General features: G+C 42.2%; 1 protein-coding gene across 1 annotated transcript; it reads right to left on the bottom strand.

The window, feature by feature from the left end:
• Window positions 1-29,099: 29,099 nt before the first annotated feature.
• KCTD12 (potassium channel tetramerization domain containing 12) lies at window positions 29,100-35,360 on the bottom strand. Its single transcript, XM_032402831.1, has one exon. It carries the CDS (start codon window positions 35,142-35,144, stop codon window positions 34,161-34,163), a length of 984 nt encoding a protein of 327 aa, XP_032258722.1. The 5' UTR covers window positions 35,145-35,360; the 3' UTR covers window positions 29,100-34,160.
• Window positions 35,361-72,089: the final 36,729 nt, after the last annotated feature.

Raw genomic sequence — 72,089 nt, 5'->3', positions numbered from 1 at the left:
GAGGACTAGAAAAATGTCGGCAAAACTGTTCACAAACACGTTCTTTACTTGTAGGAAAGCTTTGAATACTATGTCATACTAATTAATTTTATTGATTAAAATGACAGTTTCTCTACATGTCAGAGTAGAAATAATCAAATAGTTTTGCCTTTACACATTTTCCTTGTTGCCGAGAGGGTATCAATTTATCCTTTTAGCCTCGGAAGCAAGATTAGATTTTCAACCAAAATGTGACTAGCAGAGTCATAAAATTTGACAAGCAAGGTATCATACTCACTTTGAAAATATGCTCTTCGACATTTGCCAGATTCCTAGCTAATTTTTGTTCTTGCCTCAACAAAGCCTTTAATCTTGCCTAACTTCCTTCAACAAAACCAGTGAAACCATTATCTCAAACAGCAAGACTTTTTCTTTCTAAATGTGAAGCTTTGGTGTCAAATCTTAGCCAGAATGTGTGCTCCCGGGCCCGGCTGCAAATCTATGGTCAATAGGGTAGAATCATTCTATTGCAGCATCACTTGCCCTTTTCCCAAGTTCCGAGCAAAAAGATCTCTGTGAGCCAAGTTACCAAAATACAGGCTCAGGATAAAGTGCAAATGCAGACTGTTTTTGTAGAACTGACTCTTCTTTCTTTAAATTAGAAATAAATTTAGAATTTGAATACAAAAATTAGAGAGGTTTTTTTTTTTTTTTAAATATACTTTTTACCCAAATTTTGAAGGAAATAGTGCTGGAATAAGACCTGTGAACTTAATATATTTAACAAGATAAAATCTGAAAAACATATTTTTTTAAGATTTGTTTATTTATTGGGGGGCAGAGGGAGAGAGAGAGAGAGAATCTCAAGCAGACTTCCTACTGAGAGTGGAGCTCGACAGGGGGCCTCAACGGGGTAGATGGGGTGAGGGCTTGATCCCATGAACCCAAGATCATGACCTGAGCTGAAATCAAGAGTGGGTCACGTAACCGACTCAGCCACCCAGGTGCCCCTGAAAAGTATTTTTAATACAACTAGTTTATACTTCCCAGGTATTACTTCGTCTCATTTTTCCACCCTCCTCTTTGTGGGTTTTCTACTTTTCTCCTTTTTTCCCCCTTTATCCCTATCCTTTGTTTGAGGAATTTTCCACCGTTCAAACTTCTTTCAATTTCTTTTCTCTCTCCACTTGATATTTCATAGTAGAACCACTTTTGTATATCACTTTATATATTTTTCAACAGTTAGCACATTTGATTCTCATAAGCATCCTATTATATAGTCCTAAAAGGCACCATTACCTTTCATTCTACACCTACCTGAAATCACACACCTAATAAGTAGAAACACAGACACTCGCTAGAATCTCCTGATTGTCTTCACCCCCTCCAAGGAGACCACGCAAGCAGGAACATCTCTCTTTTTCATCAGTGTGACCTCAGCAATTAGCACAGCATGTTACACATACATAATTATACACAAACGATCATTGTAATATGCTCAATATAAGATTTTATTTATTTATTTATTCGAGAGAGAAAGAGAGTGGGCGAGAGAGAATAGGAGCGGGGGTGGGAGAGGGGTAGGGACAGAGGGAGGAGACTCCCAGCTGAGCAGGAAGCCTGAAGAGGAGCTGGATCCCAGGACCCTGAGATCATGTCCTGAGTTGAAGGCAGACGCTTAACCGACTGAGCCACCCAGCCACCCCTGTAATATGCTCAATATATTGAGTAAATAAATGAGTGAAAGCTAGTTCTACTTCTTATACATGTATGAGATCATAGACTTTTCAAAGTACTTTTTAAAATATGAACTCCCCGATGAACACATTTTATGAATTGGAAAGATCAACTTTGGCCCCTAACTCTACTGATGAAGAAATTGTGGTTCAGGGGTGCCTGGGTGCCTCAGTCGTTGGGCATCTGCCTTTGGCTCAGGTCATGATCCCAGGGTCCTAGGATCGAGCCCCGCATCAGGCTCCCTGCTCCACGGGAAGCCTGCTTCTCCCTCTCCCACTCCCCCTGCTTGTGTTCCCTCTCTCGCTGTATCTCTCGCTGTCAAATAAATAAATAAAATCTTTAAAAAAAGAAAGAAATTGTGGCTCAGAAAAACTGAAGAATTTATTCAGAAATAACAGTCAATAGCAGTTCCAAGCTTAGAGCCTAAAAAAATACCAACTTGAGAAGAATTTGGAATCCCATATGCACCTGTGGGCTATTCTTTACTATAAGGCTGCAGTTAGGTGAAATGAGTTATGGCTAATTATTTTCATCCTTCTGCATAGTCCTAATACCGTATATGTATCTGTGTATGTACCAGGGCAAGGCTTTTGGAATATGAGGGAAAAAGTCTTATATATTTTTACTAGCCGATTGCCTCCAGGCAGTGCATTGAATTAAGCCCAATTAATCAGTTCCTTTTAAATTTTAAAACACATAATTAGAAGATCAAAGCTTTCTAATATTATTTAAGCCATGATAGCAGTCCCTATACCACTGTTCTGTATTAACACTCCTTTAAATAAAAAACATCCATGACCTGAAACATTCCTCACACATTACATGTATGTTTACACATGTGTGGTGCATACACACTGTTTCTTGCAATTTTCATCACAATCCACCACCCTGCCCTTTGGCCCTCCAGATGGCCTACTGGTTCTCTTCAAACTGAACCCCAAGATTCCTCTTTCCTAACTGCTGGTGCCAGAGGGAGCTGTCTGCAGCAGCTGTGCCCCATGGTCAGCGGCAGCAACGCACTGCTTGGCCTAGTCTCGGTAGAGTCTTCAGGCGCTTCCTCTGCCTACCTACTTCATGGCCATAACCAGTCCTCGATCCTCTATGCAGAAAGGGGATTATCTATGCAAAAATTTAAATATCATCATCAAAAGGTTATTTGAAAGGACAAGAAGTATTATACCAGGTGAGACCTGTTGATCTCAGTTTTCTGGTCTCTGAAGGCAGCAAAGAGGCTTATGGAAGAATTTGGTTATCAAGATAAAGTATATTCTTTACTAGCTATTTGTTCATTTATTCAATAATTTTAATAAAGAGTGTAGGATATATAAGACCTCAATTAAGTAGCTGGGGGCTAAATAGAATGGAGGGAGAAAGAAAGAAATGCAAGTCACTATTCCAAGGAACTGAAATCAAGATTTCCAGCTACCATTTCCGTGATGCACTCTGTTTTCTCCGGGCCAGGTGCTTCTGCACCTGCTGGTCCCTAGCCTGCAGTAGCCCTCCCCCCCATATCCTTCCTTACAGCACTCTTCACTCTCTCCTCCAAACTAGTTAATGCCGATCCATCCTTCACATCTGACATCCAGTGTCTCCCAGTGGGAACCTTCCCTAAACCCACCTCCCAACCACAGTACCTGTCCCTCCTCATTGTGCCTTCCACTCTCATCTATCATCACATTAGCTCTAACTTTACATTTAAAATATTTTATTTTGGGGCGCCTGGGTGGATCAGTCGGTTAAGCATCTGCCTTCAGCTCAGGTCATGATCCGAAAGTCCGAGATAGAGTCCCACATCGGGCTTCCTGCTGGGTGGGGAGTCTGCTTCTTCCTCTCCCTCTGCTCCTTCCCCTGCTCGTGCTCTCTCTCTCTAATGAATAAATAAAATCTTTAAAAGATAAATAAATAAATAATAAAATATTTTATTTTAATTATATTTAAAATATATTTAATGTATTATGTTATGTAAGAAATTGTTTTTATCATATTTAATTATTTTATTTAATATATAGTATTACATATTTTAATTATTTACTCTCTATCTCTCCAGAACCTAATACCATGCCAACCATTTAGGAGGTCCCCAACTAATGTTCCTGAATAAAGAAATGAATTAGTAAATGATAGATGTAAGACAAAATGATGTAAGCTCTTGGTTAAAAATACAAGTTTTGAGTCAGATTGCTGGGCTCAGATCCTTCTTCAACATTTACGAGCTGAAAGAAACTTGAGGAAAGTACAGAGATTAAAGTTGTCTCAAGCAAGAGGAGATTTTTAGTAAGGATTCTGTGATGGTTAATTTTACGCATCAGCCTTGCTAAGCTATGGCACCCAATTAGTAGGTCAAACACCAATCGAGATGTTGCTGTAAAGGTATTTTTAAGATGTGACTAACATTTAAATCAGTAGACTCTGAGTAAAGCTGATTACCCTCCATAATGTGGGTGGGCCTCATCTAATCAGTTGAAGGCTTTACGAGAAAAAACCTGAGGTTTCCAAAAGAGGAAGAAATTCTCCTCAAAACTACAACATAAAAACCATGCCCAAGTTTCCAACCTGCTGCCATATATGGAATTCAGACTCAAGACAGCAACCTCACCTCTTACCTGAATTTCAAGCCCTACAAATTTCAGATTTTCCAGTCCCCACAATCATGTCAACCAGTTCCTAAAAAATCTATCAATATCTCCCCCATGATATAGCTACATACCTCTCTATACAATATATATAAGCATATATATACAGATGTGTGTGTGTGTGTGTGTGTGTGTGTGTGTGTGTGTGTAATATTGGTTCTGTTTCTCTGGAAAACCCTTCCTAATACGGATTCATACTAGGGAACCCAGGAGAAGCCAACAGTCCTTCTTCACATGGAAAAGAAAAGATAGGATCAGACTCATGGAGACCAGGACCATTCAGATGCCCAGTTACCGAGGCCCTCAGCAGCAGGCACTGGGACTTCTCATCCTGGGACTTTGCCATCAGTGTGGCTCTGCTACCACCCCCTTGTCTCTGCCGTTCTCCAATAGCCGGAGATGGACTCCTCATATGCTGATCTCTTCCCTGGCTCGTATCTTCTGCTGACTCACAGTCTCTGCCTTTCCATCTTCCTCGTCATTTCTGCCTCCTCCTGACCTTGGTCTGTCATGACCTCATAGCACCAATATGACTCCCTGGTTTTCTCCTAAGCAACCTGTGTTTCAGCTCCTACGGCTGGCCTCTTCCCTATCATTACAACTCACAGATCCCATTCCTGACAGGCAGTCTTGAGTTGGCACAACTCATCATTTGGGGCCAGATCATAGTATAGGCCTCTGGACAGCCTCTGAATTGGCTGGTTTTGGAACAATGAACTACAACTGGGGACGAGTCACGTGACACCATGCATGGCCATCTGAGACCATCTCTTCATGGAGAACTATGACAAAGTTTCCCTTGGAAGGAGCTGTGAGTATACGATGACACGTCTACAAAAGGGGACAAGGCACTGGCAGAGAAGGGGCAGCCACAGGCCGATGAGAGCAGGGTCTCTCTCCCACCCTCGTGGAGGGGGCAACCGGCACCATCAATGTCTACAGTACAGACCACTTCTGACCTGTGCTCTGTCACTATCAGGGACAGAGAAGCCTTGCTAGTTCCACTGGTTGTAATAATGGGGGGACTGTCAGATAATGACAGTATTCAGTGTTGTTATGAATAATATAAACATAGTATTTGCAGTGTTCACAGCTCTGTCACGAGCTCTATGCTTTTATTCTGACATTAGATTGGAGAACCTTCAGGGACGCCTGGGTGGCTCAGTCATTAAGCGTCTGCCTTCGGCTCGGGTCATGATCCCAGGGTCCTGGGATCGAGCCCCACATTGGGCTCCCTGCTCAGCGGGAAGCCTGCTTCTCCCTCTCCCACTCCCCCTGCTTGTGTTCCCTCTCTCCCTGTGTCTCTCTCTGTCAAATAAATAAATAAAATCTTAAAAAAAAAAAAAAAAGATTGGAGAACTTTCAGAAATTCTTACTATCTTTGGGGGAGAAGGAGTTTGACCAGGAGCAGTCCAAATTCTGGCATAACGTTTACCTGCACCACAGACTAGCTGCCCCCTCTTGAATTCAGCTTTCTTTTTTCAGATTTATTTATTTATTTTAGAGAGAGAAAGAGCACAAGCGGCAGGAGGGACACAGGGAGAGGGAGAGAGAGAATCTCAAGCAGATTCCCGGCTGACTGCAGATCCAATGCGGGGCTCAATCCCATGACCCCGAGATCATGACCTGAGCCGAAACCAAGAGTCAGACGCTCACAGACTGAGCCACCCAGGCGCCCCTTGAATTCAGCTTCATGATGTTGCAGAGAATTGCAGCGAGACTTTTAAATGACCTCAGTGGGATTACTGTGGGCCCTTACAGATCACTCCTAGCTTGGGAAACATTGCTGAACTGTGGCAAGGGCATCACTGAAGAGCCACCAGGTGGGTAGGGAGCTGTACCATCCAACCTGGTGGCCTCTGATTACACATGGCTACGCACATTTAAATAAATTTAAGTTGAATTAAATTCACAATGTACTTCTCAGTCATAGTAGCAAGTTTTCAAGTGCTCAGTAGACACATATGGCAAACAGCTATGATAGTGGACAGCACAGAAATAGGACATCTCTGTCATCACAGAAAGGCCTATTCAACAGCGCCTGAATGGCACGCTTGCTGTGATGTTCAAAGTGAAAGGAACGGGAACACAGTCCACTAGACCTTTCCTTACAGAAGGATGATCTTAAAATTTCTAGGAAGGCACTTCTGACGAGAGTTCCAGGAAAAAGAATTGTTGGTACCTTGCCTCAGATACTTGAATTTTTAAAGAAGCTGACCCATTTCCTAGAAAGTAAAATGAATACACTGTAAAATGTGGCCAAACACCAGAGCACGAAACCACCCTTGCATTCCCAAGCCCCATGATATCGTAAGAAATGTATGCCCAGATATTGGGGTACAAGTGAGGTGCCTAATTCAGCAAGACCCTTATAGCAGCAATAAAAATCAGAAAATTAGTGTTTCTCCAGAGAAATCCTGCATGAGTCTTTGAGAAAGACTTCTGAAAGCTGGCTAAAACATACAGCTAAGAAGAGGAATGGCAAGTCTGAGGGAGGAAAACCCTGGAAAATTCAGTAGAGAGCTTACAAGCCCTTCTCTTGAAGGCAACCATGTTCTCACCAGGTACTAAGGATTTCTACCCAGGTGTTGGGAGCTGTGAGAAATTTAACTGCTTAAGCAGAATAAAGAAAAAAGGCCAGAAATAATACAGGAAACAGTATAAAGTAAAGGACTTGATAATTAACCAGAAGTTGGACGGCTTCTGAGCCTACAATTCTCAGCGTTGACAGTTAAAGGGCAGCTAACGTAGGATCCCACCAAGGTGAAGCAAGCCAAGAGGACTGCTCTGTGATGACATGGTCCTCACGTATTTCTTGTGTTTATTCAACAGTGTGATGAATCACCTCCCTTTACTCTTTTAACCTTCTCATAATGGGCAAACACCTACTTACATATAATTATAGCCTCTAGGAATATATATTTTAATCTTTTTCATCATAAAATTTATCCGTCAAGTTCTTTTAACCTGTTGGATTGGAAAGCAGGTGGCCAGAGCGTAGCCTCGAATTCCTGTGTACACATAACCCGGTTTGCCTCAACGGCTCTGGTTTATGTTGCTATTCAGGTGTAATTATTTTTTTTTTTTTAAGATTTTATTTATTTGTGAGAGAATGAGAGACAGAGAGCATGAGGGGGAGGAGGGTCAGAGGGAGAAGCAGACTCCCTGCTGAGCAGGGAGCCCGATGTGGGACTCGATCCCGGGACTCCAGGATCATGACCTGAGCGGAAGGCAGTCGCTTAACCAACTGAGCCACCCAGGCACCCCAGGTGTAATTATTAATAGAGCCCCCTTTCACTCACAGAAGTCTTAATTTGGACAATAAATATATGGCTACCTACCCATAATGCTATTCTCTAAATGTGTTCCAAAATGCCAAGGGCAAATATGTTGTTTTCAAAGTCTGGTGGTTTGGGGGCCACTTTCCATCTCAGCAAATGTCACCTTGGATGGAAGACATTACTTCACCAAGTTGGCATTGTTGACCATTTTCAAAACTATTTCGTTCTGATGCCTTTTTTTAACCTCTCTGTACTTTTCAAATTCAATTTTAGTGTCAATTTTGCTTAGCACAGTCTTCTTCCTGTCCTTCACTCTTCAAGACTTTATCCCTTTGGCTTTCTATTTTCTTAGCTCTGTTGTCTATTTTTCTACAATTACTGTAATATGTGTCTCCTATTTATGGTTCCCTTTCTTCCCACATTCAATTTGTCTGTCATGTTCTAAATGACTGGCTTTGAGTGAATGATAGCATTTCACAAACAACCACTGGTAGAATGTGCACTACCTGATAACTAACCTTTTTATTCCACCTCAAATATATTATATTGAACTTAGTCTGATAGGTTAAAATTTTTAGTGCCTTTAAAAATATCTGAAAAGCTTCAGGCTGCTGGGAAATATTTACTAACTGGCTTTGGGGACAGGGAACCCTGATTTGTAGTGCTTGCTTATTTCTGTGGTGTAATACTCCCACCATGGATGATTTCAACCTACCAACATAACCCCAACCGATTTGTGAAAATTTAACAATTAGCCCTGATGAGCCAATATGAGCTAGCTTCAGCAGAGCTCCAAATCCCCTTGCCGAGATACAGAAATAAAAGTTCTGAAAAACAAATCACATAATAATTATTCTAATTATTTAAATTTTTTATTTTATCATAAAAGGAAAATAAGCTTATATTGTAAAAAATACATGGAAAATAAAATTATATGTGAAGCTTATTAAATAATAAAATAAGCAGATGTTGAAAATAAGCTTCTGTATGAAAAAAATAACATCAAAGATTCTATCTGGTAACTAGAAATTTCAGTAGAGGCTATTTCCGGTACTAACTTGGCTCTATTCCCCCAAAGATTATTCTCAAATCCTGAGAACATTATTATGCAAGGTTAGGACTCCAGGCTCCATGACTGTCACAGTAAAACAAATCCATGGGCCAGGAAACTTCCAAGCTCTGGATCTGAGCCTCAGGCAGAAAGTGAAAAACTCAGATACTATGAGAGCTACAGATCACTTTACTAGCTATCAAAAAATCCTTTGGTATTCAGCAAATTTAAAAGACTGCCTTCTTTATGTTCTGAGAGATTCCAGAACACCTAAAGGTTACATTTGGGATCAGTGGTTTTTCACAGATCTACGCATTATTTTTATTTAAAGCCAATTTATAGCTTTGTTTAGTCCTATGGCTTAATATATAATAGAAACTAAAGTAGCTTAGAGGTTGGGGGAGCACTTTGAGAAATAAATAGTTTAAGAACCACTCACATCCATTCTAACGATTTAATCAAACATAAGAGATTCTAACAGAATGCACTAACCAGAGACACCCAGTGAAGGGCAAAATGAATATTTTCTAGAAAACATTCTGTGGCCAACACAACATTACCTCTGCACCTGAAATATTTGGCCTGAGTGGAAAAAAACTAAAGGCTTAAGATTTACTGGCCCCAAATTTATTAAGATACATGTCTTTGAACACATCAGCCATAGATATTACTGTACATTTTTTTAAAGCCCATATGCCAAACTTCATAGATAATAGATTAAAAATAAAATAGACCCTACTTATAGTCATAAATTGATGCATCATTTCTAGAAATAGCTCATATTTGTTGTTAGACACTGCGATAAAATCTCTGCGTAAATTATTTTATTCAACCTATTAAGAAGCCTAAGAGATAAATAGTATGATCTACATTTTACACATTAGGAAACTTGAAACTTGGATCAGTGACTTACCCAAAGTTACACAGCTAGAAAATGGCAGGATCTGAGTTGGAACTCAGACCATGACCCAGAGCACCTAAATTTCACCAAAGGCTGCCTTGCCAAAAACCTTAAAATCAATTTATACTCTCTGACCACTCATCACTGCTACAAACTTATCCCAAAATACTATGTCACAGGCAGACACAGATATAGCAAAAGAATTGGAAATGATGTAGATGTTCAGCAACGTTAAATGATCTATTCATACAATAGAGTATTTTTCAGTCAAAAATTTGTATTCATCAAAGACATTTAATGAGATGAGAAACTCACCATATAACATCCAAAAAAAAGCAGACTGTAAAACCAAAAATACAGTATTTCACTGTGTAAAATAAATATATATGTGGATGGGGGCTCCAGGGTGGCTCAGTCGGTTGGGCGGCTGACTCTTGATTTTCACTGGGATCATAATCTCGTGAGATGGAGCCCCGCAATTGGCTCTGTGCTCCGTGGGGAGTCTGCTTGAGATTCTCTCTCTCCTCTCCCTCTGCCCCTCCTCCTGCTCGCACTCTCTCTCTCAAATAAATAAATAAATAAATCTTAAGTGTATATATATTTGCATGGGGAACAGCTAAAAGAAAAACATAGTAATATCTCTGATTATCTCTTGGACTAGGATTATATTTTTTTTTTACTTTCCTTCTGGATCTTTCTATTTTTTGTGTTTTTTGTGATGAAAAATATTTTTATAATGAGAAAAAAGTCATTTTTAAATTCAACAAAAGTCTATTTAGAGTGCTCATTCCCACATCTCATGAAGGAAATGTTGGAAGGAAAAGGGTCAAAGAAAAGTAACTAGAAGGGTCAGAGCAATGGGCAATAAACTAATATTATCAGCTCTAGGAATTATTCAAAAAGTTCTGAAATACACAGGCAGATAATGTCCCAGCTGATTCAGTCCTGGCTGGGGGACATAATGGATAGAATCTGCAGTCAGAACAGGACAGAGGCCCAGGCCAGCCCCAAGATCTCTCATCTCCCTGACGGCCAAGACCCTTGAACGAGTTGCCTTCCCTCCCTACCTCCACTCCCTCATCCCCATTTACTCTTTAACTCACCATAACCTGGTCTGCCCCCCCAACTTCCTCCCCTGCCCCACAGAAATTGCTCTTACCACTGCCATCAACATTCTCTTTATTGTCAAATCCAACAGTCACATTCCATCCTTATCTTCTGTAAATGACCTCAGCTGCCATTGAGCCAACTGACTCCTTCCTGGAGCATCTCTTTCTTTGAGTCCCATAGCAGATCCACTGTTGCTTGGCTCCCCAGCCGTCATCCTCCTATGCCCAGGTGCCCACACGCCTACTTTCTGTCTACACAATGCCAGCTATGATCAGGTATAGAACAGCAGGATGCTCAAGGGGAGTAGGCCTCTCCCCCAGCCCCAGGAGATGAACTGTGTTGGCCTAAACCAATCAAGGAAATCTCACTCTCCTTTGCTGTAATTGGTTTAGGAGTCAGTACTGGCCAAAGAGACCTGAGGATAAGCTCCTACTACGCACAATTCCTGTCTTTGAACGCAGTTTTTAATATATGATACTGTGACAGCCTTTTTGTGATCATGAGAGGAAAGCCAGGAGAATTAGCAGAAGCTAATATAGAGCTTGGACATGGAAGAAATACTGTACTAATTCACCCTGGAACTACCCACCCCCGGACTATTATGTGAGATTATAAAAACCTATTATTTAAGCCACTCTTAGTTAGGTGTTCAGTTCCTTGCAGCCAAAGATATCCTAGTCAACGCTGATATACTCTCCTTTCTGGCCCCACTTCTCTATCCCATCTACTCTTCAGGCCCTGTCCTGAACTCTACTGCAACTTGCATGACAGTGTTCTGGAGAGTTTCACCTTTGGCCTCCTTATTATTCCATTCACTTTCTCTTTGTGCTTTCTCTCTTCCACTTGCATGATTTCAACTGTGCATATTTATTTATAGGTCACATAAATATTTACTGAAAGTCTTCTAGGAGCAAGATCCTGTTCAGTTTTCTAATGCTCTGGGAATATGCTGATGAATAAGACCACTGAGGGACAAGAGAGAGGGGGGAAGACAGGGGGAGGGGGGAGGATTGAGGATCTTTTTATGAATCTTTTTATGAGATTTATGGTACAACATGGTGTCTATAGTTAACAAATCAGTATTGTACATTTAAAAATTTGTGAAGAGGATAGGTCTCATGCTAAGTGTTCTTACACACACACACACAGATACACACACACACAAATGAAGGGAGGGCTGAGCAGAAGGAAGAAACTTTTGGAGGTAGTAGATATTTTATTACTTTGACTGTGGTGATGGTTTCACAGGTTTCTGCATATCTCCAAATTCACCAAATTGTATACATTAAATATGTTCAGGGATTTGTTTTTTTGTTTTGATACATCAACTATACCTCAACAAAGCTATTTTTTAAAACATAAAAATACAAAAGAAAGTTCTCTTTTATGAAAATGTTCAAGTCTTTTTGCCTCTTTTTCTATGGGATTATCTTTTTCATATTTCTTCTAAGAAGTGTTTTATTCTAGATACTACTCTTTCTCTTCTCTAAGTCTGCATAGTATGGATAGTTGTTTCTTAAAGATTTTGTAAAACTTCTGGTAAATTTATCTGGACCTGAAATGTTCTCTGTAAAGGGGCTTTTTATTTCTTCTTGAGTCAGTTTTGGGGAGTTATATTTTTCTAGGAATTCATCTATATCTTCAAATGCATTAGCTTAAATTCTCTAAAATATAAACTAAAAATTGCCCTGTTTTCAGCTTTGGCTGCTCCCAATAAGTTTTTACATACAGTATCTTTATTTAGGGATGATTCTAATTGCCTTCTAATTTATATTACAATTTCTTCTTTGGCCCATGGGTTACTTAGAACTTTTTTAGTTTTCACGGACACTGATTTTTTTTTCTAGACATCTTTTTGTTAGTGATTTCTAACTGAATTGCATTTGTGGTTAGAAGACATGCTCTGTATGATTTTATGATCTTAAATTTGTTTAGACTTCCATTATGATATGGGATATATCAATTTTTATAAACAACCCATCTGTTCTTAAAAAGAAATGCATTTTTTAGTTCTTAAATGTCCTATGTGTGACCATTAGATCAAATCTGTTAATATATTGCTCAAAATTTTCTCTCTCCTTATTGATGTCTTTTTTTTTTTTTTTAAGTAAGCTCTACACCCGATGTGGGGCTTAAACTCAGGACCCCAAGATCATGAGTCACATGCTCAACCAACCCAGCCAGCCAGGTGCCCTACTTTGTTGATTTTGTTGTTAACTAATTCCATTACTTACGGAGAAAGATGTGTTAAAATCTCCCACTATGATTATAGAATTGTTTATCTCCCTTCACAGTTCTGTAGATTTTGCTTTATATATTTTGAAACTGTGTTATTTGGAGCATCCAAATTTGTTACAACATTCAAGGGAATTAGACATGTTACCTTTATCTCTGGTAATGCTTTTTGGCCTTAAAGCCTATTTTTTTTAATAAATGAATATAAGTGCATAAGCTTTCTTTTGGTGAAAATTTGCCTGATTTATCTTTTTCAATCCTTTAATCCAATCTTTCTTTATCATATCCATTGCCTTTTAAATGATTCCATAAAACTACTATCACTGTAGTGTTCTAATTATAGTTTTGGCTTCCAAAATAAGAATATTCACTTCTCAAAAGAAACAAGAAACAGAACTGGTATTTCTGGAATTATGGTTTGTGGTTTTGAATATCATTGGTTTGCCATGGTAAACCCTGGTCTTTCTCTGAAGACCAGTTCTTGTTTTTACTGAGCTCATGGGCTCTGCTGGAAAAACATATGTGTGGGTGGATGCCAGGGCAGGAAGAGGGAAGATGTGGCCAGGAGAGGTGGTAGTGGGTATGCAATGCTAAGTGTAGGGTACATGTGGCAAATCCAAATGCCTACAAGGGCCAAACAGCCAACTTAGGCAATTACACAAGGCAGGAGGGAACTGTCCAGACTGGGGATCACTTGCGCCTCTAAAGGCAGCTCTTTATTGTCTGTCAATTCTTACTCTGTTGGAATGTTGCCAGATCATTTTCAGAGCACGGGAATTCTATGCCAGTCAGATAAATCACATCTGTTACTTACATTTGCAAATCCTTGGCTCCACCTGCAAATCCTGGAAGAGACTGCACTTCGGAGGAAGAGAACAACTGCAGAAGGCTTTTTCCCATCCCTGCTTATCCTCCTAATTGCGCTAGCCACTCCTCTTTACGAAGAGAAATTCCTCTTAAGGAATGTAAACCTAATTCATGTCCTAGCTCTTGACAAATGGATTTTGAGATTTTTGGCCTGGTCAGCTACCACAAGCAGCATGATATGCTGGTCATCCCTAGAGATACAAATGGGAGATGGTAAGAAGCAAGAGTGGGGCTCATGCATGAAGATGTACCAAAAAGTTGCTACCAAAACAAAATTTGAAACTTCTGGGGCCCATGTTGGCAGCCCTATGCCAACATCCATATTTGAACTAATCTCACTAACCTCAGCCCAGGTTAGTCCAGTCTGAGAAAAAATATGGAAAAAAGAGGGAAGGAAAAGTTAAGATGTACTCCCCAAAAAAGATATATATATGCAGGCATGTATACATACAAAATCCTTATACTTCTGCTCATTTGTTACTATTCCCAAATAATAAAATATTAGTGAAGTAACTCCAGAGAACCTTTAGAATCTATCCTGCCACCATGAGGAGGTGTTCTGATAACTGGACAAACAGGGTGTTCTTTACCAAAAAGAAGAAGGAGGAGAACAAGATTGAGCCCCTACTACTTACAAATCACTTTTAGCGGGCGCCTGGGTGGCTCAGTTGGTTAAGCGACTGCCTTCGGCTCAGGTCATGATCCTGGAGTCCCTGGATCGAGTCCCGCATCGGGCTCCCTGCTCGGCAGGGAGTCTGCTTCTCCCTCTGATCCTCCCCCATCTCATGCTCTCTCTCTCTGTCTCATTCTCTCTCTCAAATAAATAAATAAAATCTTTAAAAAAAAAAAAAAACAAATCACTTTTAGCTGTTTTTACGTACACTATGTTATGTAGCATCAAAACAAAACTGTGAGGTACTTCCATTTTATAGTGAGAAAACTGAAGCACAAAGAAGATAAATGACTTAAGGAAGGTCACAGATTTAATAAGTATTAGTTGCCAGGACTGAAAACTAGGTTTCTTGTATGGAAGTCCTGGGTTTTTCACTCTATCACACCTTCTCTGGCTGACAGTCAGATGAGAATCTCAGCTCCAGCAGCCTGGTTCTTAGCCTTGACTTCTGACAAATGTGTGGGAGCTGGGAGGTGCCAATGTCAAGAATTCAAAACTGGGTGAAATCAGAAATGAACAGTAGGACTCAGCATGTAGCAAAGGCAGGGCTGCTGGACAGTTGCCAGGAAACACTTAAGTCTGATTTTTAAAACCCTGTGATTGGGCGCCTGGGTGGCTCAGATGGTTAAGCGTCTGCCTTCGGCTCAGGTCATGATCCCAGGGTCCTGGGATCGAGTCCCACATCGGGCTGGGCTCTCTGCTCCTTGGGAGCCTGCTTCTCCCTCTGCCTCTCTCTCTCTCTGTCTCTCATGAATAAATAAATAAAATCTTTAAAAAAAAAAATAAAACCCTGTGATTTCTCACCTTCCCCATAACCAAATCCCCTTTTCCTCTCCTCCACACCCAGACCTCGCACCCACATTACTTCTCTGAACATAAAAGCCATTTTACCTCAAATTCAAAGAAACTACTTTTCTATTTCCCTTTTTAAAGTCTCCTTCCACAACCAACTATTTAATTACTTTAGCATAGCAAACTTCAACTTTACACGAAATTATTTCACTATCCACCTTATATTTTTAGTATATTAAGATAGGTAAGTCAGTATGTATCGCCTCGGGTAAAGAGAACACACTCTCTATATAGATTAGAACATTCTGAGTAACAAAAAATTCCTTCTGCTTTAATCTAGTGTCCATGAACAGAATCGTATTTACACCTGTTTAGAAATACTGATCATATAAAGTACATATCTGTAGCATGGTATTCTGACACAATTTTTGACTGGTCATATGGTAATTGTATTGAATTTATCGTATAAGAAAACGGGATGTTTTCTTTTAGACAGAAAATAAATAAACAACAGAGTGGATAATTAAATTAGTTCTCATTCTCTTCAATATGCACAATATAAATTTTCTCAGGGAATTGTGATAAAAGACATTTCACTAGAAAAGAAAATCCATAATTCATATGCCATCTCTCCGGTTAATTCTGACCGACCCTTCAGAGCAAAGCCTATAATTGTTCTTCAGCATTTTCATTATCAAAGGTTTATTTTACAAATAAAAATTATACATGTATAACCCATCTCCCAACATTGTGAAATTTAACTTATTCTTGGGCTTTGTTTGAGATTTTAGGGATTCATTCTGAAGTGAACAGCTTCTCCCCATTCAAACTGATCTCAGGCCCACCTTCTTCACAATTGCTTTGTATCTCCGAAAATTCATAAAGGCTCTAATAAAACATTTAGTAGTAAAGACAGTGTCTTATTTACCGCAGTCAGTATCTACCACAGTTCCTTGGAATGAACTGTGGAAGGAACAGAGAGAGCATATGAAAACTGTAAACAAGTAGGTACTTGCCCATGTAGGGGAGAAAAGAATTTAACTCTGCCCTTCAACATTCTCCTAGCTGGTCTAAAGAATCAAATTGACAGGAGACAGAAAAACAGGAAAAAAATCAAACAAAGTCTAATAATAATGTATACCTCCTGTACACATGAGAGAGACCATGGAAAACTGAGTAACTCACTGAAATGGCTGAAGCCATCATCTTAAATATCACCTCCAGCTAAAGGCAAAAGGAGGTATTGGAGTTGGGGAGTGAATTACGGAAGCTTACCAGGAAAAGCACAGTAAAGAACGGTAAGGTTGTTGTGCAGATTTAAGCCCCTGTCTTCTCTGTTGACAAATTTCTAATGACTTAAGAGTGTCCCCTTCTTCCTGATACTAAGGAAGGAACTTACAAATGGAGATTTCTCTTACACATGTAAATGTCTCTTACTACCAGCTAACTTCTACTCAGTTTTCAGAGTTTCTCTTGCCTCTGCAGTTTCTTAAAAATAACCAGCTCAGAACAGTCAATATGCCAAAGAGGCATATCTTGGGGTGGCAAAATTTGCTCCTTTACACCCACAAACAAAATTAAGCTTTAAAAATAGATTTCCTGTACAAATGACTCAAACATATTTTGAAGAGTTCTCCCATTTCCATAGGGAAGGTACTTGGGAAAATAGAATCATTTACATTTAACTGAAAATTTACTTCATAATTTTGCTATAAAATTATAAGGTTTCTAAAAAATCCTTGCTTATTGATACATTTTCACAAACACAAACACATACAGCATGTATTGAAATTCTCTGCAAAAAGAAACCATTCAGTTTTCCAACTTGATTATGTCCTATCCCCTTTAAGAAGCAGTTATTTTCATATGAGAGGGTCAATGATTATAAAAAGAATTATGTTTCTCTGGTTTTTAATAGAAAAATTCGTAAAGAGCTTTTATGAAGAACATTTTTAAAATCTGTAGCAGTTTGTTTTATCCATTTCTAGGACCTTTAGCTAAAACCAAAAATCCATTACCTTTTCTTGAAACATTTCACTGGGCATCACAACTTATATAGAAATAGGTCCCCCAAGGGCCCACATTATCCTCAGTGACACCCATACTACAGTGTCCCATAACTCCTGAGCCAGCCCAGTGAATCATAGTCAAATAACAGCAGAGGAAGTAAAGGTAAAGTCTGAGAATAGTCGATATACTAGAATAAATAAGCAACCTGTCCAAGATCCATGGGATAGACTCTTACAGACCGTATTAGTTTCCTAAAACTGCTGTAACAAATTACCACATATGTGGTGGCTTAAAACAACAGCAATTTATTCTCTCATAGTCCAACAGCCAAATGTCCAAAATTAATTTCACTGGGCTGAAATTAAGGTGTTGGCAGGACCACATTCCTTCCAGAAGCTCTAGGAGAAAATCCTGTCCTTGCCTCTTCCAGCTTCCAGTGGCTGCACCATCCCTTGACTTGTGGCCACATCACTCCAACTTCAGCCTCACTGGTTGCATGGTTTACTCCTCTTCTGTCTGTATTCAATCTCCCTCTACCTCTCTCTTATAGGGACATTTGTAATGGCGTTTAGGGGGACCTCTGGCATAATCCAAGATAATGTCATCGCAAAATGCTTAACTCATTCAACATCTGCAAAGACATCTTTTTCACAAGTACTGGTTCCAGAAATTAGGATGGAGATATCTCTGAGGGAAGGTGGGGAGGCAATTTCAGTTTAGCGTACAGACCAAGACCACAGTTCAAGAATTTAATTGTGAGTAAAGAAAATGATGGACCCTGAAACAAATAATACATTATATGTTCATAAAAATAATTTAAAAAGAAAATGATGGGAAAAAAAACCGTGAGCTTTCCAAGCCTCACATGACGTCTTCCCAAGTCCTGACTGGGTAATGTCAGCCATTTGGAGAATCGTTCAGGAGTCTCAGTCACAATGATGTTTATGAATTAATAGATTATCTGCCATCAGGCAATCATCAACCAATTGAGAAGCCGATTTCTCTGCCATTTATCGAATAATAAAGATACGTGTAATGGGAGGGAGCGATATTTTTACCTGACCTTGAAGTAGGACAGAACATGTTCTCTGATTATCCTTCAATGCCTTCCAACAAAGCATTTTAGTTTAAAAGTTGCCTGGAGACCAACAGTTTTTTGTCCACAGAATATTGTCACTGACACAGTTACAAATAGGGAGGCAGAGTTTACTTCCAAAAATGTCAGGTGAGGTGCTGGGAAAATATCAGGCCAGCTTTGGTCGCTGGTGCTTACCTTTCAGCTGCTAATGTATGTAAATGATCCCATCCAGGGGCCCAGGAGACCCTGTTGGATCTGGAAATGTGAATGTTACAGAGCTGTTGGATGTGGAAATGTGCTGATGAAACTAAATTGGGATTCCAGAGAATGCAAATCAAATTGTAGGCAAAATTACTGAAACACACCAGCCCTCTTTTGAAGCATTATAGACCAACCCAAGAAAAATGACTAACGGGTAATAATACACAGTCCTGACAGGAATCATAAGCTAGGAAGGAAGTTGCGTGTAAAATAATAATAAAGAATATTAAATTGCCACCAGGCCCTGCCAGAGACAAATGAAAATGGAGCAGATTCTAACCACCACTTACTCAATCCCTTTGAAAATGTCCCAGGAATCTGCAAAGAATGCTTTCACCCATATTCCCTTTCTGCTAGAAAGCATGTTTTCTCAGGAATGTTTCCACACTGGAAAGGGCAGATAGGGGATGCCCCTCTGAAAAGGAGGCGTCCTTCTGGCCAGTTCATCATCCTGCCTTGGGCACCGAGGTGAGATTAACAGGCTGCTTTGGTCAGCTACCTGTAGAGAAAACTGTGCACTTTCCCCAAGATATCCACAGTTTGATGGCTTTTCATTTCTTCTCTTATCATGTCATACCTCTCTGTCTTATATACATATAATATGAACTAATTGTTAATTGCCCATAAAACTTAAGATTCTTTTTACTCCTAAGTGATTCCTTTTTATCAGAAGGCAATTTGAGCTCTTTCTGGAAGTTTAAATGCAAAGCTCAGTCACTGGAGCCCCTGCCTGCCTGGCTCAACCTCCTACCAGCAAATTGCAAGCGAAACCCAGGCTTGAGGCCAGCAGCAACCCGTACACGTTCCTGCAAAGGACAGGTAGCAAAACTCCAGGGCGGGGGACAGGCAGCCCCCAATCTCACACGGCAGTTTATTTCAGCCTTGTTCTAATCACCCTGTTTATTCCTCCTTGACTTCATTGACCTATGGGGACAGCAGTTCTTAACCCTAGCTGCACGTGAGACACATTCCGGAAATGTCTATAAACATAATTAAAGTCTCAAACCTTCCCCCAAACACGGATTGAATTGGTCTGAGGTGGGGCCCCGGCGTCAGTATTTTTTTAATTCCCTACGTGACTCTAATGGAGCAAGCAGGTTTGAGAACCCTTGTTCTACTTGCTGGCTTCCATTACTTTTGACCAGTCCTGTCTTCCCAGACTCTCTTCCACATTCACCTACCCAGGCCCACCTTATTTATCCACTTCTTTTTCTAGGGCCATTTAAACTTCATTTTGCTGCCTGAAGCTGTGGTACTGTCTTGCCCTTCTCCAGACTTGATACATTGCCTGGCAAGACTTCCTGATCAATTCTTTTCCAGATCCTGGCTTCTCCCGGCTTGCTTCAATGGGACACCCACCAAGATCACTTCTTCACTTTAGCCCATCCCAAATCTGACAAGTCACGTAACCCTTTCCTCTTGGAACTCCGTAACATTCAATGCCTTGGTCCACATTTGAACGAAATGCCTTACCATCGCTATACCCTTGCCTACCTATGCATTCAGAATTATCACCGTGTAGGGCCAAATAACTCTTTGTTGTGGGAGCCCATCCTGTATATTAATAAGATGTTTAATAGTGTCCCTGGTCTCTGCTCACCAGATGCCAGGAGCACCCTTCCCCCAACTTGTGACAACCAAAAATGTCTCAAGACACGGCCCAATGATCCTGGGGAGGATGAAGAATTACCCCATCCCCACCCCACTGAGAACCACTGCTTGATCTGTATGTCTCATCTCCCAAACTACTTCAATCAAGTTGGTTCCTCTGTCATCTGGTATATATATTCTTCCCAGTATTAATTTTCACCCAAGTTTATAATCCATTATTCTGAAGCATAGTCTTCCTCCTGAGTTGACAACCTTCAGCTCTGATTCATTTCCCAAATGATACCAACCCCAAAGCACTAAGACAGATTCTCACATCCTCTGGTCATCCTTCACCCTCCTGTTGCAGATGACCATTGGGAAAATTCTGTGGAACATATCCCAGTATAGAGTTCCAATCCACGCAGTTATTCTGAAATCTCCTTAAAACCACTGTTGTGATTTTCCATTACATAGCTTTGTTGCATAAAGACTGGCCTTATGGGAGACACCTGGGTGGCTCAGTAGGTTAAACATCTGACTTCAGCTCAGGTCATGATCTCAGGGTCCTGGGGTCCATCTGCGTCGGAGTCCCCAGCTCAGCGGGGAGTCTGCTTGTCTCTCTGCCCCTCCCCCTGCTCGTTCTCTTTCTCTCTCAAATAAATAAATAAATAATCTATTAAAAAAAAAAGATTGGCCTTATGTTTATAAGCCCTGCAAACACTAAATGAATCTATGTAACAATGAGAATGTTAACAGGATATAGACCAGGACCTTTCTTTTTTTCTTTTTTTTTTAGATCTTATTTTGAAGTAATCTCTACATCCAACATGGGGGTCAAACTTATAACCCTGAGATCAAGAGTTGCATGCTCTACCTACTGAGCCAGCCAGGCATCCCAGACCAGGACCTTTCTTAACATTAGAAATGCTAAGCTGATTCCTGACTCTAAACACCCTTACCGTCCTGAACAATTATTTATTCCTGCCTCTGACTTGTGGAATGGGAATTGTAATGTTCTTGCAAAGCCCTTTGAAATTCCAAATGGGGTGGAATTTCATTTCAATTCGAGTACCAACTCTTAATTATTTGAGCTAATGGAGAGGGACAAAGCACCAAAAATAGAATATTCATATAATACAAATTTAAGCTCATACTGACACAAACATGTATTCTCAAATTTTCAGAAATTAAAAGGTTACCCAAAGTTATTAGGCTGATTTTATTGCATGATTCAGAACTCTTCCAACTGAAGAACTGCAAATATGTATGAGCATTATGTTACTGGCATAAGACAACCAGAAGAGCAACTTTCCACGGTTCTTCACTGTAATTAGAGGTGATGTCAATGTCAATGTTGCTTTGGTAGCTTTACATAAGAATTTTTATTCTCTTCATAATTTTCTATTTTTTTATGTTATCTTCCTTAAACACATATTATTTTTATTGTGATAAAATACGCATACAGAAAATGTACCATTTAGCCGTATTTTTTAAAGATTTATTCATTTATCTGGGGGGGGGTGCACAGGTGCAATGGAGGGAGGGGCAGAGGGAGAGAATCCCCAAGCTGACTCCCCGCTGAGTGCAGGGCCCCAGGAGCCCAACCCCACAACCCATGAGATCATGACCTGAGCAGAAACCAAGAGTCGAAGGCTCAACCAACCCAGCCACCAGGCGCACACCCCTCCCCCATTTCACCATTTCTAAATATCCAGTTCTGTGGCATTAACTGCATTCACATTGATGTGCAGCCATCACCACCACCCGTCTCCGGAACTTTTTTATCTTCTCTAACACCACAAATTTTTTTAACAGATAGCCCCTCCCTTCTGTCTACTAATAATCTGCTAAATATCATTTCAAGTTAATTTCCGGTAGCTCTTATTGCAGTAAAGATAAGTCTACCTACAGGATTTATATGGGTTTATTAATTTGACGTTCCTATATCAAAAGAGAATTCTTGCCTTTTCATAGTTATGCTTCATACATTCCTGCTACCCAATGCCTGACTAACCCTGTCCTCTCACCATTTCCCCTCCAGGGGAAATTAATATGTGCAAGAGCTTCCGGCTGCTTCCAACAGTACATAGAGTACAGGGTGGTTGACTAGACAACTATGGTTTTGTATCTGCAAAATTAGAAAGTTATTTTTAACAAATATACTTCATTTTGCTTAAAAAATATTATGGACATTGCTTATAGGATACTAAAACAAAAGCATGCTCATTTGGGGTTTTTTGTTTGTTTTTCTTTTTAGGGGGTGTGTGTGGGTGTGTTTTAAGCCTTTGGCTTTTAGACTAAACCATTTTTGGTTTAACAGGTGCAAAGTGTTAATTACTAAGGAAGACAGAAGTTCCATTAAGCTTTATTAATAAAGTTTATTTTAGCTTCCCACAGCCCTAGCTTTATTAATAAAGTTTATTTTAGCTATACATCTCTTATAAAGTCTATGGCAACTTCTTTGGAACATAACATACTACCCAACTATCACAAAACTCCAAACTTTGGATTGAGGAAAACATTTCTACATTGGTTTTTATACTAGAACTGCAGATTCTCATTTTCTGAGAGACAAAGACTGAAGTGGATGGCACTGATAATCACTAAGCATGTCTCCAAGATCCCTGTCTTTCACAGAACCACTAACAATGATCCTCATGGCACTCTAGCCCTCATTTTAAAACTCCATAAGGAAACTGTGTATCACAATTAAAAAGGTGAGTTTCCCATAGTTTCTTACTACAGCGGGTGGCAATTTTAACTTCAACATTTTTAAAGAAATGACTTCCTTCTCCCTGCTCTTTCTTAGTTAATGATCATTTTTGTTTAATTTGCTGTAACTAAGTGAGAGTTAATACCGTGCTCTTAACCAGAAGTCAATGGCAGATTTATCACTTATGTCACAGAGTGGATCAAAGACAAATGTCAAAGGATTCAAGCCCCAAAGACTCTCTTCATCTGTTAGATCCAGAAACTAAAACAAAGCACTGATTTTCTTACTTATCCCCAAACTGACTCAAACCTAGAATTATCAACCTAGAATTAAACTGTATGATGATAATCACATGAAACTTGTTTTGAGAATTCTTCTAAGAATTCTTCTAATTCTTCTAAGAATTCTTCCTTCAGGAGAAGGAACCTCTACATTCCAGAGGAGAAATACCAACGATAAAGTTTCACTGTTATTTGTCATAGTTCGGGCTGCTGTAACAAAAATACCATAGACTGGGGGAACTTAAGAACAAACATTTACTTCTCACTTCTGGAGGCGGGGAAGTCCAAGATCAAGGCACTGGCAGATTTCGTGTCTGAAGAGAGGCCACTTTCTGGTTTATAGACAGCCAGCTTCCAGTTGTGTCCTCATATGGTGGAAAAGACAAGGCTGCTCTCTGGAGTCTCTTGTCTAAGGGCACCAATCCCATTCTTCAGGGTTCCACCCTCATGAACTATTCACCTCCCAGAGGCCCTACCTCCGAACACCATCACATCAGGGATCAGGATTTCAACATGCGAATTTTGGGGGGACGCAAACATCCAGTCCATAGCACTGTAGTTGTTTCTTACTTATATCTTAAAAGTAACCCTCCCAGATGGAGCAGGCAACACTTTGACCTAATAGCAGTAGCTCTGACATCAGCTCATGGAAAGTACTTAACACTTGGAACACACGTGGTTCTGAGCGGAACTGTAAGGTCAGAGCATCATGGCACAGATCATTTATTGTTTTTAAGCTCTTGCAACTGTCGTTTTAAAAACCCACAACCCTTACCAGCAGAACATTTGGAACCGTATACTCCAGTGTTCCAGGGAGGTCAAATTTCTTTCCTACAACTCTTAAGGGGCACCTCTTGAAACTTTCCAGTTAAGATTTTCAAAACTTTGTAATAAATAATAGCCCTGGATGAAAGCCTATAACATGGTTCTCAGTGAACTTGACTTACATCATAAAATGGAAACATTGTCAAGATGTGGGGTTTTGGAGCACCTGCCACCTAATAACTATTCAGAGAAAATACCCACATTAGTTTAGGTCTTTTTGTAACCTTTGTGACTTTCAAATCATATAAAAGGGCAGTCATTTCTATTGATTTATTTATGAAACTACAGTTATAATTTCTCAAAAAATACATATGTATAAAGAGGGATTATTGATTCTTTTTTTTTTAGGGATTATTGATTCTTAGTAGTGTTACCAAAAAAGAGTAAAGAGCAAATTTTAAGTTCATTCTTTTTCTCCCTAATACCTAAAAAAGGATGAATGAACATGAGCATTCATTCATTTATTCAACAAACTTTTATGGACGACCTATTATGGGCTAGGTACTGTGTTGAGTCCTGAAGCAAATATAAAGAAATAAATGTTCCCCTCAACCCCCATAAATGGGTAAATTAATGTCAAGGCTAAGTGAAGATTAAAACTACAGCATAAAGTAGAAGCAAGCAGCCCAAGTCACCAGGGAGCCTAAACTCCCGGTCAATGTCCTTCACATTCCTCTCGCTCGAAACTGTGTGGTTTCATTCAGTGCTTTTCGAAGACAGATAAAGCCCAAACAAGAAGATACTTCTACTGCCCTTTTCCTTCTAGATACAGAAATGAGGGCTTGTTCTAACCTTAGATTCTCTTCCTCACCCACTTGGAAAGTAGTAGAATGGAGAGAGGGAATGAATTAATGAGGAACAATTTGTAAATCACTTGGGAAATGTTGACTGTTATAAAACAAAGGGGAAGTCCAAATAACTAATTTTAGAATCTGTCATTACTGTGCTTCATCTTTTTTTTTTCTTGTTCTTATGCTCTAATTTTGCTTGGACTACAGTTTTGCACGTCAATGAATAAAAAGACAACATGTCCTCAGTCAGGTTGGAATGGTCATCGTTTCTCCATTACGACCAAGAGCAACAGTCCTTTTCTCTTTAGTCCTCTCCTCCTCCACCCATGTCAAGGCAAGTCCAGGGGAATGGGACCCCCACTTGATCCAGGAAGCCCCTTACCCCAAACCCCTTCAGGTCCTCTCCCCACCCCACCTCCCACACCACCTCCGGCTCCACAATCCTGTGCTTCATCTTTTTCCCTTTGAAAAACAGGGGGGGAAATCATTCTTAGTAGCTATCAAGGGTATTTAAAAGAATTGTGGGGGAAAGATAGTGTTCATAAAACTCTAGACATGCAAAGTGTATAAGGCCCAACAGTGCTAAGCTTTCCATGATTTCTGGTAGTGTCAGAAGTAAAGGCCCTTTACCTGGCCAGTCTACCGTTTTGCTCTCCACTGTTGAAGGTAAAGAAAACATACCTGAAAGGAGATTGTTGTGTCTCAAATATATTAGGGACTCAGTGAATGACTATTGAAGCTGAAAGGATGAGTTGGTGTTTCAGAGTGCTTGATGTACTATAACAGGTGCTCAATAAAGTGCCTACTAAATAATTAGGTATCTCAAAGACTCCATAAAATGTCTCTTAATTCTCAGATCTAGGGATTAACAGAAGAATTCCTCATTCAAACATGGTGCTCCACCCAATACATTGCAAGCAAATCTCATAGAAAACTGTGTGGCCTGAGAGGTTCAAAGAGAGGAGAAAGGTGAACAAAACCCTACCCACCCTCGCAGCTGGGTGCTCTGCCATGTGGCTTAATGTACATAAACTTGACCCCATACACAGCTGCCTAACTGGCTTCCAACTCCCTAGGCCCATCAAACCATCCCGCATGGAGCTCCCAGTGGTCTTTGAAAAAGTGGCATTATTTTTTATTATTTCACACCTTGCTTAAAATTCTTAAAATTCTTGAGTAAACACTAACATCTCTATCTTTTAACGGTCTATGAGGGTCACCCTGATCTGGCTCTTACTACCACTCCAGCTTTTTTGTTGGTTGGCTGGTTGTTTTTTTTGGAGGCGCGGAGGGCTTTTTTTTCCCCCATGAGGTTCTGGTTTTTGCTGTGTTCAGGTCTTAGAAGCAACCCCCCTTCTCTCCTTTACCTTTAAGCCTCCGTGCTGGCACCTCCTCCTCCACGAAGCCTAAGGCTGAGTCAGGTATCCCCCTATCTTTCCCCAGCAATTACTCAGACTATCCTAGCCCTGCACCTCCAAGTTATTTTGTTATTCTTTGGCTCCCTTCTAATGCTCAGTGCTCACTCATTCTGGCCCATTACTCACAGACTGGCACAGTCTGGCACATAGTGGGTGCTCAAGAGACTTTGAATAAGTGAATGAATGCTGGACAACTGTGCGTGAGAAAAAGTTGCAGCAGCCAAGTTAAGAATTAATGGCCTAAAGTGGCCCCTGAGTGCCTCCTTTCTACCTCGCCCCACAGGCCACTCTTAAGGGGGCTGTGATTGGAACAGAGGTGCATTCTGGCCCCAAAGGGACATTGACCTTGAAACTTATGTGAACAGAATAGAGCTGAGAACTTAAGAGGTTAAAATCTGGGGCGCCTGGGTGGCTCAGATGGTTAAGCATCTGCCTTCCTCTCAGGTGGAATCTCCAGGTCCTGGGATTGAGCTCAGCGGGGAGTCAGCTTCTCCCTCTGCCCCTCCCCTGTTTGTTCTCTCTCTCTCTCTCTCTCTTCCTCCCTCCCTCTCCCTCGGTCTCTCTCTCAAATGAATAAATAAAATCTTAAAAAAAAAAAAGAGGTTAACATTTTCTCTCAACTATTCATCAAGAAACAAGCCCAGCATATACCTGCAGAAATTCTCAACCCCACCACCAAGTTGTTAATGACAGAGGAGGGTGAACTGTCCCTAAGATTTTACAAGTTCAAAATATCTTTTTTTTTTTTTAAGTTCAGACTATCTTTAATGTTTTGGGTTCTCTCTTTGAAGTTCTTGTAAAGTTATCATTTTTTCCATAAAATAAAACAGATTTTTTGTAAATTACCTGCCAATTAAATGACTTAATTTCCCAACTCAAATATACACATCTGTTAGTCCAACTGATATTCCAGAAAGGGCCCCATATCTATTCTATAGCTTCCCATCCTTTTCCAACTCCCCCCCAGAGAAAACATTATGACATGATGGCTCCTCTTTCTATATTATATCCCTAAAAACCAAGTGTCAGCCATAATTCATGGGGGAGGAAAAAAACCCTAGACTAAAAATGGAATAAAGATAACCTTCAGAAATAGAAAAATGGGGGGCCTGGGAGGGAGGACTTGTCCTCAGTGTGAAGGCCACATAAAACTTCATACTTGTAGATCCAATGATTCTAGAGTTACTCCATCTACCACCATCCCCATTCCCTCGAGAGCTCCCAATGAATCCTAGCATTTCTGTAGCCACTACAGAAGAAAACAGTGACTACAGGTGATTTCTCTCTTGGCATCACTTCATACAAAAAAGAGTCATAAAGGGGGGCCTGGGTGGCTCAGTCGTTAAGTGTCTGCCTTCAGCTTGGGTCATGATCCCAGGGTCCTGGGATTGAGCCCCGCATTGGGCTCCCTGCTCGGCGGGAAGCCTGCTTCTTCCTCTCCCTCTCCCCTTACTTGTGTTCCCTCTCTCGCTGTCTCTCTTTCTGTCAAATAAATAAAATTAAATCCTTAAAAAAAAAAAAAAAAAGAGTCATATATTTGCACATATGTGAAAAGATATTCAATACAGCACTCTTTGGAGTAGAAACAAAAAAACTGAAAACTTAAATGCCCATCAAGAAAGGACTGGTGAAATCAATGACACCACATGCAGACAGTGACCCATCACGTGCAGTATCCCATAGCTATCAAGTAGAGTGAGGTCCATCCTTGCTACACGTTCACCCATGCACTGCAAGAGCTCCAGAATGTGTGGTTCAAAGAAGAAAGCAGGGCACAGGACAGGTGTAATTCCTACTGAATCGAAAAAAGGGAGGAATATATATATATTTATTATATATAGGATGACTCTGTAAAAATATACCAATGGTTCCCCTGGGGGGGGGGGGGGGGGGGAAACCCCTCCAGGGGTTACTGGAGGAGGGAGATTGACTTGTTATTATACACAAAAATTATATTGCTTAAATTTTTCACATAAACTTTTCAAAAAACCAAATTGTTTATATGTGTATTTGCACATAAACACACACACTTTCAAAACAAAAGCTATCTAGAGGAAGTACAGGCAAAAGCAAAGAGGAAGGGCGAAGCCTGGCTCACTCTGCAAGCGCACTCCTGGCTTCCGGTACCACTGCCCTGGCCTTGGCTGGTTTCTCAGTCCGGAAGGCACTGTGCTCTTTCAAGAAGAGCGTCACCAATGTTGGAGGGGATGCAGGAAAGAGACCCTAAGATAAAAATGCAGATCTTCTCCCAACATTCTTTGGAAATTTATCTTCATGAATTATACTTTTAATTAAGGCATGTCTGAAAGTTTCTTTTTCCCTATGAACTTTTTTTTTGAGAGAGACAGAGAGAGAGCAAGTGTGAGCCAGGAAGGAGCAGCGGGAGAGAGAGAGGGAGAGAATCTTAAGCAGGCTCCATGCCTAGCACAGAGCCCGACACAGGGCTCGATCTCAGGACCCAGAGATCATGACCTGAGCTGAAATCGGGAGTCAGACGCTTACCCAACTAGCCACCCAGGCGCCCCGCCCCCTCCACAAACTTTAAAAGGCATCTCTACCTTCATTCCCCATGTTCAAAACAATTTGCACATGCTGCTAAGACTGAGGTCAAAGAAAATGTGAAGGACTCTTCCTCCACATTGAGTACCAATCCACCTTGACAATAGGCATTCTTGGCAAGAAACTCTAGGGGAAAAGCCTGTTCACTCCTAGCCAAGCGGTCCAATTACACAGGGAGGAGTCCTTCTGATGGCGTAATGCTCATCATCAGCCCCACAACAACCTGGGAAGCATTCATTCCCAGTCCTTAACCCCTTAAATGAAATCAGACCAGTGTTCAAGCCAATCCATACCCAGGAGCCAAAAGGAATAAGTAAAGGAGTGAATGTTTTATTCTCTAGTGTTTAATAGAATACATAACAAGTCACATAATCAATGATTCATTACTTCACACACAGGAAGGAAAACAGTATCCAGTAGGTCTATTATACAACTGGTTGTGAACAGGGAGAACGAAAATCTCTAGAGCATTTAGATGGTTGAAGAAATTCTCACTTAAAGTTTGGGCTCATCTGAATTGTCTTTTTTAAAATATAGAGGGATTTTTTTTCTTGGCTTTCTGTTTCATTAGAAAAGTCTGATAATCGTTATGATTTTTTTTCCTTGCCCTTCTATTTTGAGAAAATGGCTCAGTGATACGTATCACTTAGCATATAACGTTTTTAATAATTGCATAATCCCAGAGAGCTCTGTGGAAATCTTAGATTGTTTGGCAGATAAGAGTTTTTCAGATGTAGGGAAAAAATTTAAATAACATATAATTAACATCACAATGGATGTCTTAAACTTTTGTCATTAAATGTCACTAATGATGGGTGGGTGGTCACAAACGAATTATCATCATTTGTATTCAATAATAATGGCAAAATTCACTTGCCTATAAAGTCACAAAGACAGTTGTATAATAGTTTACATTACAATTAATGTTCACATACCTCAAAATACATTTAAAATACAAAAAACTTGGCCTGTGGGGGAAAAAAACACAAAATGTATAAGGTGACAAGGATTCTTGATCAACTATTCATCATCCTACCACACAAGATTAAACTCTAATGTAAATAGTCTGCTTGGATTTCTTCCATCTCAGTTTCAAGGTCCCCAGTAGAGAATCTAAATCTTCAAATTCAAAGATCTTTAAGATTTTTATTGTCCAAAATTGTGACAAAGAAAAGTTAACTTCAACATAACTTGTTTCTGGCTCTAGGAAACCTTGCATCAGGTACTATAGCCACTGAAAACCCAAGAGTATTTTATTTATTCTCAAAAGAAAGACTTATGTCATCTAAGAAAACTAATTCAGTTTTTAAATGAGTTATCATAAGGAAAAAACAAAAGAAATTCCAAAGGATTTACTCTGCTAAGTTTACAATAAAAAATATTCCTTTACTATTTTAGAAATTTAAGTCAGTTGAGTAAAGCACTTATGATTGAGACTATAAAAGAAATTCTTACAGAATTCAACCCCTCCAGTCAATACTTTTCTAAAATCTTGCACCATAATTTAGCATTTTTCATGTGGAGTACAAAATGTTTTGAATATTAGATTAGAATTTACCATAATTTAAAAAGTAAAAAATTACCAAAGCTTCACCTTACATGGCTTCAATGTAATAACACTCCATGGAAAATTCCAATAAAAATTGGAATATGTTATGAGCATTGCCAGTCGCCCATTTTTGTCTGAGAATTCAGATTATGCATTTCCTCAGAGAAGCAACAGGCCCCATATATGGATCTGGTTTGAAAGAGAAGACAATTTTGGCTAGTATTACAAATTTTCACTTTGCTATCAATGCCAAAAAAAAACAAAAAAAACAAAAACAAAAAACCACCACCACCACCACCACAGAAAAAGAAACACAAGAATAAAAACAGTACTGAAAGGGAAAAAAAATTTCTAAGTCTCACACCTCCAAGGAATATTTTCCACAACGTACAATTTGAAAAATCAATCTGACTATGGTTCATGGTCTACATGTATTAAAAAACAGGCGACTTATCCAATACCTGGTGCAAAAGCACTGAACGTGGTGCCTGTGTTTTTAACCACCACTGTCAACAATTCTTTTTTTTTTTTTTTAATGAAATTTGTTAAATCTCATGTCACTCCCTTGTACTTATGAACCAAATAGTCATTAAAGCCATGGTAAATGCACGCCACACTGGGTCAGCTTCCTGCAGTCATAATTATCTGAATCATTTATAACATTCTCCCAGGTTATTTGAATGGTATCTTTGGAGGGCTTACTCGTATGACCCTCGATATCCCATCCAAGCTCAGAGGTGACCACCGACACTCCAGCCCACTTTGTAGATTACCAAGGGTCCTTCTGTGGCCCACGGCACACGGAAGAGAGGGAACCCCAAAGCGCCCATGCTAAGTCACCTCACCACAGTTATAGGATCCACCCAGCGTAGAATGAGTTTCCTACCCAGCCTTTACTTTGGGCTAGAAGTAGAATATTTTCATTTTTCAACAGCCAACCTTAGAGGGGACAGTCATCCCTAGGAAAAGAAGTCAGTTTATGGTCTCTAACCATTTATATTCCCAGTCTTTGACATAGTGAAAGGGGTAGGGGAGCACTGCAGGGCAGCCAGGGTGTGTGGGGAAGTAAGATCCATACGCCCAAAGAAGTGGAATAGCTCAACTCAAAGTTTTACGAGATAAAATTCATTAAGACTTGAGTGGCACAAACAAAACTTCAGCAGTTTCCCATGACTCCCGGAGTTGTGCAGGTTGAACAGGGAAAATCAGAATCCCAGAGTCTTGCCATCTGTCAGTGGATTTGATCTGTCCTAAAATGTTCTCAAGTATGTGCTTTCTGTCACACAATCTAACAGAACACCATACAGTGTGGAGAAATCTCTGTGGCACTCTTCTGTCCGGAAAGCGACTTTGCTAATTATTTCAGGCTTGGAACAGAGATAAGCTCTGTTGCATCACCTACTCTGAGAACACACCCAACATATAAGCAAACCCAACTTCCTGGATTTCTGCTTCCATTTCCCTTACAATTACAGTCTTCATACATAAAGCTAACTTTACCTTTCTAAAAATTTAACTCCAATGAAAAGACTTCAAATCTTTCTGTTTACCAATTGAAAAAAAAAAAGAATTAGTGGGTTAAAAATACAGGTACCTCGATCTTAAGTGGACAGTTAACGGACACATTATTAGTACATAACTAACAGCCAGGAAAAAAGTATGGAGCAAACTCAGTTTTAAAATTATGTATTTTTTCCTAACCCGGTGTCCCCAGAGACAAAGATCTAAGAAACTCATGAAAACATGTTGCTTTAGTATATACACCATCTGATGCACGTTACTGGGGGTAAATATAGGAAATCTTCTAGCATTAGTAAATGAATTAAAAAACTAAAGGATTCGTGTAAAATGTTTATATATGGTATGTACAGATTGGATCACATGAGTCTAAGAATAAAACTGTTCCAATTCTTAGTATCTGTTATGGACATAGTCAGGTACAGTACAAGATTCATTTTTAAAAAGAAGAAAAAATAGCACTAATTTGAACACTGAAAACGACTCTTACAAAATCTTTAAAAACATACTTCAGAGAAACTGCTGAAACTAATGAAAAAGGAAAGGCTTCTCCGTCATCACAGAATATCCAAAGGAGCCACACAGCATGAAAGACAAGGATTGACTTCCCTTCACCTAAGGTGTAGACAGGATATGCAGTGGGAATTTATTCCGTGTTAGAGTAAAGGTATAAGGCAACCAGGTCTCCTTCTGTTTCTCTTGCATTTACCTAAAACACTATTTTATTGCTCAGCCCACTTGTAAGTACTTTTTCGCCTTAAAAACATGTCATTGTACAGCCACCTACAGATGGGCAGCCCCTGGTGCTTCTATGGCTCTGCAGCTGTCACCCAAAAAGATTCCACCTTCATTTCAAACCATCTGCAGGAAAGAAATGGCATTTTCAGGATTTCGGGGTTTGCCCAGAAGTCAACATTGGCTGGGTTTGAAGAAAATACGGATTTTTAAGAAGAAGAGATCTTAAGTTTAACCAAAATCAGACAGATTTTGCTCGTTAATAGATCTTAAAATCAGGATTTATAATCAACAAGAAAATAAAGTTTAAAAAAAACGAAACTAAAGTTCAAAAACTACTGGGTAACTCTTTGGTTAGGTTACGTAAGTATCAGCAACTTCTAAGTTTAGGACTCAAAACAGTTAGTTCATTAAACTGCCAGATAAGAGTGGATCTGTTATTAATCTTTATAAAATGCTTTGCACGTTTGTGTGTACTATTTTTTAAATGTGCGTGTACTCGAACGGATGGCACAAACTTCCACCTTTCAAATAATAAATGAATGTGTCTGCTCCTCCCTTCCCACCCCTTCACCCCTCCTTCCTCCCTCCCCATCCCACCCCCCCAAGTCTTACAAGCTAAAGTCCTACTGCCATTCACTGCAAGAATACGGGCTTTCTTAATACCCACGGCGTGCATTACTACTACCCAGCTCCGTTTACAGTCACGGCCGGGTGACTTCCCGCAGTGCTTGGTGACCTGGGCTGTCTGGCCCTTGCCGGCGTCAGCACTCTTGCTCCCTCCCGCCAGGAAGGGCGGCCATGTCGACCAGTCGAACTAAGCGCATCGCGCGCTGGAGCCAAGGAGAAAGGATGCCTCCTAACGCAGGAGAGTGACTTTCTACAAGTTTAAGCCACAGGCGAAGACCTTTCATTGTGCACGGAAGAGATACGATCCTTCATTGTGCCAGCACTAGATTCTTTTCCTACTTCTACCTATAACTTGTCAAAACTTTATTCATTTTGTAGTCACTGACCTGCCTCCACGGGATCCTAATTCCAGGTCCAGAGTCTTCCATCCAGCCCTCTAAAACTCTACCTTTAAAGAGGGCCAAAAGGTTACGTAATGACCTTTTAAAACACTAACTATTCCCAGTGTTCTCAATTCTGATCTCTTAAGCCGCTAATGAGTCAAAAGGGCTTGGGATTTCAATCTTCTACACACTGGACAGGGTCCAATCAGGTTCTGAACAATTCTGCCATCCCCAGGTACTTGGTGACTTTGTGGCCACACTGCCCCCATTAGATCCAGACTGAAGGACAATCCAGGGGAGGGGTGGTTTGAGTCAGGGGGCAGAGGAAGCACTGGAGGGGGCTCTCTCGGTTAGCGGGGTCCAAAGAAGACGAAGAAGCCGAGAGGATTTGCAGCTGCAGGTTCTCAAGTGTGAGGGGGGTGAGTGGGCCTGACCCAGCTACTAAAGGTGGGAGACAGGGGAATGGAAAGGCGTGGGATAGGAGGGGAGATCTATAATCCTCTCCTCGGCAGGAAGGAGGGGGGATGGGAGAGCTGGAGCCGCGAGGGGGTCTGGGGAGCTCACTCCCTGCAGAAGACGTACTCCGTGTAGCTGGTCCAGATCTTGTCCTCGCTCTGGTCGGTGCTGCTGGCGAAGGCGCAGGTGCCCGTGGAACTGCACGCCACCATGTGGAAGCCCGACTCGGACAGCTTGTCGAAGGCCTGCTCCAGGAAGTTGAACTTGAGGTAATAGCGCGAAGTGTAGCGCTCGGGAGGCCGGTCCGGGTCCCGGCTCTCATTCAGGGTGTCGCCGAACACCTCCTTGGCCAGCGACGTCTTGCCGCACACGGTGATGCGTGCCACTCGCCGGAACTTGGCGTCCGCCTGCGCGTCCCGCCCGATAGTGTAGGAGCCGCGGTAGCCGATGGTGATGTAGCCCGAGCGCCGGCTGCCGTCCAACGACTGGGACGGCGTGAGCAGCGGGCCCGCCGCACCCCCGGACGGGCTGCGGCTAGCCAGCTCCAGCGTGGGCGACGGCGCCCCGGCCGACGAGCCCTCTTGCTGCTCGGGCTCCGCGTAGCCGAGCGGCAGCAGCTCGTCGCCCAGCGAGCCCTCCTTCTGCACCCCGCGCCGCGAGTGCGGCGGCGGCGGCCCGGGGCCGGGCTGCTGGGGCGCCCCGAGGCGGCGCACGAGCTCGGGCAGCTCGAAGTACTCGGCCTCGCGCTGCAGCCGGCTGCGCTCGGGGAAATAGTCGGGCAGCACGAGCTGCAAGTCCCGCAGGTAATCCAGGATGTAGCGGAAGAGGAAGCCGTCTCGGTCCAGAAAGAAGCGGCCTTTGCTGTCCCGGGCCAGCTCCTGCGGCTGCTGCTGCGTGAACATGCGCCAGAGCAGCGAGTCGGGCACCGACACCACCGTGCAGCGCCGGGTCACATACACCTGCCCCCCCACGTTCAGCTCCACGATATCGGGGAAGAGCGGCGGCTCCGCCGAGGAGGACGACGAGCCGCTGCCACCCCCGCCGCCGCCCCCGTTGGGTAATCCACGTGTGCTGTCCGCCAGAGCCATGGCAAAGAGGTGGCCGGTCTGGGGTGGTGGCAGGGAGCGGGGCCGCGCGCCGAAGCCGCCGCCGCCTTTCCTGGACGCTGGCTCAGCCCTGCGCTCCGGCCGCCGCCGCCGCGAGCCGCGCAGAGTCCCCGAGAACCCCGGTGCGCTCGGCCCGCCTCACCCGCGCGCTCCAGGCGAGTGCCGGGTCTCGGCCGGCGCGCGGCTTAAGTAGAGCCGCCCGCTCCGGCGCCGCGGCGCGCTGGAGGCGGGGGCGGCTGCGGAGCGGCGGAGCCTTGCTCCCCCGGGCGGGCGGGGGAGGGGGGGGACGGCGGAGCGGGGAATCGATTTGCATCCTAAACGCTGACGCCGCGCCCGGCTGCTGGCTCCACCCCGGCTCGCGCGCGTCGGGGGCGACCCGACTCCCCAGTCGCCCCACCTCCACCTCGCCGGGCCCGCGCTCGAACCCTTCCCGCTCCCGCCCAACTTTCTTCCCCTCCAAGGTGGACAGAGCCTGGGACGGGCCGCTTCGGAAGACGAGCTTCCTTCGGAGGGGCTGTCACGGCGCCCTCTCCCCTCCTAACCCCGCCTGGAAGGAGGACGTAAACTTTTCGGTTCCCCCTGCCCGGGCAGCAGAAAAGTGCGCGGCCGCCTCGGCCCGGTCGCCTCCGGAACTGGCCGCTTTAAACACTGGGGTTGTGGCGCTGCCCTGGTCGGTTGTGGTGTTGCTGAAAGTCCTCAAGAGCCGCCAACAATCTGGAGGGAGGAAGGGGCCGCCCCAGTCCGGAGGCGACCAGATACTGTTGACGTTAACGAGTAGCCTCGAAAAAGCCCGAGAAACAAAAAACTCACCTCACTCTTCAGCCGTACAACTGTCACCGATAGTTGCTTTTCTGGGTGGAGAGGCAAACTCATTGGTTGAGAGACCTCAGGGTAGGAGGAAATGAGCTGCAGTGGCCACGGGAGAACTTGGGTGCGCTCAAGGAGTGACTCGGTGGCGCGTTCCCCTGAGGGTGGAGGCCAGCCTGCCGGGCGAGTAGGGAGGCCGAAGTAACCGCTCCGCCTCCCGGGCCCTTTCAGCCTTCGCTGAATCTCGCCGCAAAACAAGGAGGTTTTGCGGATCTAACGTAATTTGGAAAAACCACCTTTCAGCCCCTTCGTGTTTCTCCTCCCAGAGGTCCTGGTGCGCCTGCTCTCTCGTGCACCGCGGTCCTTCCAGGCCGTCCTCTGTCTCAGGGCCTTTGTACTTGGGAAGGCCCTCTCTAGATCCCACCTGTGCTGGAACTCCTCCGTCCACATTTGCATTCACGGGGCACGCGGCAGTCCGGAGCACTCCTTCTCCCGCACCGCCCCAAGCCTTCCCTGGCTTCCCAGGCCGAGGAGCCCTCTGGATTGCTCCCTCCACGTGCCAGCCTAACCAGGCCCAACACATTCTGAAATTTCATATTTGTGGTGATTATCTGACCCTGACTTCGGAAAGTAAAATATAGCGCTACTGAGCACTACAGAACGAGGACAGAAGAGAGGGCGGTGAAGGATGTTAAGAAATCACCGCGTCAATGACTACGTGTTGTGCACCTCCATTTGCCAGCGCCAGATCGTGAAGAATGCAAGGTTGAATCGGATCCAAAGCGCTTTCCGTGTAGCCCAGTAGGCAAAGGGTCAGAAGTCTGAGCAGTTGTCAGATCAGTTTGAAGTACAGACCATCAGTCAGGATAAATCAGGGGAGATCTTTGTTCTCGGTAATAATGTTTACCCTTGTTGTAACTACCCAATGAGCTTTACAGTCTTCTCATGGGTGTCATTTTTACTTTGAAATGTTTATGTCTGCTGAAACAATTATCTCATTCATGTCAGAGTGCTGAAATATGATCAAGCCCCAAACCAGCTCACTTAATTGCAAGTACAGACTTTGATACTGAATATATTTGACCGCTCTTGTTTTGGTTGTTCTTTGGGATAAATAATAGGTGACACAAAAAGTTCCAAGTTCCAATGTTGAATTTCTAGATGGTTTTGCTACTATTTGGCATATCAGTGTCACAAGACTGACAAAACCAGTCTCTTTTCTATAAACCCCAGAAAAGCCTTCTTTCTGTACATATTTTTATATCATTACTTTGTTCATTGTACCAGCAGATCCTTTCAGTTCTGCCTTTAAAATACTTCCAGACTATTAACAAGTTCTTCCCATCCCTCGCCCACCACCTGGGACCAAGCCACCCATCATCTCTTACCTGGATTATTGCATTATTGTCTGCTAACTGCATCCCCCTTTGTCCCCTACAATATTTTATCACCAGAGCAAAAGGAGGAATCCTATTATAACCTAAATCAGATCATGTCTCTGTGCTCAAAGCCTCCCAGTGGCTTCCCATTTCACAAAAGAATAAAAAACAAACTCCTTTCATTGGCCTACAAGACTCGACAGGATTGGAGCTGCCCCCCTAGCACCTCTCCACCCTTCTGCTGCCACTCACCCAGCAGTTTGCTGGCTTTAGCCACTTTCGCCTCCCCACTGTTTGCTCAGGACCTTTGCACTTCCTATCCCCTTTGCTAAAAGGCTTACCCTCCCCCACCTTATCTTCCTCACCTTCTTCAGGTGCCTCCCTCCTCACCTTCTTCAAATTTCTGCAGCAAGACCTTGATCACTTTATTTAATATAGCACAGCCCCACCCAAGCAGCTTCCCCTTCTGTTTTTTGTTTCCCTGCATTAGAATGCAAACTCCCAAGAGTTCAGGGAGTTTGCTTGATTCATTAGCACATCCCCAGTGCCTAGAATAGGAGTGGCATATAATAGGCATATTCAATAAGTATCTGTTGCTCACTTGCTCATTTGACCAATATACATTAAGTGCCTTCTACTGTGTTCCAGGCAATGTGTTAAAAAATCATCTCTGCCTTCTTGGAGCTTACAGTGTTGTAAGGAAGAGAGATAATAAGTATAGAGATGGGTAAGTCCACTTTAGGGAGAGATAAATGCCATGAAGTAAATAGAATTGTGAAATGAGATAGAGGGACTGAGAGTGGAGATACTACTTTGTATAGACTGGCCGGGAGGACCTCTCCATGAAAGTGACATTTGAGCTGAATGACAAGAAAGAGAGAACCATGGGAAGTCCTGGAGGAAGAGCATTCCAGGCAGAGGGCAAAGCAAGTCAAGGGCATCTAGGTAAGGAATGAGCTTGGTACATTTCACAGTATAAGTTTATCTGTGGTTATCATCTGCTTGTATCTTGTGAATCTTCAAAGTACCCTTGAAGAGATCAGTATAAGCTCAAATGTGAGAGATACCACATGCCTGCACACAGCAGCGTACTACCGTCAGTCTCTGCCAGCTGACATAACCCGTTCGTCCACCACAAGCTAGTCCTACTGCAGGAAGCCATTGGTATTTCCTTATAGAAGTCTAGGTTGTGCATGAAGGGCATAATAATGAATGACACAGGTGATCTGAGACTGGAGAAATACTTTTCTGGCCAATTTGGTATGTTCTATTTCTTGTCTGTTGGTTAGTATCGTGAAATTCAAGAGGAAGTGTAATTGGGGAACTTTAGTGCTGGGACTTAAGGGCCTGCGTGTTTATAAGCGAAGGGAGGACCATAACTCTGGCTTGCGTATGTTAAATATACTTAAGGTAAGGGAGGAGTTGGGAAATCGCCAGCTCTGTGTCTAGTCTCAATCCAGTTTCTGGTGACGGGTAGATGGATGGTCATTGTTCCTTTGCAAGTGACTCTTTGGACTTTCCTAAATAAGAGACAGTGCTTTGTCCTTTTGTCCTAAAGTGTTAAGGTATGGGAAATATCTCTGACCTACATTCTCATCTGATTTGTATCTCCCCCCCACCTACCACCTTCTCTTCCAGTCAACTTCCCACCCCACTGCGCCCCCCATGCACTTGGCAAATATTCTGCACACTAAAGATTTGAGCAAAGAAATGAGGATGGTTATGAGAAATATAAAGTTAAAAGGGGAGGAAGAGCTGGGTGAAATGAAGTGAGCGCCTCGGAGGACTGAATGAATTTAACATAAACGATCAGTAAGCTGTAAAACACCATTCAAATGTCAGAACCCCGATTTTCCACCGCCTGTCAGAGTGCCTGACAAGCCTTTGCAATAAATCCTGATGGAGTAAATGAATGGCAAAAACACTGAAATGAATGCTCTGAGGAAAGGGGAGAAGACACAGAATCAGAAATTACCCCAAACAAATGTTTCATTCATTTATCATCCTCCCAATGTGTGTGAATCCCTTCTGTACGCAGCCTTTAAAATTCATTGACTTGTTGCTTTCAGAAAAAGAAAAGAATTGGATGCTGAACTTGAAGTAAAGCAGGGAATAAAAGAATCTTAATAAAGATTCAGTAAAATATACGCCAATATCTAATCCTTAAAAAAGAGAGAGAAAATGTTAAATGAGGGACATGGCCAAAGTCTAGGACATGGCCTAGAAAATGAAGGAAATCCCAACATTACTATGATGTGACTTTTATAGTTAATAGAACCAAACACAGGAAAAAAAGTTAATAATGTTGGAAATTTTTTAATTTTTAATTTCCATATCCTTATAAACAGTGTCTGAGACTTTTCCCAGAAACAAGTAATAATATAACAGCCGGCTCCATATAGCCCTCACTATGTGCTGACCCTGTTAGAGCCATCCAGGCATTAGCACATTGCATCTATGAGGCTAGTACTATAACTACCCAATTTTTAGAAGATCATATGAGCAAATGAGTGGTGGAGCTGGGATTTGAACCGAGGCAATCTATCTTCAGAATTGATGCTTTTTTTTTTTAAGATTTTATTTATCCATTTGAGAAAGAGAGAATGAGAGAGAGAGCATGAGAGGGGGAGGGTCAGAGGGAGAAGCAGACTCCCCACTGAGCAGGGAGCCCCAAAGCAGGACTCGATTCCGGGACTCCAGGATCATGACCTGAGCCGAAGGCACATGCTTAACCAACTGAGCCACCCAGGTGCCCCAGAATTGATGCTTTTAAATGCTGTCTTTTCTAGCTTCTCACTTCTACAAGAGCTTTACACATATGAAGGAAATCGGTTCTATTATTTTCCCCACTTTACTGATGAGGTACCCAAGGCAAAGAGAGGTTAGGTAACTTGACCAACATAATGCAGCCGTTTATCCCTGCCACGGGCAGAAATGGTGCTCTAGTGTCCCTGTACTTGTGAGCTCCTGGACTGGTGACCGAAAACTCAAAATAGCTGCTGTGAAAGAACTAGGATTAGGAAAGAGTGAAGTCCTTGGCTCTCACTTCTGCCTTCTATGGATAGCATAGTCTTGCCTCCAGGAGGCATCTCCAAGGACATATTTGAGCCCACAGACAGAATAGACCCACTATTGTCCTACTCTTCGCCCAACCCAGTCCTACACGTGATAAATAAGATTTCATTCCTGGCCTTCTAAAATACCATAAAGGTTTGCAAAGCACCAGCTCCTTAGTATGTTTACTCCGATCTCATTACTCTAGACAAGGATAAAGTGAGTTGGTGAAAAGTGCTGAGATCCAGGCTCCCACATTCCAAAGCAAGCAGTATCCACTGGTCTTCTGGGGCTTGTGAAATTGAACAAATGGATTCTACTGGTGGCTTTACATATCAAGCTGAGCACAGAAGTAACTGGACCTCACACACACGGGTGATTCTGGGATTTCTCACCAAGGCTAATTATTAACATCACTGGTGTTTCCTAAGAACTTGAAGGCCTTGGTTTCAAACTGTGGGACTTCACCTGGAGGTTAACGATGAATGAGTTACCACATTCTATTCCAGTGCCCCACTGTTTTGAGGGCTTTTGTATTGTCAGCTTCACCTGATTATCACCACCGTGTCGGCAAGTGTCATTCAACAGTGTCCCAAATGCGGAAGGACGCTCAGAAAGGTTAGATGACTTCCACTGCCCCTCACGCAGCAACAGAAGGCAAATGGTGCCTCTCAGGGAGCTGGATGCAGGGCAGGGATGCCGACAGAGGCTTCGTGCGTGACTCGGCATTCAGTGCTCTTCCAGCTTTTCAGCAGCCCTGTCAAATCTACTCAATTTCATGCTCCACATGAGGATTGTCATTCAAAATAATCACCTTGGAGACTATATGCTTATTTGGGAAATGTCAGAATCACTCACCATTTTTGGCATATCTGTTAGGAATTTTCTTCAGAGCCAGTTTACACAAGAACATCATTGCGTTACTGTATACATATGCCAAAATGGGGGTCGATCTCTTTACAAGGCTATAAAGCAAGGCACCTCACTGCAGGACAGACCCACGTGTCTGAGAATAAATTAGGACAAAACCAGTTTTCACGAGCGTGAATCCAAGGTGACGATTATCAGGTATTCACCTTTTGACACTGGGCTTTAAGGATCTCATCCCCGGAGTTCTCTATATGCTGAATAGTATTGAGGTTAGGTTTTGCAGAAAGAAGAAGGGCTGATTCAACCACAGAGATTTTAATATGTGGTTCCAGAAAGTCTGCATTTTTCACTGTGAGGTTTGGACAAGAAGCCAAGCCACTGGCTAGACTGTAATGGGCAACTTCTTATATAATTGTAAGATCATTTGTTTGATATAATTAAGTGAGGGGAGGGACCTTTCCCTAATTTGCTTTCCAGTTACTGCGGAAATATGCGTGATATTTCACAGTAAGGAAATGGCCTCAAACTCTGCTAAACTTTAAATTGATATTGCCCATTATGATTTATGTTTAGAAAATAAGTTTCTTTTCCTCAAGTATATGAAAAATCATACACTTTGGAGTTGGATGAACCTGTACGCTTCTCCTGGCTTTCTTATTTAAAATGTAAGATTTGGGGCAAAATTATTTAAATATTGTGAACTTCAGCTCTTTATCTTAAAATAGAGCAAAAATGCTGACTCTTGTGAGATTAAATATGATAGAAAGCACTGCATTTCACAGTGTCGGGCACATAATGGGCACATCATAAACCTCAGTTGCTGCTGCCACCTTCCTGTTCTGTCTCCATCCCGCTTCTATACTCCCAACAGTTCCTGGCTAAATGTGCTCACCTTGAGAGTTTTATTACTTTGTCTCTTGGCTGACCTCTCTAGTAGTATCAGTAGTGTCTAAAATGGGCAAGGTAGGGCGCCTGGGTGGCTCAGTTGGTTAAGCAACTGCCTTCAGCTCAGGTCATGATCCTGGAGTCCCAGGATCAAGTCCCACATTGGGTCCCTGTTCAGCAGGGAGTCTGCTTCTCCCTCTGACCCTCCTCCCCTCGTGCTCTCTCTCTCATTCTCTCTCTCTCTCAAATAAATAAATAAAATCTTTAAAAAATAATAAAAAAAATAAAAATAAAAAAAAATAAAATGGGCAAGGTAAATGGCATTTCATCTGCTGTTCCCTCTTCTTCCCAGAAGTCAGTCATTTCCAACATAAATTTGCTCTCTGGTTCAAGGATTTAGTCAAAATCTAGACAGTTTAGAAGTTTCAGTTTCAGGGCTTGTCATCCTAGACTTTGCAACTCAGGTGAACAATTAATCAAATAGCTTAGTTTTATTCCGAACTAGAAGTTCAGCCATGGCAACACCCGGGAGGCAGAGTCGAGGTAGCAGTGGGCAGAGGTAAGGTGGCAGAAAGGGAGTCTAAGGAAACTCCAGGTGTCCTGAAAATCCAAAGACGGTGACTTCCTCTCTGTGCCCAACCCAGGAGCCCAAGCCCAGAAGTGATGAAGAACCAGGCCTAAAGAGGGCAGGGCAGCAAGAGTACCAATTCAGATGCCACCTGTGGTGTTTCCCTGCAGCGCCCATGGTACGGCGGACCCACAAGAGGCAAAACACGTGTGTACCCTGTAAAGGAAACAGAAGTTTTACATCGATTGTAGCAGACATTACTGGAAGAGATATCAACAATGTAACAGAAGTTACATTGCATTCTTTACATTGCATTCAACATCCCTTTAAATATTTATAAAGGGCCTACTATGTGCCTGATCTTGTTGGAAGCCACAGTAGCTCCAGAGGTCAATGGCCCATGAGAATCTGCACAATATCAGAATGACTGGCCACCAGGGGGGCCGTTGGGAGTTTCATGTGTCACACAGGAACATTATAGGGAGGGAAGACACCTTCCTGTGTCAGTCAGGGTGCTCCAAAAGAAAAGAACCAATAGGATGGATATCTAGATCTATGTATCTATATCTAAATATCTGTCATTCGAAAGATAAAGAAAACGATTGATTTTAATGAATTAGCTCACATGATTATGAGGGCTGGTAAGCCCAAAATTTTTGTAGAGCCGGCAGCCTGGAGTCCCAAGCCTTGAGATGGAATTCTTCGTCTTTGGGAAACCTCAGTGTTTGGTTCTCTTGACTTTCCATTGATTGGATGAGGCCCATCTACATTATGGAAGATAATCTCCTTTACTTAAAACCGAATAATCGTACATGTTAATCACATCTTCAAAATACCTTCACAGCAACGCTGGACCAGCGTTTGACTAAACAACTGGACACCATAGGCTAGCCAAGTTGACACAAAAAATTAACCACCACACCTTCCAAATAGTGTCATAGTACGTGAAACTGAGCTTCTTTTGAAGAAAGATGGCTGTCCATCAGCAAGAAGCCACAGCTTCATAAGCTATAAAGAACTGAAACTACAGGCATGTTAGTGAAAGAGCATCTGCAACTACAAGTTTAGCCCCCTTAGTCACTTGTTCTTATGATCAGGTGCTCTTCAGACAGACTTGTGGAGTCCAAGCTGTTTGTGAAGAGATGAGCCCCAGTGGTCTCACCGTCGGCTGTGTAGCTTAGGGACAGGAGGAAACCCTCTACTGCATTTACAGGCCATAAACCCAGGTAAAGTATGTGTGTGGATACATTGCACTGTAATGCTCATTTCTTAATGAAGATATTCTTTATTATTAATTCCTCTATTATGTATCATTTATTTATGACTCTGTTAAGGAGGCATAACGAGATCACAGGGGAAGAAAGCATTTCATAACTAATATGACAATGCCCAGTCCCCTCCAAAAATCACTTTTCACACCCACCTGTGTACCTTTCTATGTCTTCAGTCTCTAGGCTGTATATGAACAGTGTTGAAGGATTGACCTTTTCTACCCATGAATGAGAGACAAACAATGTTGTTCAGCTTTCCAAGGAGAGAGAAAAGATAGTTCCCAGAAAGTAAAGACTAGAAACTTGACCTCCTCCTCTAAAAAATTCCAGAATGGAGTGAGTGGGTGGCTCAGTTGGTTAAAAAATTCCAGAATGGATTATTAAATAGATTGTTCATGGACTTTTTAGAGAGAGAACTGACCTCTGGAAACAATAACAGCTCACTTTCACTAAGTCATCTCTAACAAAACACTTTTCCTTCTTGGGCTGCATTGCTAATCTCATGCAATGTAGTAATACCGTATCACAGTATACTATATTTTTACAAGATATTTGACAGCTCAGTCATAATATCTTTTTGGACAATTTAGGGAGAGAGGCTGGATTTTAATATCAATTACATGGGCCCATTGTTGGTAACACAGATCTATTCAAGATTGATGATGAATGGCACAATGTCAAACTGAAGAGAAAGGAGTAGAAACAAGGTTCTGTTTTAGCTGTTTTCTACTCAACTTTTATCAGCAAATTAAACGAATATGTGAGAATCATGTTAACAAAATTTATAGATGACGCATATCTTGCTGGGCTTACTAATCCAACAAATACGGAATTAACATTCAAAATCATCCACATAGGCTTCAGTAACAAAAAGAAACAAGAGAGAAAGTAATAGAGATCAATGTATATCATACAGTTGCTTAAGATGCAGCTTAGCAGAAGTTCATGTGAAAAATTATCTGGGACTCTGCATCAATTGCAAGTTCAAGAAACCAATAAGAAATAAATAAATAAAATCTTAAAAAAAAAAAAAGAAGCCAATAAGATGGAATATCTGTAACACACACACAGAGACACACCAAATACAATAGCTTTTAAAAGTTGGAAAGGACTCTAGAAATTATTCAAATCAAATCCCTCATTTTCCAGAGAAAAGCTGAACATGCAATCAGAGAAACACAATAACTGATAGGAAAACCGGTATTTATGTCTTACTGTAGACATCACAATCGAGTTGTTTTTCTTGTCTTGATTTGCATTTCCCTGATGACTAGTGATGTTGAGCACCTTTCATATACCTTTTCATTGGCCATCTGGATGTCTTCTTTGGAAAAATATTCAATTCTTTGGCGCACTTTTTAGTCGAGTTACTTGGTTTTTTGCTATTAGGGTACAGAAGTTTCTTATGTGTTTTGGATATTAAGCCCATATCAGATATATGATTTGCAAATATTTTCACCCATTCCATAGGTTGCCTTTTCGTTTTGTTGATTGTTCCCTTTTCTGTGCAGAAGCTTTTTAGTTTGATATAGTCCCACCTGTCTATTTTTTCTTGTATTATCTAAATATCCATTGATGGATGAATAGATAAAGAAAATGGTATATATAAAATGAAAGGAAATGAAATATTACTCAGCCTTAGAAAAAGAAGGAAATCCTGCCATTGGGACATGGATGAGCCTGGAGGACATTATGCTAAGCGAAATAAGCTAGACACAAAAGGACAAATACTACATGATATCACTTACATAGTCAAACTCATAGAAACGGAGCAGAATAATGGTTCCTAGGAGCTGGGAGTAGGGAGGAACAGAGAGGTATTAGTCAAAGGGCACAAAGTTCGGTTATACAAGATGAATAAGTCCTCAGATCTACGGTACTGTATAGTGCCTATAGTTAACAATACCATGTCATGTACTCAAAATTTTGCTAAGAGTGTAGGTCTGATGTTGTGTTATCACAAATAATAATAACAATAAATAAAGAAAAAGTTATTTCCATTGGCAAAGGTTATTCCAAAGAGTGTAAGCAAGATTTTGAGGAATCCAAAAACAATAGAACGGCAAGACTTTTTTTAGTTTAGCCGAGAATACAGTAGAATCGCCTAGAAGGGAGTACTATTTGAGGCAGCATGGCAGCGGTAGTCTTCCCAATACCAAACAGCAAAACTAGGTTCTACAGGTAGAAGTTAAAATGGAAAAGTTCGGGTTTAGCTCATGAAAACCTTTTGAACAACTGAAACCACCCATTGATGGGAAATCCCACTTCAACAAGAACTGTGTTCCCATTCCTGCGATAGATCTAAGCTGTAGGCCCACTGAAGACAAGTGACATAAAAGGGATTCATAATTTGGGTTAAGAAGCTGCACTAGATGATATACTTCCTTTCTATTTATTTTTTTTTTAAGATTTATTTATTTGACACAGAGAGAGAGAGCACAAGTAGGCAGAGCGGAAGGCAGAGGGAGAGAGAGAAGCAGGCCTCCCGCCGAGCAGGGAGCCCGATGCGGGGCTCGATCCCAGGACCCCGAGACTGTGACCTGAGCCGAAGGCAGATGCTTAACCAACTGAGCCACCCAGCCACCCAGGCGCCCCTTCCTTTCTAGATTCTATAATTTCAGAGAACTGCCTCACCAACTTCTTATGCAAAAGTAAACAGGTTTTTTTTTTCTAATCTCCTCTCCCATTTTCAGGGATCAAACCGTGATTTAACACCTCTAATTTTAGAGAACTTACAATCATAATCAATAGCTAATATGTCTTATACATTCCCCATGTGCCAGGATACATGGCAAACAGTAGACCAATGATGCCTTAAATGTCCGCATACCCAGTGATTACCAGATTTGGAAAAAAAAAAAAAAAAGGCAGAATTTTCTTCTTGTTGTTAAATCTTTGACTAAATGTGAGGCAATACTCTCATTATTATCAAATATTTCCAAAGTGTTTTATAATCATTTTTATTCATTTACTTAAATAAATCCAACCATACAAGTATAACAAGTGAACATTTACTAATAAATCTACTTTTATAAGTACATTACAGTGGAAGTAAAAACCTATTAAATAATATGGTGCCAATCCACATAATTTAAATCATTTTATTGCACAAATTGATTTTTTAATTATATTGGTTTCTCACCTGTTCATTCTACTAAAATCTTTTTTTTTTTAAGATTTCATTTATTTGATAGAGATAGAGAGAGGGAGAGCACAAGCAAGTGGAGTGGCAAGCAGAGGGAGAAGGAGAAGCAGGCTCCCCGCTGAGGAAGGAGCCCGATGTGGGGCTCGATCCCAGGACCCCGGGATCATGACCTGAGCCGAAGGCAGCCGCTTAACCGACTGCCACCCAGGCTCTCCTCATTCTACTAAAATCTTATATTATTGAGCCCTTATGCTGGATAAAAACTGAGGCAATCATTATGTATTTAGCAAAATCCATAGAATTATACAATGCAGAGTAAATCCTAATGTAAAATATGGACTTCAGTTTAAACTAATGTATCCATCCGGGCGCCTAGGTGGCTCAGTCATTAGGCGTCTGCCTTCGGCTCAGGTCATGATCCCAGGGTCCTGGGATCGAGCCCTGCATTGGGCTCCCCACTCCGCGGGAAGCCTGCTTCTCCCTCTCCCACTCCCTCTGCTTGTGTTCCCTCTCTTGCTGTGTCTCTCTCTCAAATAAATAAATAAAATCTTAAAAATAAATAAATAAACTAATGTATCCATCAATTGTCACATCAATTGTAACAAATACACTACACCAAAGGAAAACACAGAAGAAACCTCGGAGGTGGGGAGTATATGGGAACTCTTTGTACTTTCTATTCATTTTATCTGTAAACCTAAAACTGTTCTAAGAAATGAAGTCCGGTAATTAAAAAAAAAAAAAAAAAAATTGAAGCAGTCACGGGCCCCTGGGTGGCTCAGCCGGTTGAGCCTCTGCCTTCGGCTCAGGTCATGATCCTGGAGTCCCAGGGTCAAGCCCCACATCGGGCTCCCCACTCAGTGGGGAGTCTGCTTCTCCCTCTGACCCTCCCCCTTCTCATGCCCTCTCTCTCTCTCTCAAATAAATAAATAAAATCTTTAAAAAGTAAAATAAAAAATTGAAGCAGTTAAACTTTCATCAGCCCTTTGATTATTTACGCTTAAGCCATGCCCCCAAAGGGTCTATCACTCTACATTTATCACTGTTTGCAAATATTTCAGCCATAGAAATATAGAGATACTAAAGATAGAAAGAAGCAGCTTTCATTTATCTCAGGAATTGTCCCAATGTGTGACGTCATCACAATCTGGAAGCTTAGCTTTCCTCTACCCAATTTAACACAGGACCAGGTGTTTTTAATATAGCCCAAGGAGAGTGGGAGAGTTCTTCCATGAATTTTATACATATTTGGGCTATCCAATCCCTTTTCCTGATAGAATCTCCATCATCCTTCCAATTCCTCTAGCCCTCTAGCTAGACGTTGTATCAGCCCATCCCAATCCGCCCCAAGTATCCGTGTTGTTTGGACAGTGGAAGAAGCGGGTCTCCAGGCATTGCGTTTCCACCACGTGTAAGGCCCTGCGCTGTGTTCTGAGGCTACAGCTGTGTGCAAGGCAAGCAGCCTTCTAGCCTCAGCGGAGAAGGCAAACATTACATGAATTTTACAATAAATAAACAACCCTCTGTTTATCACATTCACAGTGTCCATGCAAGAAATATTGATTGAATGAATGAATGAATTCAACTGATTAAGAACCTGGATTCAGTTTAACGTTTCCTTTCTACCTACTACCTACAAAACGTTTTTCTAAGAAAAAATAACAGCATAGACAGAATAACGTATGCATATCCAAACCGCTTAAACTGAAGATGTTTAAAACATTGGTATAATCACTTAGTTGATGCCCTAAGTTTCAAATAAGCCTTATTTTTTTTTTTTAATTTAAGAGGAATATTTTTCCCTAGTTAGCAGCTTCAAGTGACCAGATGATTATCCTGCCTGTTTTCTCAGAGCACCCCAGGAAGGCTGACTATGTGTATTAGGTATTTAAATGTTCTGATCAGACCTTCAGATGTTCAGTTCAGAGGAGTAGCGAGGGAACCGTCTGTCTGTTCTGTCAGCAGGATAAGGCAATAGCCACGCACCCTGTACCACAACATCAAAAGCCTATGTGTTTGTTTGGTTTTTCTGCCAGCTACTTTCAGCTACTCAGGTGAGGCTCGGAGTTGGACGTACCCAGGGAGGGAGTGCACGCATCCAAGTGGTGCAAGGAGGGAAATGGGGACATGAGTGGGGCCTTCTCAAAATAGCACTTAAAGACATGGGATTACACTTCACTATTCTTTTCTCCTCAAAGGAGGAGTTCAGGGAGCCAATAGAGCATATAATGGGGTTTCTAACCAAGAGAGAATAATGGAAAGATCATTTCCCACCTCTCGCTTTTGCTGTCTCTCAGTGTGTCTCTAGCCTCCTTTATTAACATGACACGCCTGGATCCTGCCGCTTCGGGTCTACTGGAAGAACAGAGCCTTTTCGGCTTCCCCTGGATTAATCAATATTCCTTTCACTTCAATTCTCTTTCGACCTTCAAAAGTAACCTTTGTGGGTGACTTGTACTCTTGCTGGTGTGAAAGGGGCTGAATTGCTGGATTTGCTCATCATGTTATTTCTATTTCTGTCTGTCGAAACCCTAAAATCCTATTTCCAAAGTTAGAACAAAAAGCAGGTCCTTATTCCTCTAATCAAAATAGTTCCTTGAGAGGGAAACAAGACTCAAGAGATACGAGTAAAACAAAAACCAGTGTCGATTATATTTCCAATGACCCAATTACAATGAGATGTGCTGGTAACCCAGAGGAAGGCAAGCAGCTGTTCCAGGTGTCCCGCCCAACACTCCCACATCAATCTCTTTGGCCCAGACTCGGTCATGTGGCCACACCCTGCCTGCAGGACTACCAGGCGATGGACAGCACGGCCACCGACAAGTTCAAGAACACATCTATCCAGACACCGGAACGTTTTTGTCCACTTAGTCTCAAGGCATGTGAAGGTCACCAAAGGATCCTTCTATTCATATTTGTCATCCTGCTCAAATCAAAGAGGACCCCAGGAGCTGTCATTATGCCAATTCTCTACTTACGAATCTGACTCTCCTTCTCTTCCTTGCCAGCCCCACCTCACCCTAAACTTCAAGCCTTCACAACATAGAGGCCAGTCCATTTTATTTTTGTATCTGAAATACATAAGCTTGCTCAATAAAAGTTTGCACGAATGAGTCAGTGAGTGGATGGGTGAATCTGAGGGAAGACGTGAAGAAATATGTTCCAAGTATCTAATTTGCCCAATTGGCTTATTTTGGTTTTTTTTTAATCACAATTTATTTAGCTTTTAATTTTTTCCCACCTCAAATTGTTTATCCATTGGGAAGGGAAATTTTTAAAATTTTAATATTTAGAATTGCTGAGTTTTCAATCCGATGCCTTGATAAAACCTTTTCTCAAAAAGGTCCAGTGGACATAAATAGGAGGGTGGTTTATGTCCTCTTTATCTTCAAAAATGTTTACGATGTGCTTATCCACAAGCACTGGGTGGGAGAAATCCTTCCAGAAAAGCTAAACAAACAGGGATCCTATCAACTACTTATCATCTATCTCAAGATATTTAGCATGAGACTATAAACAGATTCCATACATTTTCCTCCTTCACAGATACAGATCAATAATAAGGCCTTTGGGTGATTTGTAATATATAACTAATAACTTCAAGTTTTGTGTTTTTTATTATCTCACATGTAAAATTGTTTAGATATCATAATATAACACCTTTCTGGGGAGGAATCATGGGCATGTCAACTGTCTTTTTAATGAGATTATAACCCCAGGGACGCCTGGGTGGCTCAGTCGTTAAGCGTCTGCCTTCGGCTCAGGTCATGATCCCAGGGTCCTGGGATGGAGTCCCACATTGGGCTCCTTGCTCAGCGGGGAGCCTGCTTCTCCCTCTCCCTCTGCTGCTCCCCCTGCTTGTGCTCTCTCTCTCTCTCTCTGACAAATAAATAAAAATCTTTAAAAAAAAAAATGAGATTATAACCCCATAGCTTCCTTTCATTAATATGAATTAATAGCAACTAAAGGTATTGATAGTCTAGTTTTCTGAGATGTGGTATGGGGTGATACTGCAGAAAGCAGGGATAAGCTTCACTTTCTACAAAATGTGGAATGCTTGGCCAACCACTTTCAAAATACTGTATTGTTACACTGATGAGTAAATATGCACGGTGAAGTTTTAGCTTGTGTTTAAATAGCGGTCAGGAAACAAAGGACTCAGTTGGTTTTGCATCTATCTTGCTTTTGAGCCTGGAGATACGTATGTGATGGAGGAAGAGTAGCACCTAGTGGTGCAAAGTATCAGCTGCACCCACCAAGTAGCTGACTGGAAGTGTTGCACAAAGTAGTTCAGCCACATTTTAGAAAAATGCATTTTGTATTTCAGGCATTTTAAATGCTGGCATCTTCGATTCCTCAGATGGGTGTTTATCATGTCAATTACAGATCTGAGTCAACTTTATATGCTTGAATATTTCCAGATAAAATGTAGAGATGATCAATATATCCAAGAATTTAGAAAAAGATACTAGGGGTACCTACAAGACTCAGTCGGTTAGGTGTCAGACACTTCATCTTGGCTCAATTCTTGATCTCAGGATTGTGAGTTCAGGTCCCATGTTGGGCATGGAGCTCACTTTGAAAAAAAAAAAAAGACCCTAAACTTTCCAAACATTTCACAGGTACCTAAAGTATGTATGGTAAAAGGTGCAGGTTAAAATAGTATATTTCTTAGATGACCTCAGATTTTATTTAACAATTATCTATCTAAGTCTACTAGTACATTTGAGCAAAAGAATATTGCTTTCTTAATCAATGAGTTAGTATTTCACTGAGATTACTTGAAGAACTTGAAAGTACATTTTTTTTTTTAAGATTTATTTCTTTATTTGAGAGAAGAGCAGGGAGAGGGGCAGGAGGAGAGGGTCCTCAAACAGACTCCCCACTGTGCTCGATCCCAGGACCCTGAGATCATGACCTGAGCCGAAATCAAGAGTCAGACATTTAACCAACTAAGCCACCCAGGTGCCCCGAAAGTACATTTAAATAGCTATTCTGAAATTCTCTTTTCTTTCAGTGGTGGATAAGCATAACAGTATTTTACACCCTTTGGACATACAATAAATTAATAATTGAGAATTAAAAACTTGTATAATGGAAACTAATTTTAATTATATAGCTTAGAGTTAGGTTGACATTGACAGAGATAAGGAGAAAACGTTGGTAAAATTATGAATAATCATTTGTGTATACCTTTATTCCTAAATTAAATATAAATTCAACTCAAATTTTATTCCCTAGTGGGGTATAATCATAAGAGTACATCATTTGTCCATGAGACCCTTATAGGAAAAGACAGAATCGTGAAATTCAAATTGCACTTACATAAACATTTTGTTTTGATTCCCCAGGCTTTTTCTAGTAGCAGACACCTCACCCCCCCCCCCCCCCCCCCCCCCACACACACACACACTCTCTCTCTCACACACTCAGGCCAATCATCATATCCCATTGGCCTTTGGGATTATTCCAAGGTTGTCCATTCAAAGTGTAGCTTCCAGCAGAGATATCTTCAACCAAAGCTGGAAGGGAAGTCCCTTCTTTCCCCTTAGGTGGGCAACTGTAAGGGGCAATGCTCCAGCCACAAGAAGCTCCTTGCAGCAGAAAATGAAGTCAAATAACAAGACAAATAGCCCTTAAGGCATGAGTCTCTCGTTCTGGTTGCTGAGGTCTCTGGCTCCTGTTTTAAGTTCCTGTTTCTCTTCCCCAGTTTCTCTTCCCATAAATCTCTTTGAGACAAAATCTACTTTGAGATATGTTTCTGCAACCTGAAGAGAACTGACTCATACTGCATTTCTAAAATAAGGCGTAGCTCTGCTCATGCTACCGCCCTGGTCAGAAAATCTCCATTGCTCTCCATTGCTTGAAAAATAATCTCCAAGCACTTCTGGCTTTGTGATTTGGCTCTAATCTACCTTTCCAGCCTCATCTCATTCAATCTAGTGAAACTGAATTATTCCTTATTTCTTCAAAACACCTATGATTTATGCTTATTCACTCTGCCCCAGGAAAATCATTTTCTATCTCCAGACACCCCAGTTTCCACCTTCTGAATTTGTATCCACTTTTAAGATCAACCACAAATGACTCATCTTCTATAAACCCTTCCTCGTTACTCCATGAATCAGTTAAGGTGAGGGTCCACTGCCTATAAATGAAAATCTAAAATTATAATGGTTTAAAGAAGTGAGAAATTTAATTCTTGCTCACTTTGTAAAAGGAGCCTGGAGGTAGGCATTCCTGGGCTGTTACAGCAACAGCATGGACATCAATGTAATAGTGTTCTACGTGTTCTATGCTACATAACAAACTAGCACTAACTCAACAGCTTGAAACAACACGCTTTTATTATCTCACAGTGTCTGTGAGTGAAGAGTCTGACTTTGGCTTAGCTGGGTGGCCTCATAAGGCTGAAATCAAGGTGTCGGCTGGGCTGCATTGTCACCAGGAGACTAGGGGGACAATCCACTTCTAAGCTCCCTCAGAATTGAATTGTTGGCAGAGTTCATTTCTTTGTGGCTGGAACCTTTGTGGAGCATTACTTTTTCAAGACCAGCAACTGAAAAAAAAGAGTCTCTGCTGCTTGGAATATCTGAATTCAGGGAAGGCATAGGCCCTCTTTTAAAGATTCCCCTGATTAGGGTAAGTCTACCCAGAATAATCTCCCTTCTGATGAACTCGAAGTCAACTGATTAGGGACCTTAATTACATCTACAAAATCTTTCACCCTTGCCATATAATGAAGTGTCACTGTGGGAGTGATAGCCCATCTCCTTTGCCATGTCCCACTGATTAGAAGAAGCAAGTCATGGGTTTCATCCTAACCCAATGGGAGGGGATTCTATAAGGGCATGACTCATCAGGGGCTACTTAGTATTGTCCACACAAGCAGGGACATGGGTCCTCAAGTTTTCTGCTCTACCCTATCACTAGCTTCCATCCTCAAGTTCCCCTCATGACGGAAGAAGGTGCTAAAGCTCTACCCATCATGTCCTCCTAACACACTACAGAGATGAGGAAAGAAAGAGTATTCCTCCTACCTGAGTCAGTTGCCGGTAAGCAGAAGTCCCACATGTTCACTTAAATCTCTTTAGCCTCGGCTGCTGGCAATAAGAAGAGCATTATCTGTAAAGGAGTTATTAAGAAGCAATAAAACGGACTTAAAGTCAGCCTGCTTTTTATTGTTACCATCTACCAGCAAGTCTAAACAATCCAGTGATAGAATACTCCTTCCCAAAAAACATTTTGTTGGTGGTCTAAATTCTAAACAATCGGTGTGATTATGGTTGAGTTTTAAATAATATACGTGGGGCGCCTGGGTGGCTCAGTCGGTTACATGTCTGCCTTCAGCTCAGGTCATGATCTCAGGGTCCTGGGATAGAGCCCCACCTCTGGGTGGCTCCCTGCTTAGCGGGGAGTCTGCTTCTGCCCCTCCACCCTCATGCTCTCTCTCTCTCTCTCTCTCAAATAAATAAAATCTTGAAAAAAAATAATATATGTGCAAGTTTCAAATTAACACAGTTTTATTACTTATCCTCCACTGAGTATTCTACTTGGAAATTAATTCAAAGAACTCCCCACTTACCTCCCCTCACACGAGAACTGGTCTATTTCAAGAGTACATTCATATGCTTTAGAATCTTCCAACTCCCGGAACGCCTGGGTGGCTCAGTCGGTTGAGCCTCTCTGCCTTCAGCTCAGGTCATGATCTCAGAGTCCTGAGATCGAGTCCCCATATCGGGCTCCCTGCTCAGTGGGAATCCTGCTTCTCCCTCTCCTCCCCACCTGTGCTCTCTGTCACTCTGTCTCTCTCTCTCAAATAATTAAAATCTTAAAAAAAGAAAAAAAAAAAAAAGACTCTTCCAACTCCCCTCCAGGCAGTTTGTGCCTTCAGCTCCAGTGGAACGACACATCCCTGCATTGAAACGGCAGATTCCAAGTAAACAATGATAGTACAGGAAAGAAACAGAAATGGAATTACTTCAATTCTTTCATTCTATGTAACTGCTCAGAGTTGTTATTTTGTGTTTAAATTTAAAACACAAAGAGAGAGTGCAAACTGAGAGGTGTACTGTTTTTTTTTGGTGACTGCAAATTTTAACTTATGTATGAAATGTATGAAATATTTCACTTCACGGTGATGATTTAAAATTAAAGTTATTTTTTTTTTTTTTTCGAGTAGGCTCTACGCCCAACGTGGGGCTCGAACTCGCGGGTCCGAGATAGAGTGGCATGCTTCACCCACTGAGCCAGCCAGGCGCCCCTTTCTTCTTTTTTAATTGTTAGTTATTTCTAAACTAAAGAACAAATTCAAAAAATGAAACATCACGTCAGTGGTCAATTTAGTAGGTGCTTAATTTTTGCAGATGTTTTGGTTTATTAAATTTTGTTTAACTTTTATTAACTTTATTAGTTACTATAATGTCATCCATGACTATGACAATTATGCAGATTAATGGGTTTTTTTCTATTTCATTATTCCTGACATATCTATGGAGCTCAATGACCTTGACCTATCTTTCTAGAAAATAAGTATAATGACTAACTACAGAACTAAAGTAGCATGCTTTGCTGAACCCAGTTTTGAGATGGAGAGATCTCAACTTCCTATACTTCTGAGCTGAAAAGAGAAAAGAACCTCACCCTGCTTTATCCTCTCAGGTGCCCCAAGGCCAGTATCAGCATCAGGCTGTGGTTCTGGACTGAATAATCTGGCCATGAGTGCACCATCTCCCCCCACACAGGTGAGCTTTCCTAGGTGTGAGTCAAAATCAAGCCATTATTCACTCAGTGATAAATTGGGTGAGTGAGGAAGAGAAATTGAAAAAATTTCTTGAATGTGGGAAATAAATTTTGTTATTTTTAATGGACAGGAAGATTGCTATGGTTTAAAGAACTTGACTTTTTTCTTTTTTTTTTTCTTTTGCCTGTGCTCAACATTAGTTTGGAGGCATTCAGGCTCGACCTTTTATCGATGTGCAAGTACTCCATCGATTCCGCTGAGACGTTTGAAGGACGAATTCTCACCTTCTTTGGAAGAAGCAGGCTATGTTAACCAGGGGCAAGGGGCGGGTGCCACACAAAAACCCCATCCTGGAAATTCTTTTCTCAGAAGTACACAGGTTGGAACTGTATCCTAGAACCTCATTCTCAACAGATAGTTACCAGTAGAGCAAAACCCACTGTCTCGAAAATCCAATAACAAAATGTTCATTTAGTGCATTATCATACCTCCCGAGATAACAAAGGACATCAAATTATCATCAGTTCTTTCTGCCCAGGCAATTCGTATAGCTCCCTTCTCCTTCTGGGGCCACAGAAGGAGACCACCCACTTCAAAGTCAGTACCACTGGGATATTTCCAGAAGAGGGCAGAGGGATGTGGGTAGTAGTACTGGTTTGTGATTTTCTGTAATTCTGACATTTGGTTTCCCCAAATGCCTCCTCAATTAATCTGGGGAGGGGGATGGAACAGAAATTGCTCGAGCCCACTAGACTGTGGTTGGCCCCAGGGGGCACAACCCTCTGCTCAGATGTTCACAATAAAAATCAGGGACACTGGCCATGACAAGGACAGAGTCAATGTATGGACATTCTCAAATGCAATACTTGGTTATTTCATTGTGCAAGAAAACATGATCATGCATTTCAAAATTGTCATTTCCATATTTTAAATTCGTATTAATAGAAATTGAATGCTATTTATTTAAATAACTTTTAATAAATGTTATTCTCAGTAATATTAATGTTATTTACTAATAATGAATGTCATGTGTTAAATAATACTTATTTAATATGATATAAATAATATATACTGAATAAATGTTATTAAATGATAACACATTCAATTTTAAAATTAAGCATCAAATCTCCAGTGTGCTAAATACAAATAGTTAAGTCAAATGCAAACGGAAAAAGAATAAAGCAGGCTGCATTCTGGAGTTAACCCAGTGAGGATATGTATCCCCACAACAGTGAGGATGAGATACCTATGTTTACTCCAAACCTCCTAAACTTTCCCCACAGCAGTGGGTCAGGGCGGGGGAAGCGGGTATTAGAGAAGCTGCCTGGAAACCTCACAGGAGCACCTCCTCCCCTTTGCTGGGTTCTGATTCTTTTTGTCGCTGACCCACCTCCAAGTCCTCTGGGCCAAGAGATACATAGTCCATGTTGAGCCAGCAGAGAAGAAGCAAGCCAGTCAATCGCTTCTTGGCCTTTTGGCTCAGATCAAGTGAAGCAAGCCAGTCAAAGCAGAGGAAAAGAAGTCTGGTGGCTCTGCCTCAGAGCCTCCCCATTCCTTCCAGAATTTCTCAAAATGGTTCTCTCTGGCTCGGAAGAGATTCCCGGCTTCCGGACGCTCCCTGACAACTAACACCGTGGCAGATGCTCCCAAGACTGCAATTTGAGAAACTCTGACCTTTTAAACAAACTGAACCTCAGATCGTCTTAACACGATAGAGTAAAACAATGCTTTAATGGTGGGGTTGCGGTTATTGAATGTATTACGCCAATTTTTTCTATGACCTAGTGGAGAGAGTATAATGGAGTCCTTCATGTCAAGCAGGGGCCTGAGTCAAGCAATGACGCAAGCAGGTAAGGTCCTGCAGCTACGAGACTTGGCAGGAGCAGCGTCAGCCACCCCCCAGAACTGATAACGGGCAGAATCGGCGGACGTCTGCAGAGACCCAAAACTGATTAAATCCCTTTAAAAGGGGGAGGATTTGGGCAGCAAACTGTCAGACTCTTCAGACCTGAGCCCTCTATGTCTGACCACTTAAAAAAAGGCAACTGCCACCCAAGGCTCTGCCGGATGGATCTCCGAACAGAATCAAGAGCCTTCCCTGCTTGCACATCAGAAGCCGGCCATCTCTCGGACCTGTGTCCCCATTTGCTCTTCTCCAGCTTCTGTAATCTCAGGTATTCCTTATACGGACTTCTTCTATGGCCATAAAATATAGCCACCATCCCCCTTAATAAAAAATACTTTCAAATGCCCCTGCATCCCCCTTTATTCTGTTTCACAAAGAAGCCCTTCGGAATAATCATATGCAGCCGGTCATGTCCACCACGACGCTCCCGCTTCTCCTCCCTGCCAGGTGCTTCCTGCCCCATCACTGCCCTGAAAATGCTTTGATGAAGATTCCTGAAGGCCTCCCGTTGCCAAATATAATTTCTTTTTTTCAATTCTCAGAGTCCCCCAAACTCTCTCTGACAAGTGACCCTGTTGATCACTCTGTGTCTTCAAAACTTTTTTCTCCTTTGGGTTTTGAGAAAACACTCCTAATTGTGCTGCCTCGCTTACAGATCTTTTTGTTGGTTAAGTGTTGGTGTTCCCTCGGGCTCTGCACTCAGGCTGGTCTGTACCTGTGACTCCACCTGTGGCCTCCAGACCAGGAACATCGGCATCCCCGCGGCCCTTGGTAGAAATGCAAATTTCGTTGCCACATGGAATTCAGGACACCCAGTTCAACTGGAATTTCAGATAAGCAATGAATAAATTTTTATGATAAAAAATATATGGGGTGAGTATGTCTCAGGTAATTTGAGGACAATCTTATCCTTTAAAAATTTGTTGTTTATCTGCAATTCAAATTTAATTAGGCATCTTGCAATTTTTTTTAATTTGCTAAATCTTACAATCCTAAATGCAAATTTACAGGCTCTGTCACAGTCCTACTGAAATTCTGGAGATGGAGCCCATAATCTGTGTTTTAATAAGCTCTCCAGGTGATTCTAAGTTCCTGAAAGTTTAAGGAGCACTGCTCTATCTCACACCTGTGAGTGACCTCATCTGCTTGACATGACAACACTTCCCCCAAGTGTGGAATGCTCCTGAACTGCTAACTGATGTGGGTTTTCCTGAATTTGATTAACCATGTGACCCACCTCTGTGTGGAAACGCAGGAGGAATGCAAAAATAAAGCGATCAAGGGTTTGGCTTTAGAGCAATTTCAACCTGTCTTGGTGTGAGACAGAAAGATTTGGGAGGAGACAAAATGAGGGAGAATCTGTTTTTTTCTCCAATTCCCTGTAGAGAATTAAAAAAAAAAAAAAGTCCCTGGAAGCATGTTTGCTGCACCCAGTCCCCTGTCCTTATCTCTGTAAGGGAAGGGGATGGAGGGATGGAGGTCCCCCCGTAAGTGTGGGGGTCTGAGCCTAGAGGGGCCAGTGCCTCCCTCTGGAGTTTCTCTGAGCCCCCATGGCTTTTGAGTCTGTGGAAAGGCTCAGACAGTGAATTAAGTTGAACAGTTGCAAGGTTCTTCCATCCAGAATAGTCTTAAGGACTTAACTCCAAAATTGTGGAAGAAGAAGTAGCCTTTAATCGAAATAGCACTGTTCATCAGTCTTACACAGTTAAAGAGGGCACGTACTGCATGGAGCACTGAGTGTTATACGCAAACAATGAATCATGGAACACTACATCGAAAGAAAGAAATGAAGGAAGGAAGGAAGGGAAAGGAAGGAAGGAATAAAATAAGAAAGAAACCTTTTGAAAATAAAAAAATTAAAATTAAAATAAAAAAAGAAATAGCACTGTTCAAACACCTGTGGGTCACAAGATCCCATCATTGAAAGCCCTGCTAGTCTTCTCCCCACTAGTTTATTGAGCACCCACTAGGCCCTGGGGACCCTGTCAGATTGAAAGAGCTGGTGGTATAATTCTTGATATGTCGCTATTATATGGAAGTAAAAATCTCAACGGTGAATGGAGGCTATTAAAACGAGCTGCAGCAATTAAGCCTCAGATACTTATATAACTTTAGGATGAAAATATGAAGAAGGATAAAGGGAAAATCAAGGAAGCAAGTAAAATACATTCCATAAAATAATAAAAGACAGGACCTTTTTGTAAAGGCTTGATGGCAAGAAAATAGCACGAGTCAGAATAATGCTCATTATGTGTTGACTGTGTTCCGTATGTCACACGCGGAGATCTGATTCTATGAGAGATTTCAGTTTACAACTCCCACCGTGATGACTAGGTCCAGAGCCACCTACTGGCTTCTTCCCACACAAGGACCTGGGAAGCCAGTTTGGCACAGCAGGTGGCACTGTCCCCCCTGGCTTTCTGGGTCTTGGGCCTCGAGGCACGCGGAGCCCTTCTTAAGGAGGCACTGAAGACACCAACCCCCGTGTCTCGCTGCCGCTGCCCCCAGGCCACCCCACCCCGTGCAGGTGCAGCCCCGCCTCGCTGTCCGCTTCTCCCTGAAGTCTCCCTCCGCCAGAAATGCCCTTGCCCCTTTGCTCCACCGGGAAAATTTGTACTCATCCTTTTCTCATCAGGCCTTAATGAAATGTCCCCTCCCCTGTGACACCTACTTGAGGCCTCCAGAATTTCCAGGATGGTATGCTAAGGATGGGCGAGGATGTACCCAGGGGAGCCGCAAATGACTACGCCTGGTGGAGGCGAGAGAGTGGTGATGCCTAACGAGAGGGGGACATGCCTGATGACAATGCCGGGAGCAGTCAACATCGCCTAGGGAAGAGAAGGCACTCTGGGCAGTGGGGACAGTGGAAAGACCCGTGAGTTATGCGTGCTGGAGATGGGGAGAACCTACAAGCAGTTGGGTGTTTGGGGGAACTCAGAGAGATTGACAAGAGATAAGGCTGGAGACAGGAGTAGAGATCAGAACATTCCTGTCCTTTTAGGATGCTTAGATCTCATTCAGGCGGCATATTAGAATCACCCAGGTAGCATGATAAAAGTACACACACCCCTGGGGCTCCTGGGTGGCGCAGTTGGTTGAGTGCTGGACTTGATTTTGGCTGAGGTCATCAACTTGGGGTTGTGAGATCAAGCCTGCTATGTGGCTCGTGCTGAGCCTGGAATCTGCTTAAGGATTCTCTCCCCCTCTCCTTTGCCCCTCCCCCCACCGCACTGCAGTCTCTCTCTCTCAAAATAAAAATAAAAATATTTTTAAAAAAAAGTACCCCCCCCCCCCCAGAGGTGCTGATTTCGTAGATCTGGGCAAGGGCCAGAAATCTTCCATTTAACAACCACTCAGGTGGCTCTGATGCATTTGCCCAAGAATTGCATTTTTAAGAAACTTCTATAAATGATGGGAAGCGCTTGAGGAACTTATACAAACACGTAACAAAGACTTTTGTTTTAGAGAGAACACTCTTGTGGTCTAAAGGAGGATGCCATTAAGAGAATGAGGTTGGAAGCAGACAGTACACTTAGGCGACCTTTTCTGTGGCCAAAGTAAGAAATGCTAAGGGCCCCAAGCAGAGCAATAGTTTAGGGGACAATGAAATTCCCCCAACACCACCCAGGTGCCCCATTTCATGCCCTTTTTTGAGGAAAATATGGATCCTTCCCACAGAAGTGGGAACATCCACTTAAACAATGTCCCTGTGACTCTTGCAAAATTAGAGTTACTGCCCCTTAAGTTGTGCAACATCCCTCATGGAAGACCCAGATAATAAACTGCTTCTTGATTCAGGGCAAGAAAAACTTCAGTTCCTGAAAAAGCTGGACTGCGTCCTGCTGCCAAGCAGTAAGAATGGTATTACTCAAATATTTCCTCTTTTTGCCTCAGCTCCAGAGAAGTAGAAAATTATTGTGCCCTCCTGCAGTAATTGGTTTGTCCCAAGGGCCCTGTAACATTGATTCCTCTGCTGTATTAATGTATCTCTGGTCTAAATTGTGCATTGTGTTTGATTTTGTAATAGCCTCTGGCTTTTCTAGAAATAGGTGGGGTATCATTTTAAGGAAATGCATTTTAATTTTACCAAAAATTGGTTTCCTTCAAAAATTTTATCTGTTTTATTTTTTTTTTAAGGCTTTATTTATTTGAGAGAGAGGGAGAGCACAGAGGGAACATGAGAGAGAGAAGCAGGCTCCCCGCTGAGCAGAGAGCGCTAAGTGGGGCTCGATCCTCAATTCCTCGGACCCTGAGATCATGACCTGAGCCAAAGGCAGTCACTTAACCCACTAAGTCACCCAGGCGCCCCGCAGTTTTTTTTAATGTTAATTTTTCTATTTAGTTAATCTCTGTATCCTGCATCAGAACCTAAATTCCATGAGGAGAAAGACTCCATTTAATTGGCTCACTGTTGTAGCTTCAGTACCTAGCATCATGCCTGAGGGTCTAGGGTACCTGTATCAGTCAAGATAGACCAATTGTGCCCCGCCCCCCGCCGTGGGTTAAAAGTACAAGGAGGTTTTTTTTTTCTTGCTCACTCTACATATCCATAGCAATCAGCTGTGGGTGTTCCCGGCCTCTTACCACTGGAAGATCATCATGACAAAGGGAAAAGAGGGGCGCCTGGGTGGCTCAGTCGTTAAGCATCTGCCTTCAGCTCAGGTCGTGATCCCAGGGTCCTGGGATCGAGCCCTGCATCGGGCTCTCTGCTTGGTGGGCAACCTGCTTCTCCCTCTCCCACTCCCCCTGCTTGCGTTCCCTCTCTCACTATGTCTCTCTCTGTCAAATATAAAAATAAAATATTTTAAAAATTTAAAAAAAGAAAAATTAAAAAGAAAAAAGAGATGGGAGAAGCCACAAGTCACTTGCTGGCTCTTCCCTTTCAAGAGCGAAACCGCAGTCACAGGCCAGGAAGGGGAAATGCAACCCTGCTGGGGAGGGTTCCTGCTCTAAGGGAATTTAGTGATTGGTAAGACCATCCCTAACACTACCGTAGGAATTAAGTCTCTAGACTTAAAATTACATTGTCTTCAATTAGTTAGGTGCTCTGTAATTATTCTTTCCCATATATCTTTAGCCTTTGGTACATTCAAAACTTATTTGTTTTATAATAGCCTGATTTCAAAGTATCTCACTACACTGTTGACTTATATTTAGGTCAAATATACTTCACCATGCATAGTATCTCCCTCCTATGAACAGCTCCGAAAGTCTAGAGAGCTGAATACTAACTTTTCCTGACACCAGTATAGTACCAGAGACCTCGGTGTTACCAGATTTCTTCTTCTTTAGTGCCCCCAGTTCTTGGTCACGCTCCTTCGAGGAACGAAGAAGTAGACCAGACGAAGAGTGGTGGTCAGCAAAGCTAAGTTTATTGAGTGATAGTTACTCAGCAATAGTACAAAGCTCCCGAAGAGGCAGGGGACCCGAGAGGGTTGCCATTTGGCATTTAGATCTAGGGGTCTTAATGGGCTTGTTGGTGGGCTGTTTTAATCTGAGGGTTACTCCAGGTGCCTGTCATTCAATCAGGTTTTTGTCATCTACCTATCATGTGGGGAAGGGTGGAGGGCTCCTTCCAGGGTGGTGTAAAATCCTTTAAAGGGTGAAACGGTTTCCTCTTAGGGTGGGGCCCCTTGTCCCTGCCTGCCTTCCAACTTTCCTTCATTACTAGTTGACTTTTACAGAGGGGTGGCAGTTTCAATGTTCTGTAATAGGATAGCCCAGATAACCTGGAACCCTTTCACTTCAAAACACCTGAAAATCCTGGACAAAATATAACAAACATTCTCTTAAAGACATGCCTGAGCTTAGAAGAAAATAAGGAAAATCATGACCTGAGCAGAAATCAAGAGTCAGATGCTTAATCAACTGAGCCACCCAGGCGCCCCTCAGAATTGAGATTTTAAAGTCTTCGTGGAAGGAGACCTCAGTCAAGTTGAGAAGTTACAACTGAGACCCCAAATAAAGCTTGCCTCCCCAAAAGACCTCGGCCCAAGTAAAAGATACGCCTAGAGTTGCCATATTTAGCAAATAATAACAGCGTTAGAGGATTTTTTTCTGTCGATGCCGGTGGTTCTTGGTCACACCACTTCAAAGAATGAAGAGGTAGACCAGAGTGTGGGCAGCAAAGCAAGGTTTATTGAGCGATAGCAAAGTGATAGTACCAAGCTCCCAAAGAGGGCGGGGACCCGAGAGGGTTGCCACCCGAGTTTCTAGGTCTAGGGGTTTTTATGGGCTTGTTGGCGGGCTGTTTTTATCTGATTAACCCTCACGGCACCTGTCATCTAATCAGGTTTTTGTCATCTACCTGTCACGTGGGAAAGAGTGGAGGGCTCCTTCCAGGGTGGTGTAAAATCCTTTTAAGAGTGTTAGGGCGGGGGCCCCTTCTCCCTGCCTGCCTGCCTTCCAACTATCCTTCAATAGGACATCTAGTTAAATCAGTAATGCAAATGAACAGCAAATAAGTTTTTAATATAGTATGTCCAGTATTGTATTTGGGACATATTTATACTAGAAAAGAATTTGTTGCCAGTCTGAAATTCAGATTTAACTAGGAGCCCTGTATTTCATCTGGCCATCCTAGATACACCAGAAAAATTATCCACCAGTATAGGGAGTCAACAAGAATGCCTGCCTATCTCCATGTGGGCTCTGAGTAGGGCAGGAAAGTATCCCCCACAAGAATTAACAATCATAGGTCTGCCCTTCCATGGTCTTATGATCTGACTTTATACTACGTGCATGATCCTCATCTACCAAGCCAGAAATTAGCATAAGAAATGCTTCCCACCCTCCCCACTCCAAGACCATGAAATGCAGGGACTCCCAGCAGAAGGAAATAAAACCTGCAGAGCAAGGAAGGGCTGCGCCCTCAACTCAGGCCACTATGGGGATCCACAGACAAAACTCTGATATGGAGAGCAAAGGCAGAAGGAAATGTAGACAAAATGAAATGTCCTTATAACCTGCAGCCCATTGACAAGTACTTGAGGCAGGCAGAGTATAATGTTCCTCCAGGAAACCCAACTGTCTTAATGCTCATGCTTTGTTAGGGGGAGAAACAACCTTAGCTTGACAATAGCTAGGCCTCCAGGGTCTTGGGATTCTTCTTTAGCAGATGAAAGTCCTTTTGGAAATTTCCCTTTGTTTTTACCTCCCCCAGCTCCAAAGTGTATAATCAGCCATTCCTCACAACCCCCGTGCAGCTCTTTCTGCCCATGGGTCCTGTCCCTGTGTTTTAATAAAATGACCTTTTTGCACCAATAATGTCTCAAGAATTCTTTCTTGCCCATGGGCTCCAAACCCCTACACTTCAAACCACATCAACCTCACTGAAGATGAGTTCACGAGCCAAAATAACAAAACAGGGGAGACTGCTGGTGTACAGCAAGGAAGGCTGGCCTTTTCATTTACCACTTAAAAAAGTCAAAGGGCACACAGCCTTTGAAACACACCCAGGGTCGTTCAAAGCTGATTACTTCACCGTGTTCCTTTATGTGGGGCAAATCACAGGATCCGGTTCCTAGACGTCAGACTGTGATTCTCTTCAGGCCCACCATCTCCCACAGATCCATCACCATGGCTGAGGGAAAAAAAAGCCACACAAAAAAAGCCAATTCTAGTGCCAGCAGGCTCAGCATTCACTAATCCATTAAGAATAGATCTTAAGGCACTAAAGGGCTTTTAGTCCCCTTTTCTCACTAAGAAGTGCTTGTTAACTAAAACTAGAGGGACACCTGGGTGGCTCAGTCATTAAGCGTCTGCCTTCGGCTCAGGTCATGATCCCAGAGTCCTGGGATCGAGCCCCGCACTGGGCTCCCTGCTCCACGGGAAGCCTGCTTCTCCCTCTGGCCCCCACGCCCGGTTTGTGTTCTCTCTCTCTCCCTCTCTCTCTGTCAAATACATAAAATCTTTAAAAATAAACAAATAAAAATAAAATCTTAAAAAAAATAAAACTAGGCGCCTGGGTGGCTCAGTTGGTTAAGCGACTGCCTTCGGCTCAGGTCATGATCCTGGAGTCCCGGGATCGAGTCCCACATCGGGCTCCCTGCTCAGCAGGGAGTCTGCTTCTCCCTCTGACCCTCCTCCCTCTCATGCTCTCTGTCTCTCATTCTCTCTCTCGCAAATAAATAAAAAATAAATAAATAAATAAATAAATAAATAAAATAAAATAAAAAAAAATAAAACTAGAGAAAAGCTGGAGCCCACCGCTTACAGAGCCTAAACTCTAAGGCTGCACTTCCCTGAATTTTCCAGAAACTAACCAACATCTCAGTGTGCCAGGGGCAATGAAACGCCTCAGTCCCAGGCACAGCAAGACGATTGGGCACTGAAACATTCTTCATCTTAATAAAAGGCAAAGAAAGAAATATGTGAATGTTTCCCTCTGTATCCTCCTACCAGCAACATTCAGGCAAAATAAGCTAATAATTATTTCAAGAGGTTCTTGCAGAGAGCGTCCATAATGATGGCATGCGTATATAAAGACGAATACTCCTTGGGCTTTGGTTTCCTCATCTGCAAAATACAAGCAAACATGGGAGCAGAAAGTTTGGGCAAGGATTAATGAGACTGTGTTGAATACAGATAAAGCTCTTAGCTCGGTTGCTGGCCCATCATAAACACTCAAGAAAGATGGCTATTTTGACTATTAAGTTTCAGGCTTTTGTAGCATTTAGATTTTATATTTCAGAAACATTTACTAGATGCTTCCATTTTGCACATTTTGGGCTTGAAGTAGAGGTTTTGTTGGTATTGCTTGATTATTCTCACACACCTTGTCAGAATTTATTGACAGATGCAAATTATTTTCTCTTACTGTGTTTGGACACTTACCTGATCATTCATCTTTGATTTTGATATCCAAAAATTTTCATTGACACTTAGGGAAAATAACAAGAATCTCGATAACTCTTTTTTTTTCTTCCCACTTTTTAGAAAGAAAACTTGATGTACTTTATCTTGTCTGCCTATCTTTATTTTTTCCAAAATGTAAGAGTAACTGTAAAAATAGCATTCTTTTTTTTCTATCTCCTACATCAGTGACCCAGAACTAACAGATTGTATTTCTAACTGACTGATTTTCAAAGTATTCAAACTCTAAGTAACCTCTAAATTGAGTGTGTATGTTATGCCATCCATTGTTTTACTGGAAGAGAAGGGGCTAAAAAAGCTCATCTTTCCCGTCTGGCATTAGACTGCATTGAGCATATGAGTATTAACAATCTTTTAAATTGCTATCAATTTGAAGATATTACCTTTTCTCTGTTAGAAGGACATAATGTTGAGTCATTTGGAGTGAGTTGTGATAGATTTGCCCTAAGTCACCCATAAATTCTTATTTGGTCTCCTTTGTGGCCAGAATATAGTATAATGTACTGACTACTTTGGATATTGATAACCAATAAGGCTTATCTTTGTTTGACATTTAAGAGTCCTAAATGGGTTCAAAAATACGTGGTCTAAACTAACACTTCTCATGCTTCAAGGTGCACACAAATCACATGTTGAGAAACTTAATGAACACAGATTCTGATTTAATAGGTCCAGGCTGGGCCTGGAATTCTGCATTCCCAGCAAGCCCCCTGCGGACGCTGGGGTGGACCACACCGCAGCACGGGTGTGAGGCAGTGTTTCCCAGAGCGTGGGTATGGCACCAGGAGCACGGACACCACCTGGGAACTTGTCGGAAATGTTCATTCTTGGACCTTCCCAGACTTTCTAAAAGAAACTCTAGGGACAAGCCCTCCGGGTGACTCTGATACACACAGTTTGAGAACCACTCTTCTCAACAAGTAAATCTGCTTGCCTAGATGAACTAAAATACATATTGGGATATTTCCCAGGAGGACGGGAGCCAAGGCTGTCTTGGGGCTAAGACAACCACGCCAGACAGGCCAATGCCCAGTTAACTGCCAGAAATGAGCATTTAACAGATCCACCCACACTGGTGAGTGGGCTTTGGGGGAACAGAGCCTGCAGGTGCCGGCTGAGACCCTGTCGAGCAGATCCATCCCCTGCATCCAATGCACAGGCAGCACGGATGCCCCTACTCAGTGTCAGGGAAGTGTGACATGATGCAACAGCACCGCTCAATTGCCCAACAGGGGAAACGGGCAAGGCCTTCCGGCATCTGCTCGGCAGGGACACCAAAAAGATAAGCCAAAATTTTTGAAAGAATTTGACATTTCCCCCCAAAAAAGCATCAAAATAGATACCATGGGGAAATTCCTATTATTCAACTCCTTTACCCTCATTTTACCATTTCGCATGGCTGAGTGTAGACTCTGGAGCCAGACTGCCTGTCTCTAGGTCCTGGCTCTCCCATGTCCTGGCGGGGTGACCTCGGGCAGGTCACTCAACTCTCACCACCTCAGTTTCCTCGCCTGCAAAATGGAGAACATGATGTTTTTTGAGAATTAAATAGCACATTAATATATATAAAGTTCTTAAAATAGTGCCTGATATTCAGACAGTGCCTCATGAATATTGATTTTTATTACAAGTAGGCAGAAAGGGTAGAAGGGACTTACATTTCTTTTTTTCAGTGCTTGGGGTCTTTAAAGAAATAATTTGTTGCCCAGTGGAGCCTGACACAGCTTAGGAGAAATCAGACAAAAGTCAGAACTGCATGGAGACAAGAGATAGCATCTGGAGAGATCTGTGGGCCCCAGGGAAAGACTGAAGAAAGAGCCGGCAAGAACTAGAGAAACTGTAGGGCTCTGCACAAAGCCAGGTACATATCTGGAGAGGGAGCAAGCCTTAAATCCCAGAGTGGAAGGCCAGAGACCAGTAAGTGCTGACTACACGGGAGGAAGGGAACATCATCAGTAAATCTCAGGATCTTAGGCTCTCACCTTCGCTACAGATGGAATCATCTGGGGAACATTTAAAAAATACTTGATGCCTGCCTGTCACCCTTAGAGAGTCTGTTTCATTAGTCTGGGGCCTTACCTGAGGAACAGATTTCTAAAATCTCCCCTACCTGAGTTTTTTAGATAGCAAGGGTTAAGCATCTTACACTGAGGTCAGCACTGATCTTAGAAGTTGTGAGGGCCCTCAATGTACATAGATGATCAATGAAATGGCTAGAAAAACCATCCCCGCTGCTTATCCCCACCTTCTCTCCCCTTTATATTTATGCTCTGGACTTAGCTCCTCTCTGGCTGCTGGTAGTTCATAGAGTACCTTTTTGCTATTCAGAAAAATGCTCCCCTTCTTCCAGACACCATGTCAAGGACTGAGATATTATCCTACAAGCATGCTAACAATGTAGCCTACCACAGTTTCATGGATGGTGGCAGAAGACACGAGACTTCTGGGCCAGAAACAAAGGACTTTATTACTCACAGAAATAGCAGAGTATCAGCTTTTTCTTGCAACAAGAAAAGCCCCCTTGCCCACAACAATGGAAAGAGGTGACATCTGCACATGCAGGGAATTTTATTACAGGAGAGGAACCCCGAATTCAGGGAACCCAAATCTTCTATAATGGGCAGTAAGCCTGCTTGCCCTTTCCTCCACAGAGATAATACTTCTACTTTCCAAGGCTGTTTACTATGCTCATTTTTCAAAAGATAATCTGGAATAAACAGTCAGTGAGTCTGCCGGCAAAATGTGAAGAAACGTGTGAGACCCATGCAGAATTGTCTTCCAGCATACTTTACTTTCCTCATCAGAAAAATTGTTATAACGATTTCATTGGAATGAAAAACTTCATGTCTTCTGCTATGCAATTAGCATCGTAGTCCTACGAAGCTACAATGTCTATGATGTAGATGGAGCCCTCCTACACAGGAGCAGTTCACAACCTATGCAAGTGTACTGTGTGGCATTTCATATTTTCGCTTACTCACCTACTCTTTATCCTTGTTGGGCCCTATTCAACCTTGTTTTTGGACTTACTGTATTTTTCAATCATGTCATTCCTGATCATTTTCCTTCTTACACCCCAACTTTCCACTAATTATTTACCTTAAAATTTTAATACTTTTAAACATGATCAGTCCCATTCATTCTTGGATCTATTCCTTGTGATTCATGCATTGGAGCAACATGAGGGACCCCCAGGATGGGGGCACACAGATTACCTCTGCAAATTAAACTAGCAAAATCCACATATAATGACTGAGTTCTGTACAAATGACCCATGCTAAAGATGAGATGAAACAAGAGATGTCTAAGAGCAATGACAAGGTCTCAGGACCATGAAGATACTTCAGGAAGACATGATATGCCACAAGTAACCTTACCAGTTACAAGAACTCAAATGTAATTTCTGAGAACTACACTGAAAACATGACCAAAAAAGAATGTGCTGTGATGTATAGGAGTGTTGCAACAAGAGGAAGACGATCAGTATAGATTCTTAAAGGGGAATAGAGAAAAAGAAGTAAACAGAGACCATCTAGGGTAACCTAAAAGGACTGCATCTGGTGAAGACCAACAGAGAAATATCCACTCTGTGGGAGCAGGGACTTGTGAATGTCCTGGTGAATGTCCCTGAAATCCCTGCCACTGTGTGTGTTCCAGTCATACTCAGCAAGCAGCATCTCATTACTCACCTGACTTCCCAGCCACACTGCCCTAGGGAAAGACCCTACACGGTGAAAGCATCTAGCCTTGCGACGGAAAGGAACATCCAAAGTATAAAATGACAGACTGGCATTCTGATCTATGCCTCAGCCTTTTTTTTTTTTTTTTTTTTAAGATTTAATTATTTGACAGAGGGAGACACAGCGAGAGAGGGAACACAAGCAGGGGAGTGGGAGAGGGAGAAGCAGGCTTCCCACCGAGCAGGGAGCCCGATGCGGGGCTCGATCCCAGGACCCTGAGATCATGACCTGAGCCGAAGGCAGACGCTCAACGACTGAGCCACCCAGGTATCCCTATGCCTCAGCCTTTTAAGAGGGTGAGGCAGTCCCTCCCCAGTAGAGTTCAGCACTCAGGGCCGGATCCTGCATGGTCGCTCATGTGACTTCATGAAGGCATGTTCCTAGCAAAGCCCTGCTGGATTGGCCCATTGGTCTCTAAACTCCTCCTCATTACTCCCTGACGCCAACTGGTCCCACAGTCAGCTTTCATCCCTCCCCAGGATGAGCTCCTGAGCTGATACTGGTCCCCAACATTCCAGAAGTCCATGGAGGCAGAGCAGCTCCAGAGCCTTTCAGAAAAGCCCCTGCTGTCCATTTTAGGACATGCAGGCAGAATGTTACCCCCCAGGGCTGAAGTGCAATTTCTCAACTGTCCAAAAACTAGAATAGGGGAGGGACTTAGAGCTACCATACTCACTAGGGTCCACATTCATGCCCTCCCTCACACATTCATTCACACAGCACCCAGAATGGGGCAGAGATGATTAAAGGTACTGGAGATACAAAGACAAATGATATGGACGCCGCTGGCCTTGAGGGCATTTTGTATTAGGGTTCTCCAGAGAAACAAAACTAATAGAACGTTGAGTGTGTGTGTGTGCGTGTGTGTGTGTGTGATTAGAATGAATTCAAATGGAGAGAGAGATTTCAGAGAATCGGCTCATGTAATGGTGAAGGCTGGCTAGCATGAAATCTGCAGGGGAGGTTGGCAGCCTGAAGAGCCAGGGAAGAGTGGACACAGGAGTCTGGAGTCTGAACAGCCATCTGGAGGCAGAACTCCTTCTTGGGGGATCTCAGTTTTTTCTCTTAAGGCCTTCTATTGATTGGATGAGGCGCATTATAATCTGCTTTACTCAAAGTCTATTGATTTAAATGTTAATCACATCCAAAAAACACTTTCAAAGCAACATCTAGACTGGTATTTGACCCAACACATGGATATCATAGCCTAGCCAAGTTGACATATTTAAAAAAAAAATACTGGCAAAACTTGAGCCCAGAGAAGCTAAATGATGGCACTTTACATTAAAGCCTATCAGACTTACTAAAGCTCATCGTTCCTTTATTTTTTTTTAAAGATTTTATTTACTTATTTATTTGACAGAGAGAGAGAGAGGGGGAGAGAGAGAGCACAAGCAGGGGGAGCAGCAAGCAGAGGGAGAAGGAGAAGCAGGCTCCATCCCAAGACCCTGGGATCATGACCCGAGAGCGAAGACAGATGCTCAACGGACTGAGCCACCAGGCGCCCATCATTCCTTTATAAAGCTTTACCACGGTGAGATGGTTGAAGTCATCATAGCCTATTTTTCATTTCATGTAAAAGTGGTCTTAAGAATTGCTCAGATGTTAAATAACTTGGTTTTTTTTGGACCACTACGAGTATAAACCAACTGTCTAAGACTAAGGAAACAGTAATTACCCAG

The sequence above is a fragment of the Phoca vitulina genome, unplaced genomic scaffold (assembly GCF_004348235.1).
Source record: "Phoca vitulina isolate PV1807 unplaced genomic scaffold, GSC_HSeal_1.0 scaffold5, whole genome shotgun sequence".
Lineage (NCBI taxonomy): Eukaryota > Metazoa > Chordata > Mammalia > Carnivora > Phocidae > Phoca > Phoca vitulina.
This window is presented reverse-complemented; position numbering and strand designations above follow the sequence as displayed.

Bases quoted from the DNA above. Each gene is read 5' to 3' on its own strand.
- KCTD12 (XM_032402831.1), bottom strand. From the start codon at position 35,144: ATGGCTCTGGCGGACAGCACACGTGGATTACCCAACGGGGGCGGCGGC.